This window comes from Castanea sativa, chromosome 5, assembly GCF_040712315.1.
Source record: "Castanea sativa cultivar Marrone di Chiusa Pesio chromosome 5, ASM4071231v1".
Lineage (NCBI taxonomy): Eukaryota > Viridiplantae > Streptophyta > Magnoliopsida > Fagales > Fagaceae > Castanea > Castanea sativa.
In genome coordinates, this window is record NC_134017.1 from 6,547,038 (window position 1) to 6,619,126 (window position 72,089).

The window sequence follows — 72,089 nt, forward strand, 5'->3', positions numbered from 1 at the left end:
TTCAAGGGTCTTCAATACATCCTTCAGCCAAATTGAAGGATATTTGGTGTTCGAGTCAAAATCACATGACCACAATTCCAATAAGCAACCATCTCAAGAAGATCGAATCAAATGATCATTCTTTTGTAATTTTAGAAAATTGTACCACATAATCATCAATACAAATTCATAGTTGTGAAACTATTTTACTTGTTTGATTTATTTCAAACTAGAAATTTAGTCGTTAACAAATTCTTGCATGCCCTATGGGACCTCTCTGTCTTTTATCTCCTTCTCCTTCAAAGAAATAAATCTTCATCATCTTTCTACCAACTTCAATGGCCTCTAGCAAGAACATTCAAGCTTCAACAATAGCTAGTTTAGTTAAACTTGGTATGGCTACCACCAACAGCTGCATTGATGCAATCAATTGTAGCCAACCTAAAGCTCACAATCAACCAAGGAAGCCAAGGTCCAGACAATCATTTCCTCTGACCTTCTTGCAAGAAATAAGGTCATCAACAAGGACATCTCCACCATAAAACACCTCAAGTATTAAAATCAATTATTCTCTTTTCATAATTGTTTTTCTAGATTGATATTTAATTTCTAATTCTTTCATGAGTCTATTCTTGAATCTTCTTATTGTTAGAATAGGGCTTTTTAATCTCTCTAGTAAAACGTGGTAATCTTGTTAGATATTACTTTTTCCATAGTTTTGCCTCTAGGGTATGCGATGTACTTGAGTTTTTCTAGCAAAATTATTATTTTCTAGACTAAATTGTTGGAACAATTGATGAATATAATCAATCAAAGAGAGTTTTATTAATAAAGCTTATTCTAAATCTTTCAATCAAATAGTTTATGTGTTTACTTACCCAACTGTGTACTAAATTGGACTGGTAATAAATGCTTAACAATATTGGTGGACAAACCCTAACGCCCTAGTTATTTTAATTATTGAATTTTACCAAACTTTATTTTTCCTAAGTTTCAATTATATTTTTCTATATGTTATTAGTGTTTTGGACATGTTCTTGTTTTCCTTTTCTTGGTGGAACGACAACCTTAGCAACACTATGATTTCCATTACAAAATTGGACGGCACCCGACAACAAGGCAGTGATTGTGGTTCTGTGGGAGCTGTGTGATGACGTGGGGTCCGGATCTGAAGCCAAGCATAGGAATTGTTGTGGATCTGTGCTATGTGTGTGGCAATCTTCTTTATTGGGTAGAAATATTTTGCTTAATGCCAAGAACGAAGTTTAGCTCTAATATCATGTTAAATATTAGCATTGATGTGCATACCATGTTGTATATGCCAAAGTAGATGCAGAAGAGAAAGCATAGAATAGGAACACAAGAACACAAGGATTACGTAATTCAACCTTGACAGCCTATGTATACAGAGGAAACTCTTAAAGGCTATATCTTTATTATATAAGAGTGTAGTACAAAGTTTGCATTACAATGAACCATAACATGAGTATTTATAGAAGACTAAACCCTAGACTATTAGTACAGGTAGGAGACTTCTCTTGCACACATACTAGGTGGGCTTGGACTTATTATATTGGGCTAATATGTCTAATATATCTCTAACAACTAGCATAAGGGAACTTCAAATCTTGAAGAGAAACATCCTTGTCGTTTTGTTGTAGCACCAACAAATATTTATCAAAATTCTAGGGTTCAACACTTGGGAGTTGCTTTTTTAAAATGCAATTTTTTGCAATTTCTTAAACACAATCTAGTTAAAAACACAATGCTAAATGATTTTAAAATTCCAAACTGAGATTTAATCATGGTTTTTGTCCAAGAAAACGCTAATTTAAACAGGAGAAAAAAATTATCCAAACGGGTTCTAAGTCATGTAGTTGACTCCATATATATATATATATATATATATATATATATATATATATATATATATATATATATATATATTCAAGCTGAGAGATTCAAAGTAGAATTCCAAATTTGCGGCGCCATATATCCTAAATTATTTATTTTTAAAGAGTTTTATTTCTTAATTTTAGAATGAAATGTGTGACCACATCATAAATATTCATCAAAGTGAGTTACTAAGTATAAAAACCAAAGAGTCTAGAATAAATAAATTATAAAAAAAAATGTTTTACAACAATAAAAAAAATGAACAATTTACATTTTATACCTAATAATATCCTTACAAAAATTTTTAAAGAGTTAACAAAATATAAAAATGACTATCAATATTATTTAAATTTTATATATATAAATATAAATTATATTATGCATCTCATTGTATATTTTTAAGTGTATCCATGCATATGCATGGGGTTATAAGTTAATATTATTAAACAATGGATGCCAAGTTGGCAACAATTACAAAATTAAAATGTGGAGGAACACCCTTCATTCACATCTTTAAATCACTAACATATTTAGCAAAATTGTGAGGAACAGAATTTCCATATCTTTTAACATGAGATATAGTAAAACCAATAAAGAATTCTTCTATAACCTTTGCATCCTCAATCAAATGACCAAAAGAAGCAAAAGAAGTTAAAACTCTGAGAGTGTAAAATAATAATTAGAATAAAATTATATCAAATTGAGTTTAAAAGTTAAAACTCTGAGTACTGTACTTTGGACTTTGAATTGGACCGAGCTGAGAAAGGTCCAAAACCATCTAGTATTATTCTTATCCGACCCTTTTTTTGGCCTTTTTCAAATCATCTTATCAGTTGACACTTTCGTAATTTAAAGTTTTTTTTTTTTAATTTTTAAAATCCAGAGTTCCCCAATTCAAAACAAAGTACGACACTTCCGTGGCCGTCGTCGACAACTTTCCCACTTAGCCCATCGTCGTTTCGCCAAATATACCATCTTTTTTAAAAAAAATTAATTATTTTTCAGGTCAGTGAATGTGAATTACTCTTTAATCATGTCGTTCTTCTTCTTCCGCTTCTTTCTCCTATATCATATGTCGTCAAGGTTTTATTTTTGTGTTTGCTTTTTTTCGTTACTGAATTTGAAAGCTTGAACCTTTAGCACTAATTGGCTTAGTATTTTTAAATTAAATATTATATTTGATCTGGGTTTTTAATCTTATCATCTGGGTTTTAATTAATTTGTGCGTTTGGGTGCTGCGATTGCTTGCTAAGGCTCTGTTTGCCTCTATGGGAAAATACCCAGAAAAGTTTTCGATGAAAAACATGGTTTAATCAAGCTGCTTAAGGAAGAATATAGTAATTGATGATGTAGAGAAGCATTTTTGTTTGTAAAGAAGTAAGAAATAAAGGAAAGGAAAGTGCTTTTAGGATTTGCACAATAAAAACCCAGTCTTGAATTCTTTACTATTTTCCTTGTTATCTGGGAAATTAATCTTTATATTTTTGGACACAGAAGACAGAATTCAAAAGGGAGAGCTGAAATTTAGAGAAATTGGGTGTTTGCTACAAATTAAAATGGAAGTTAGGCTTTTTGTTTAATTATTGATCTTTGCATATGGAACTGCGGCTTTATGTACAGTGAAGAAAGTTGTATTAAATTAAAATGACTTTACTCTTGTGGAATTCATTCATTTTTTTAGTTGTAAATGTTCTTACTTTTTGCTTTGGATAGGGAAAGTGAATAATTTCAGGTAAATTAAATGGAAGTTAGGCTTTTCTTTACTTGTTAATCCTTTTTGCTTTTGTATATATTGGAAGGAGCCTCAGCTTTACACTCCAATTCAAACTATATTTCTTTTGAAGTAAGTTTAGTGTACAATGAAGAAGGCATTGATTTTAATGGCTGTAATCTCTATCTGCAACTATGTATTAAGGGTCATGCAAATGTGAGTCTTGTCAATTCAAGGTCTAAACTGGTCAAAATATTTGTTGTGTCTGAAAATCAACTTGAAACTAGTTTAATGCTACTGCAAGTTATTTTTTTTAACTCGAATTACTGCTCTTGAGCTACTACTATATGGAGCTAACTTTAGCATTCCCTTTTTTGGCTTGTAGTTTGTTACAAAGCTCAAATGCAGACCACTGGAGATCCCGGTCCAATTGATAATGTTGTACTTTATGATCAAGATAGCCATGTCTCTTCAGCAGTTTGGGATGGGCAGGTTTGACAATATCTATCATATCTCTCCTTTTGTTTTAGTTTGTTTTTTCCCAATATTTTAAAGGACTGCAATTGCTTATAATTTCATTGCAACATTTAAAGGAGCGAGGAGTGCTTAGATGTCATGAACACACTTCACTGCTTGACCAATGGAAGCTCACAGCTGAACAAATCGAGTTGGTTGGGAAGGCTGGATTTCATTACTTACGAATGATTCCCGCAATTAATTTTGACAGTGCCCTCATAGCAGCACTAGTTGAGAGGTGGAGGAGAGAAACAAATACCTTTCACTTGCCTGTTGGAGAAATGACAATAACCCTTGAAGATGTAGCACTCTTGCTTGGACTAGCAATTGATGGAGAGCCTGTTATAGGTGTAACAAGCAGCACACCCAGCTTGTTGTGTGAAAAATTACTAGGAAGAGTACCAGAGGACCTAACTGGTGGAATGGTGAAGCTTACCTGGTTGAAAGAGTTCTTTTCTCAATGTCCCAAAGATGCACCAGTGGAAGAGATTGAGTGCCGAACACGTGCCTACCTACTATACCTGGTAGGCAGTACAATATTTTCCACAACAACTGGTAACAAAGTCCCTGTCATGTACCTTTCATTGTTCGAGGATTTTGACAAAGCGGGAAAGTTTGCATGGGGTGCAGCTGCATTGGCATTCTTATATAGAGCACTTGGCAATGCTTCACTAAAGTCTCAAAGCACCATTAGCGGCTCTTTGACTTTACTCCAGGTTTCAGATAAATAACTGTTTTCTTTGCTTCTCTTTTTGTTTCTGAAAATAACTGTTGGGGGGCAGGGTTGTGATGTAAATTATTGATTGGTGAAGCAATTGGAATTTGGCTATGTTGATGACTTTCAGTTATAATGCTGACTTCAATTCTTTGTTATATATCTGTAGTGTTGGAGTTATTATCGCCTGAATGTTGGCCGACCAAGGTTCAATCAGGAGCCAAACCAAGGTTGCTTCCCATTGGTGCTCTGGTGGAAAGGAAAACAAAGTGGTTCCAGAATGAAATGTAATATAGTCTCCTATCGGAAAGCCTTGGATTCTCTTAAACCTTCTGATGTGAGTTTATATGCATGTTAGTTTCAAACTTTCAATTCTTATGTGTATTATCTAGAAGATATGATCCAGTTGGTGTGCTTTTGACGTACAGGTAGAGTGGCTTCCTTACAAAGATATCGACCATACAGTAATACCAGAAGATATTAAAAATACTTTGACCTTGCGGGCATCAAGGACTATGCTCATTTGCTTTGAAAAGGCAGAAAGACACCTCCCAGATCGTTGCCTTAGGCAATTTGGCATGCTTCAAGGAATTCCAAATGATGTTCATCGATGGGAGAGAAAGAGCCGTGCATATGATCATGGGGTTGACATCTTGGGTAAAATGCAATATGAGCTTGATGAGTGGGCAATGCGTAGATTTTATGTCGTGGAAGGTGATGATGATGTGGACGAAGAGGAGTACATGCAGTGGTACGAGAAAATTACTCGTAAATTTGTAGGGAGGCTTACATCTGTTGAGTCTGAATTTAAGGGAAAAGTAAGGCTATGCATAACTGGCTATTTGATGTTTACTAATCTCAACAAATATATATTATTTAATTTGTTGTTCTTCTTTTCTTTTTTCTTGATATTTGGTTTTTATTAATTATACAGGTAGAAGCTTTGAATGAAATCGCAGACATGCTAGGTAAGTTTTCAGAAGATGGGATGGATTTCCAGGATAAGAAGTTACTTGATGAGGTCAAGGATATTGTGCACAAATATTTGATGGATGAAGTTGGAGATTCACCAAAAAAAATTGGAATGAAGAGTATTAAGAAACGTAAGCGGAAGGATGAATCGATTTGCGAGGATGGCCAATGTTAAGAGTTTTAGATGCATTAATCATGTGGACACAGCTCTGTTTATTGAGATAAAAATACCCTAAAAAAATCTATTTGGCAAAGTGGCTAAGATGTGCTTTTCTTTTCGTTGGTCATTAGTAAAGCACTTCTAGGAAGTAGGTTATTATTACTTAATTTTAGGGGGATTTGTAGTGCATAGCCTATAGTCGCCTTGTATGATTATGAAATGTGTAAAAAAATTCTTCATTTAAGATGTCAAGTAGTTCTTCACTGAATTTCAATTTTCAATGCTGGGATGGATTTGGTGTTGGCTAGACTCTCTCTCTCTTGAATTTATGAAGTTCTTGATCTATAACAAGCTGTGCTGGAACGGTTGTAGTATCAAATGAGCTGTGGGCTGGATAGTTATTTTAATTGCCATGGAAAATGAAGCTTTTAGATAGTCCATGACACTTATCTTTAATTTAAACTTTATTTTTCGGTTTTATTGAAGCAAAGCAAGCCAGTTGATCCAAGGGGTTGGGGATGAAAGATACTGCAGATTAATCATAATCCATTTAATCACTTTTCTCTTTCTTCTTATTTTTTCTTCCTTGTCTACTCGAGTATTTTGAAATGAGTGCAACTTCTAGCTTTAGTAAGACCTTTTAGCTTCCATCAATATCCTCAAAAGAATTTCCTAGATAACAAATGTTGTCATTATGACAAATTTTGTCATTATGACTATCATTTACTACTAATATAGTGTTGAGTAATTTTTGAGATAAATCTTCTATGTGATTAGTGAGTAAGCCCAAACTCAACTGGCTCCCTTACCACCGGTGAACCATGTAGCTCATTCAGTTATGGAATGACAATCTGCCATCTTTCCATTAAGTCTGACTTCTGACCATGGACTGAATAAATAAATAAATAAAAAAGGTGTTGCGGTGACCATATACACAAAGTAAAATGCACATACAAGCGTTACAGTTTTAAATGGAAAGTTTTTTTAGACTTAGTCCATAGAGCAGAGGCTTGCCGACTTTGTACTTTTTTTTATAAATTGTATTGTATGGCCACCTCTTTATTCATCTTGTTAATATAGTGAAATCATTGCAATTTCGTGAACATAGGCACATCACCAAATCACTTATCTCTTGTGTTTGATTGTTTTTCTTTGCTCATTTTTCTCTCTATTTTTCATCTCACAGATTTAGACAAAGGTTAGATTCCTAAGAAAGTGTACTGAATAAAGATCCCAAATGCTAAATCAACTCATTTGTAAATTTGACACAAAATGCTCGAGTGTTTATCTACATAAACATAGAATCGATGAATCACATTACTTGGTATTATATACATTTCCATTTGGATACATCTCCAGAAAATCTTTTTCTAGTGATGCTTGACATATCAAGCCATTGTGGCAGAGCTGCCTAGTGCCTTGGCTCCAAGCTGACCTAATCATCTTGCTTCCTCTTTTGGCCTTTACTCTCAATTTCCTACTCAAAGAATACCACGTTAATTTCTCACGTAAGAGGAATAGAGAAGATAAATGTGAACATGGCTCACCCTTGTTTGAAGCATATGCTTTAGGCCAGCAACAAGCTTGAACAAGTACTCATAAGCAGATTTGTGAGGCTCCTGCACACTTTAGGTTTAGACCTCTGACGAAGATGATAATAATGGGTAATCCAAAAAGATGTTATTACCTCTAAGTTGGGAGGTAGTGGTAGTCCTTCCACCTCAGGAGCCTGTGGAACTTGAGCAAGTTGGGTGCCACCCAAATCATTCGGCAAAAGAACACTCCAAGAAGGAGGATTAGAAATGCCCAGAGCCTCAAAGTCAACTCCAGAAGCCATCACAACTGGAGAAGATTTTTGCAACGAAGAGATGGCAGCAGTTGAGGACTGCGCATGCTAATTTACAAAGAAAGTCCATTTCTGAGAATAATATTTTGGAAAATGGAGAATAGCTGCTAGGAGCTAAAGTGTGAGGGCCATGGGAATTTAAAAAATATATATATATATATTGAATAAGTAACATAAACCCTTCATATAGCAACTGAAATCCCACTTGAGCACGTGAGCAGAGAAAATGTAACAAAACATAATACTGCATACTCTAATGATTAGACATTCCAGATTATACCAAAGAGTAATAAGTGCACACATATAATACTATAATGTAATGCTACAAGAATTGATCTGCCTTAAATTACATGCATTTCACAGCTTTCAAATTTTCTTTTGGAAGTTCTTAGACATATTAAACTTCCAACTTTCTAGAAAAGATGGTTAATCTTTTCCAACTTAAAGATAATGTCACATTGATTCCATCTTCCATATAAGCAAAATATAAAGCAAAACAAATCCTACTTTGAAACCATTTTTAAAGAAAAAGTTACCTAACCTGAGATTGATTTTTTTTACCCCCCCCCCCCCCCCAAAAAAAATATATATATATATCATTTCAAAATTGGACAGAGGAATCACCTGTTTGTAAGATTGATTGTTTTTCATTTCTTTTCTTTTCTTTTGATAAGTAAGAAATGTATTACAAAAAGGCTACTCCATTAAAGAGATGAAGTAGCCAGAAAAAAGAAAGTACCTATTTGTAAGATTGATTAAAAAAAGAAATCCAACTTCATGCCTTGTTGACAAACCTACTTAAGAATTTTTTCCCAAAAGTAAAAATAAAGTGGAGTTGGGTCTTCAGGAATCAGACCCTAATTGCACCATAAAGAACAACATTATACCTTATTTGTTCAAGCTGCATTTCTCTTTACTAAACAAGGGCAGCAGGGAAAGGTTAATTTAAAAAAACCATTGTGAACAACACAAAGAATATAAGACCCAATACATTAGTCAGAGCATCATATATTTCACTTGAAACCAGAATTTAAAAAAAAAATTAAGGGCTACTTTTCCTCCAGAAAATGTTAACAACTTACTGTTGATGTGAGGTCTCGTTCACCTATATCTATCTCATCTTCTTCATCTGATGTTGCTATCTGATCTTCACGTTTAGATGATGCTATCTTATCATAGTCATCAACATCAACAAAAGGATCTGCCTGTGAAGCAAGTTGCATCAAGTTAATTGGATGCATTCATGCAGGCATGAGTTACATGAAACTGAAACCCTTCAAAAAGCTTTATGGTCCATTTGGATTGAGGAGGAGTAGAGTAGAGTAGAGTAGATTTAGCACAAAATTAGCTTATTTTTAGCCAACTCTACTCTACTCCCCTCCACTCCCCCTCCTTCCCCCCTCCATCCAAACAGGCTATTGAAGTCATTTCCCCAACCTGCAGCTAGATGCAGGTGTTCTAAGCATACAAGTGCAAACTTATCCATTGGCAAGGGGCCAAAATCAATGGTTGGAATCCATACCTTTGGTTTTTCTACAGCTTTGAATGAGTGGAAGGAAGGACTTTCAAAATTAGGAGACTGAAGTACAGCATATGCTCCTTCATTGGTAAATATCTTTCTACCGAACTGCATAATTCGAAAACTGTTATCTGAGATAGAATACAACTTTTGTACCAAAAAAGAATACTTCCGTAGCAGTTGACATTAACTTCCTTTCTTTGAACATCAAGAGCTACCATGTTTTTCTAATAATGCATACTGTAGAAAGTCCAATAGATTTAATTTTCTTTTCAAATGTAAGATCCAAATAAAATACTCACAAATTTCTGCTCATACAATGAAGAGAAGTAGAAAAACTACTATCCAGAAAATACACCAACTAGCACGCTAGCAACAAATTGCACATTCCATTATATAGAGGTCATTTATAGAAACCCTCATTTGGGATACACGGACACCTAAAGAGCAGACCACAAGTGTATTGGATTCCTCATTTTCTATCAATCTTAGTCATGGCCTCTCAATCTTGATGCACGCAACCATACTAATTGGTGGCACATTACTAATGGCCTGTTTGGATGGAGGGGGGAAAGAGTAGTATTGGCTAAAAATAAGCAAATTTTGTGCTAAATCTACTCTACTCTACTCTACTCCCCCTTCCTCCCCCTCAATCCAAACGAACCATAAGTTTTGCAAAACAATCTCTAGTGTAAGTCAAATCTTAGTACAGTAAGGGATACAAAGGCCTGCTTGTTGACAATATTTGTCATGTTGCAACATGTCTACACATTCATAATGTATAGAATAAACATCTATAATCCACCCTCCAGGTGTTGGATGCATACCAACTTAATAAAGAAATGAAGATACTTCATGTTAAAGCAACTAAAAGACAGAATTAGGACATAGAATAAATCTGAACCCTGCAACCTGTTAGCCAAAGCACACAAATTTCAATTTTATAATTAAAAGACATGTTTTATTTAAGAAGAAAAATTATTATTTTATAACACATAATGCAATCAAAGTCAGAAATTCTAGTCGTGGTTATATGTTGCTATTTGTACAGAAGAATTATGCTTACTTTCCCATATTAGAAATAAGGTGAAATGCTCATATTGGTCCATTCCAAAATCATGTCCCATCAACGATATTCACATATAAAGTTTATAGTTGTCATTATTATTTTTTCCAAGTATAAAGTTGATAGTTGTCATATAAACAGAATAGAAGCATTAAACTATTTAAATGCATGTCCACACACACAGAGACTGCCCTTCAGATGTAGAAAAACAAAACACAAAGCTGTAGCTAGTTGCAAAGATTATCACATAGGACTAAGAAATGTCACTTAAAATTAAACATACCAAAAAAATTAAAGGTCAAGTCTTAGAGATAAATCTTCAACCTGAGGGTAATCCGGAGCACTAAACAGCGTATACAGCTTCCCTAATTCTCCTTCATGATCCAAGCTGTACCCACATAGCATATCACCAAAAAGATGCTGACCAGTCCTCACATCAGGACCTTCATGTGATCTTATGATCAACTACAGTAGAAACGAAGAGGCAGCATTCGCAAGCATTAAAAAAAATTTAAAAAGGGGATCTGGAAAGTGAGTCTTTATGCACAAATAATTCACAAAATGGAGCTAACAAAAAATAATTGAGCCAAGAGCTAAAAGCATTGCCTTAGTTAATTTTTTCTCAATATTTGCTTAGAAACTAATTGGTGTACATGATTGTATGTATGTTAATAATCTTGAAAGTTTGAGCGAATACGAAGTAATAAGCTTTTACTAGCCTCTCTCTTCAAAATACAAGTGGGAACAAGGCATTGGATCCAGATGGCATGACCAAGGCTTTTTCATGGAAAAAGCTGGGTGGTGGGACAAGATGTGATGAGGTTCATCAAGTACCTGGTGTCAGAATGGACCATTATGGTTCCACTTATAGTATAAGTTTCATATAGACACTTTTATTGCCTGTAAAGAAGTGCTGAATCATCAGAATGTTACCAATTTATATATCTATAAGTAATTTGAGAAATGGTCAGGTTGCACAAGGGGCTGAAATATTTGAAGAGAATCTTCTTGGATCCAGTAGGAGCAGTAATGGTATGCTCTGCAAGAAATCTTTATGTGGGTCAGTTGGTGGAGGTGGAACGCTTCTTCTCTGCTAAAGGAGATTTTAGGTAGAAGCAGCACATCAAAGATGACATCCTTTGATTTCAACCTCCATCATATCATAGTCAACTTTAGTATATTTTAGGGTTCTTGTAGAGTCAATTGCATATCTTGTGAAGGATTGAAGCAAGGAGCTCAAATCCTTCCTAATTTAAGAAATGGGTCCTCTTTGCATCAGTGCAACATAATTTTAGAAACTTTTAAGGCTATTAACCTATAAACAGAAATTAAATATTTAATTCTAAAGCTATAATTATCAATATATATATATATATATATATATATATATATTAAAGCTTCCTATGGACTAATTGCTATGGTAGAGGTCAGAAAAGGCTGCTTATTTAACCTTTTAGGCTCTAGTGTATTAGGGATTAATCCTTTTTTTCTTATACAATTCACAAAACCATTTAATTATCCAATGAGTCACATCAAATGTTCACAAAACCAAACAAAAGAACATTTGAAACATTTCATTCCATAATGACTTTATTTTTTATTCCAGCATAGCGTTGAAAACGCAGTCCAAAAAAAGGGGGAAAAAATTAGCTCCAGCCTTAGCCAAAGTTAACAAAAAAGAACTTTTAAAATGAGACCATCTAAGAGACCATATGTGATATTAATTCCATAAATGACTGACATCTAATATGATTTCTATTGTGACAATAAGTTAGTGGTAGCTTCAATTGTGACAAGAAAACTTCAACATAATTTTTCAACAGTTATATAGAAAATTATTACCTTTAACTTGGACATTTTCAAGAAAGCTTCAGTGCAATCAGGACCCCACCATAAACCCCGTCCTCGAGCTCGATTTTTACATATACCCTGCCTCTGTGATGGATCTGACCATAGCACATCAGTTAATATCATATTTGGGCCTTCATATGGAGCATCTATTAGAGATCTTTTAACTGCAGATAACTCTTCTAAAGAACCAAGCTCTAGCCTCTGTGTCCTTTTTCTTCTAGATCTTCGTGAATATGCAATGCGTGTACTACGGAAAAGCCCTCCATGAGTGGTATAAACAGATCCAGCAATAACTGAGGCCAAAGGAAGCTCTTTAAAGCAATCCAGGAATTTATTATAGACATATTCACCTTGATCTCCAAATTTGGTCTTCACCTCCTTCTCGAAACCATATGCTAGTGTGCATTCTTTTGACTCATGATTCCCACGGAGTAGATATACTCTGTGAGGCATCAATACCTAAACATCACAGAGTTAAAAATGAAAAAAACAAACCAACAAAAACAAAAACAAACATAAAGGCAGTATAATCATCACAAGTTATATAATGAAAAAAATACACATAAAAATCAACAACAAACAAGTGGACTATATATTACTTATGCAAGGGGGGGGGGGGGGACCATTCAATGAAGAAAACACTAAATCATTTATGATAATTACTAAGATGAGAAAATAAGCATAATCAAAATAATGAATACAAAGTAATCATACAACTCGTACAACAGACAATAGAAAAATATAATAGATTAAGAAATATAATTGTTTACATATGCCTTTTTTCCCTCCATTCTTTTGCTTTTTCTAAAAAACAAAAATGAGCATTAAGCAAATGGACAATTACTATAAATATCATTCATATCACATACCTTCCAAGCCAATAGGAGCAAAAATACCTCCAAACCCCATGCTCCTCTATCTACATAGTTACCATTGAAAACATAGAACTGATTCTCAGAGGGAAAACCAGCATTTTCAAGGAGATGGAGCAAATCATGGAACTGGCCATGAATGTCACCCACTACAACAACTCTTGAGTCCACTCCATGGCAATCAATTTTCACACAGTTTGGTTCATTGGAAAGGATACTTGAAGCTTTATCAACTAGTTTATCCACCACAGAAATTGGCATTACCAATTGGAACTCGGAGGGGGGATGATTCTGTGAAAACTGCTTAATTGTGGATATCAATGACCAGATCCAATCTAAGGTAATGCAGTCATCTGGAGGCCATATAAGAGATTGCAGAAGTGGTGCTTGTGACAATATCTCCTGCAACTGATTTTTACCATTTTCGTTTATTAACTGAGCTTCCACCTCTGGTGGCTCATCTTCAGGCATCTTCCTTTGTACCTCTTCAATCTGCATATCCTTTTTGCCAGTGAGTTTTGCCCTAGTCACCGGCCTTTTCTGCACCACATTATGACCGTCTTCGTTTCTTAGCTCAGTTTCCACCACCAGCGATTCTTCAACCACCATAATTTCTGCACCTCCAACCAGGACATCCACGCTGCTTGGCTGCATTTCCTCACCTGCCAAGCTTTCTTTAATCCACGTATCACTCTCAACACTTGCAACTTTAGCATGTTTAGCCGCAATCTCTTTCACCCTTAATAATGATTGAATCCGTTGGTCATCTAAGCCTTTATATGACATCTTACTTAATTTATACACAATATCCCTGCATGTGCTGGCCTGCATTACCATCAATCATCACATAATGATAACATAATGTAAAACAACTTATCATGATATAAGTAGTTCTTACCATCTTCTCAATACTAGAGTGCAAAGCCCTGGTCACGTCACTCTTAGTTACCTATAAAGTAACAATGCAACAAATGAGAGTGATCAACATGATAATCAAAAGAATTTGCACATACTTCCCTCTCTCTCTTACCTTTCTATCCTTATTTTCAACAACCCCACGTGCTATTTCTCGCATCATCACTAGTGAATGCACCCGTTGGTCATCCAAGTTTACAAAAGACATGGCGTTTATGCACTCCACAATCTTCATGCATGCATTCTTAATTCTCTCTTCTCGGTCCATGACTACAGCCAACAATGCAGCACATATTAGGACAAATCTATCCCAAGCTACAACCAAACATTCACATTCAATTGCAAGTACTCACATAGCTTGGTGATTTCAAACTTCAAAGCATTGTGCATTGCAAGTTTAATGGCCCATATAAATAGAAAAATACCTTCTAGAAAGGAAATAAAACACTCAATAGTTACACTGAATCATTTAAACTGGCCTTTGAGACATTCATGACTAAGCAATGATCTTGTTAGCTATTTCTATAATTAGCAAACTCTTTACTCAGGGCACAAATCCCCTGTCAACTAAACCTTCATTTATCCCAAAAATCATGACTATAAATTACTTCTGTTCAACAAAAACACCAAAAGTTCTCGTGCAAGTCTCGTACTGCAACACTTCTTAAGACCCCTCCATCAACAAATCTGCCATTAGATATACACAAATTGCATTCGAGTCACTAAAGTTTTACATGTATAAGCAGGTATTAAACTGATAGAAAAATGAACAAATCACTAAATGAACATTTTCCTAGCAACTTAAAGCTTTTAGGATAAGTGATGATTTATCACAGTGATATTATCATTAGTCTTGAGTTTAACCCTTTAAAAATTTCACATGTTGGGTCCCACTTATTAAGAGTGTATGAACCCACACATGAGGGATAGTGTTCGAAAAAATGGTTCAATACTTCAATAAACCATTTCCTTTCAAGTTAAGCTTTTGGGATTAACGATAATTTATCGTAAACATTAGTATTTATTAAATAAATAGCACACATTAGCTAATTGTCAAATAAAACACATTACAATTTTTGTTCTTTAATTTCTTTTGAAAAATCAAAAGCATTACACAGAAGCTAATCAAAGTAAATTGTAACTGTGTCATGCTTTTTAGCTCAATCCAATTTTAAGCAATGCAGTTTCATAAACCCACAATAATTTTCTTTTTATTTTTGAAGAGCAACAAATTTTATTTAAAATGCACAAAAATTCACAACAATAAGGAACATTTATAAACTATTCAAAGATTCAATTTTTATGAAACTTTCCCAACATTTTCTTTGCAGCCAAACACAGCTTGCAACAAATTCTCGCGTGCTTTGTTTTCAAGCCCAGATCTTTACTCTTTTCCCTTTAATAATAATAGGCAAAAATTTGAAAAAAAAAATTGGGAAAAATCCTGGATCGTCTAATCACAATCTTGCACAATCGTAGCCGTCCAATTAGTTAGGAATTTTTCAATGAATAAATATGAAGAAGAAAGTTCTAGTGTACCTGGGCTTTTTTGGTTCTTCAATTGGCTCCAGAAATTGAAATTTGAAACCCTAGGGTTTCAAAAATTGGGAGGCCCTCAACGCGATAGAAACAGTAATACGACAGAGTGCTTTGGAGGGTAGTGTTTAGGGATCGATAACTACTAAAGATGCAGCGACTTGTAGCTTTGGAAACGGCGCCACTTTGAGTTTGTGAAGGTTTTTTTTTTTTTTTTTTTTTTCAATAGCCAGTCTATATGTGTACTCACTTTTCATATATTTTTTGATAATTATAGATAGTAGGTTGTTTTTATTGACAACTTATTGAGATAATAATAAGTTATGATTTTGATGGGTGAAAAAAAAAAGTGTGATAATTGTGGATTAATCACAATTTAATATCTCAACAAGTATTAAAATTGCCTATGAAATTATTGTGTGTTATTTTTTTCTTCAAGGATTTCTTACCTATAATTTTTTTTTAATTATAATCTCATGTTTATGTGTAACCTTGCTTATGGTTATGGATTGAATATCTTTCTTTCATTCTTTCTTTTTTCTTTTTCTTTTTTAAGGAGAAAAATATTATTATACCAGGAGATCACTTGTCAATGAACCATTGGTTTTCACCTAACAACTTTTGGCAGCTCCAAAGTTCAAGTTCAATCCCCCCACTTTCTACTAATATATAAGAGGAAAAAAAAAAAAAGTCAATTGATCATTTTGTGAACTAGTGAAAAGCTTACAAAGATAATGACACTCTAATGACAGAATCTTGCATGCAACAAAATTGTGATGTCTTGGATTCAATCCTTACCTCTAACTTATTATCGTAGGAAAAAAAAATAAAAATCAAAAACTCATTTTATGAACTAGTGAAAAAATTAGAAAGATAATGAGTGATGACATGCATTATAAAACAAGGCTAAGGAGAGACCATGCATGCAATGAAAATGTTTATAAATTTTCTGGTAATGTGGGTGAGTGAAAGTCCATGCAGGTGATGTCCCAATTATTGAGAAATTGTCGGCTTATGAAGTTGCTTTTGATAGGATAATTGTTAGAAATATTTTTTTTAGGTGTTGCCGTGTTGGCAAACCAGTTTCTAAACGTGTGAGTCTTAACTTGTTGAATATCTATGTTGAAGACACAAAAAAACCGCACATGGATTGTTGAATTTGTTGCCTCAATGCTAGGTTCGACTGCAAATCAACTGATCAAGCTTAATTAAATCTGGACACCAGCCAATCGATCAAGATTTGTAGATTCTAAGGAGGTGTTTGGTAGGGTAATTTGAGATGAGATTTTTATAGTTTTTGTAGTTTTTTGAAATACATGTGGGTGAAAAAGTATGTGGAAATGTGTGTAATATTGTTTAAAATGAAATAATGTGAGTTTGAGATGAGAAAACAAATGGGTCCTAAATTAGCTTGAAACATTTTTAGTTTAAAGGTCTGTTTGGGTAGTTTGCGTTTGTGTTTAGAAGTTGCGTTTGTTTTTTTTTTTTTTTTTTTTAAGTCCAACACCTGTTGCACTGTTCATGGGACATGAATAGTGCAATCAGGCCAATGAACAGTAAATTCATTAATGAATAGTAATCAAAATATATTTTTTTATTGTTTTCAATTTTCAGCAAAATAAACGGTATCCAAACGCACACTAAGTGGTTGTAATTATGAGTTCTTGTAAACTAGCTGAGAGTCTATTTAAAGGCTCATTAAACCCCACTATAAATAATGTTGTTGAGATAGAACCCTGGTTTTCAGAGGAAAATCCTAACCTCTATATAATGAACTTGTGAATTCAAAAAAGAAAAAAAAAAAAAAAAGGGATCTTGCTGTTTGTGCACCAATGGTTTTGTACCAAACAAAGTCTTCAACACCAACCATTGAAGATACTATTGGTGTTTTATGTGAACTATTGCAAAATTACACTATTGTAACCTTAATTTTTTATTAATGGATTTTTAGGGATTGAAGTTTTTGCTGCGAAAGTTTTCAATTTATTTTCCTCTGCACTATACTTTAGATTGGTTATATGATCGTGCCTATAATTCGAATTTGCATGTAATCGAATCAATTAATCTACTTAAGTTATTGGTAATTGAATTGGGGTCAATTTATAACCCAAAAATAATCTTTAAGATGCCCATCCCGACACCTTCATATCTTGTTTATTTTATTAGCTACAATAAAAATCATTCACTTAGCTAAAAGTGCGAAAGAAATTGTCCTCTTTGTTATAAATATGAGATAGATTTATGTCAACATGGATTTACGATTTGCACACTATCATCTCTCCTTGTTGCAGGTTCGATCGCACCTCTGTTTAAAATTAGCAAAAGATGTGGCTTTTGTTTAATCCTCTGTGAACTTCTGATTATATTTCTTTTCCATTTTACCCTAACTCTTTTTGTTTTTAATTTTTCTCTCTTTTCTTTCACCTTTCCTACTTTCCCCCACTCTTCACCACCATTGTCCTTGCTTCAAATTTTAAAAAGACTACGGCCTATCAACCACCCCAAATGCCATAATAACCAAATTGATTAGGCTTAATTTAGGCCAAAACCCTTCTACTTTATAGTCCCCACTAGCTAAATCACCAAACCTCCACGACAAAGTGTAATCACAGCAACCAATCCTCAAACCCATTTTCATGAGCTAACATCTTTCTGCCAATTGAAACTCACAAACACATCAAAAATTCCTCAAAACCTTGCATCCTAAAACAACCACTTCAATACCCAGCCAAAACTCAATTCAACCCAGCAAAGCTTTCCGAAAACTCACTAAACTAATGCATGTATCATCTAATTTTAGTCATCGTTAGATTGTTTTTCATTTTATACTTCAAGATCTAAATGTCTCTTTTAAGACTAGTTTTGGAAGAAACATTTCATTGTCACATGTTTTGGGTATGTAAAATTTCCAAGTAAACTATAGTTTGGGAGATTCTGTGATATGACAATTATTTTAAAAAATTTGTGAAGTTGTTCTTTTTGTGGGAGAGAGTGGGAGTGGAATGATGGACAAAACGTGGATCAAACCCATCAAAGTATTACAAAGCTACAAGTAGGGCACCCTGAAATTTAATTTACACAAGAAAAAGGAACAACTTTTGTTGCATACTTGAAATTTGTGGTTGTCCAAATGACCTATGAGGTGTATATACGTTGGATTGGATTGGGTTTGAGATGTATTTTGTTTTTAACTCAATGCAACATCCTTAGGTTGTGAAATCTCCAATCTAACCTAAATCAAAATTGTAGGTATTGGATTGGGTTAGATTTAGTCTTCAGGTTGAAGAGGCCATATTGATGGCCTAACTAAAAAATTTATATCTCTAATAACTATTTAAGAAATTCAATCATTCATTAAAAAGAATAAACTGAATACGTCTAAGAGTAATTGATTTTATTTAACTATTTAAGCTTATTATTCAATAAATCATTATAATTTACACAATTAATCTTAATATCTCAATGTCATAAAAAATAAGTCCTAGAATACCTTCCCTCAAAAGTCCTAGAATACCAAAATAAATCAAAAAAACAAATTTAAACAAAATCTCAATATCAAAAGTAAAGCAAAGTAACACATTAATATACATATATATATTTTTAATTAATAGTACAGATTGGGTCTTTTTACATGGGCTGACAATTTTGCTAGCTCAGACTCGACCCAGCATAGTTGAGCTTGGGGGGCGGAGGGTGTTAGGTAGAATACACACCCCTAATTATAGCACAATAGCTAAGTAGCTGTTTAAGGCACCATAAATCACTCTTTTAAAAGACAGTATTAAACTCCATGAGTCCATATATTTGTTTTGGTAACACCATTCCTAAGTCATTCGGAAAAACACTGTTAAGACATATTTCTTGATCTTTAGCATTGCTATTACAGTAACTCATTACAGCTCACTCCAATATCTCAAATTTTCGATTTTACAACTATAATTTAATAAATTCTTAAGTTAATGGACCATATCGAGCCAGAGTCTTTAGTCTGCTTGATTAAAACTCCCCTTCATCACAATGGAACAGACAAAATCTATTCTGTAAGGATCTATTTGGCTGGTTTTTCAAAAAATTGCTCTAAAATTTAATTAAAAGTTATTTTTGAGAATGAAAAAAAAAATTACATTCCTACCTTCTAAATAAATAACCCCATTAATACCAAAAATATATAAAGTTACTCAATCATATTCCACATAACCACATTTTCTTCAGACTTCCTTATTATCATGAACTTTGCATCAGTTATCAAAAGCAATGTGTCACCTAAGTACCCCTTTTTATCTTTTTCTTTTTGAGCTTAGTATCCCTTTTCAATATGTTAATATTTCCACAGTAAATTTGCTAGGAGACCCCTTTTTACGGGGTTTATATCCTCTTTAGACTTTGAAAAGATAGAGGATCTTAAAGGAAAACTTTAGTCTACATTCTGCTAGAATGTCAAAGACTCAAGCTTTAATTATGCCTCCATTTTCTCTCTTGTCCGAACTAGTTTCTTATTTTACTTGCGACCTCATTAATAAGACAGTTTACTATGAGATTACATACAAGAAATTACAAATGGCATGAATAGCCCAAGAGAATTGCGGGATTTGAGGACAATGTCATAATGAAACCAATTATTATTCAAGGATTAAGGATTCAAAATTTTTAATGTTAATCTTTGAATCCTTACAGTTTTCTTGAGAAATTATTGTGTATTCCCGAAGTACCATAAATGCGTACTTCTGAAGTACCGTGAATTTAATTAGTAGAACCTACCATTTATGTGAGAAGAGGAAATGCGCATTTATGATATTCCAAGAGTACCTAATAATTTTCCTAGTTTTCTTATATTTAAGTTACAACCAATAATTAGTATGTATTTCTTTGCCGTAAATCTATCTGCACAGGCACCAACACAGGTCACAATAAGTATTGAAGACCAAATGGAATCCGATAAACATTTGGGACATGAAAATTAAATGTTATGAAATTTGACTTTAAAACAATGATATAGTACTGTACCAAACAATGAAATTTGAGCTACCACGTTGCCGCCACTCCCAAAATCTGCATGACCATTTACCAATCCCACCAACATTGCTGCAATGGAAAATTGTTTTATATATGTGTGTGTAAAAATTAATAAAACTTACTTATATTTTCAATGTAGTCAACTCCGTCCATATTAAACCCCATAAAGTAGTGAATCTTAGCTAGCTCAACTGATAAATTTTTTGATGATTGAATAAAAGATTTGGGGTTCAATTTTTGCTTACACAAAAAACTAATTAATATTTTAGTTTGATAATAAAGAGTTATCATAAGTGGCAGATGCCACAAGTTGAAACTCTCTTTATAAATAATTAAAAAAAAAAACCCATAAAGTGACGTAGTTTTTTTTTAGCCACGTAGTTATCCTATTAGAAACTTATGGAAATTAATGACATAATTATAGAGATAATGATAACATTGATAACAAATATAAGTTAAAAGACTAAAATGAAAAAAAAAATGAAATTACAAAAACAAAAATAAAAACAATTCAAAGTTAGAGCACAAATCATATGTATACATTTATTTATTTTACATTTTAATTCTGTCAATCATTTAGGGGGAAAATAAATAATAGAGGAGTGCGTCCCAACTCCTTGTTGGTAGTTAATAGAAATTAATATTCTATGATAATATAATTTTTTTTTTAAAAATGTAAGATGTGCATAGGGAATCCTTGAATCAATAAACTCACTTGAACAAATCCTCAACGTCTTTAAAAGATTATTGTTGTGATGATATAAACCATATGGTAGTCCCACTTGCTTCTAGTTTTATTTCCCCTTTTTTTTTTGGCAAGTTCTTGAAGAAAATTGCACTGAAAAGTGAATTGACTCGATTTCCTATGGCTAAGTTTATGTTTCAAAATTAAGGTGAAGATTAATGAGACTGATTCAAAAGAATTTTGTTAAGCACAAAGGAAACTATGATTAATATATATTCAAATCTAGAGACAGAGATATGATTTTGAAACTAACTTCTACATTATTGCATCATTTGGTCTGAGATTTCCATTCAAATTTAAGAGACCCCACATTAAGGTCAAGTGGTACTTTGCCACGTTCAAAGGATATTGTCGAAATATTAAAAGACACAAACTGTAGAATGATTCTCTAAGTTACGCAACTTACGCTAATCACGTTCTTAATTATCGTAGATTTTGTCTGGATATAGTATCTCACAAGCACTATACGACATGCATTTCCTTTTCTTTACTCTGTTTTATTTATTCTTCCCCAAAGTCCTCTTAGTTTCTGTCTAGAATTTTATTTTTATTTTTATATATAAGTTTCCCCAAAATAAAATAAATCAATAATTTGTTATATATAATATGATAATTGGGGGATGAGGTTTTAAATTTTAAACATCTTCTTTAAAAACGCTAAGAAGTGCTAGTTTTTATCTAGATTTATGGATTACATATTAGTCACAAAAGATTTTACTAGTTGAGCTAATTAGAACTCACATATCCTCTTTTTTTTTTTTGTCACATACAAGTATGCAGCAAAACCTTTCCCTTTTATAAATAGATAGGGGTTTTCACTATATTTGTTTTTTAGAAATGGTTTTCAACTAATTTTTCATAAATGGGGACATCTTGAATTCTTAATTATATGCTCTCATTTAAGAGATAAAGAGTCTAAAGATATAGAAGGATATCTACAAAATACATATACTCCTTAAATGTGGCTTGTTTCAATGTTAGCTAACAAATGCCTTTCTTTTCCTAACATAATAAATGTAAGTTTTATTTGCAAAAACGATATATATGTGAACATAAATTTGGTGTTCAGATTTAATACATCTTTTTGATCATCCAGATTTAATACATCAACCGCATGGAAATGACTTGAATTTATAAGCTAACTTTCAATTTATAATTATTTAAACGTAAGACGTAGTCTTTAATCCTTGTATGTTCATTGCATACTTTAATTAATTATCAAACACTAACCCATTTTTTACCAAACGAAATTAATGTTACAATGTTACAGTAAAAATTGACTCAGATTTATAAGTTGTCAATATCCAAAAACATACATCATTACAACTAATCAAATTGATGTGTTATATTAACAGTCCTCATCCAAAATTCTACTTATGAATCAATGATTCAAGCTTGTCCTGTTGTGAATTGTTTGATTGTAGCTTTCGACATATGTCACCGTCCTTTGAAGAATACAAATTAGCTCTTCTTTTAAAATTTGACTTATGTTAATCTCACAAACTAATCTTACTTGCCCTCATTTTTTTATAGTTGATCATATCAACTCTAATAATCTAGCTTACAAGTTACAACAAAAGAATACGTGTTATTTGTCTTTTAAGAATAAGCACCAGTGAATTAAAAGCAAATTAATGTTGCCCACTCACTAAGATCTTGGTTACAAGCTTTCATGTGCTGATATGAATTACTTCACAATAAAAATTGTATTCCTGTAACTATTCACTATTAATAAACCATACAGATTCATCCTCTCAACCCTGAAAGAAACCCCCATTCTCATCGAATAAGCACCCAGATCTGATTGAACTATCCATAAGTTATAGCCAAAGAAGAAAAAACTACTCTGCTACTCATAGAGATACCCATTTACTATTAAGAAAACCACAAAACAGGGTTAAATTAATTCTCTCTAACACAAAACATAAATCTCTTTCCCTTCTTTGCCACTAACACCGCCACCTTTTGTTTTTGTTGTCACCATCACCTAAGAATTATCTTATGCAATTGACGGTGTGTACTGTGTAGCATGCCTCAACACAATATCTGAATTCCATAGATACATAGGTCTCACAGGTTATGAGAGATTCAATGCGTGATTAATATAGAAAATTTTTAGTGTGCGTTCGGGATGAGCTTAATTTTTCAGCTTATTTTCACTTTCAGCTTATTTTTTTTACTATTTATAAGTTCTATTACATTTTTTGAAACTATTCATAGATTCTATTATACTATTCAACTTATTTTTCAACATTTTTTTTACATTTTCAACAAAAAATTTTCAGTTTCAACTAAAAAAGCAATTCCAAACGGACACTAACGTGAGTTATATATATTTTCCACTTTTAGCTTAGTTTTATTACTATTTATGGGTTCCATTACACTTTTTGAAACTATTCTTAGATCCCACTGTACTATTCAACTTATTTTTTAACATTTTTTTCTACACTTTCAACAAAAAGTTTTCAGTTTCAACTAAAAAAACTATTCCAAATGGACACTAATGTGAGTTATATATATATATATATATTCGGAATTATTTTCATCATCACAATCAAACATCACCAGATATGAAAATTTTTTTTATTTGTTTTCTTCACCAATAAATATCCCAAAACAAACAAAGTGTAAATTGATAGATCTTAAGTAGCTTTTAAATTTCACTAGTGTGCTTGGCAAGCATAAAAAAAAAATTAAAAAAAAAAACTCTTTTTAGCTTTATTTTGATGGCTTAAAAAAAAAAAAAAAGGCTTTTTCCATAATTTTTTAATACTATTTTATGTAAATAAATAAATAAGCTCATCCAAACACACATTTTTAAAATTCACTTTTTGCTTATTCAATGAAAGAAACTGTTAAAAAATCTATAAATTTTACTACATAAAACTAACAAATTAATGTGTCAATAAATGTATTTGGTTGACTTTAACCACACCATCTAATCAATAGAGAAAAATGTTACGTCCACAATATTTTCACAACACTTTTCTAACAAATTATAGACAGTAAGTTATTATTGGTTTTAATTTAAACCTACTTCTAAAATTATTTTATTCTCACCAATAACAACCTGTAATAACTTACCACTTATGATTTGTGGTGAAAATATTATGAATACAAAATTTCTCATCAATAAATTCTTTAAATTGTTTTTTTAATTAGTAACACATTTATAAAGGATTTTTTAGAAGATATTTATAATGTTCTATAACATCACTTATTCAATAAAAATTTTGTAATATTCTATTGAGGATAAAAAAGAAAAAAAAGAAAAAGAAGTGACCATAGCAAAAAGCTAAGCTAAAAAAAAAAAAAAAAACAGTAGGAAATCCCCATTTTCAATTAGATCACTGTCTTCCTCACGTGCTTAATTATTTAAACGTAAGATGTAGTCTTTAATCCTTGTATGTTCATTGAATACCTTAATTAATTATCAAACACTAACCCATATTTACCAAACGAAATTAATGTTACACAATTACAGTAAAAATTGACTCAGATATATAATTTGTCAATATCCAAAAACATACATCATTACAACTAATCAAATTGATGTGTTATATTAACAGTCCTCATCTAAAATTCTACTTATGAATCAATGATTCAAACATGTCCTATTGTGAATTCTTTGACTGTAGCTTTCAACATATGTCACCGCCCTTTGAAGAATACAAATTAACTCCTTTTAAAATTGGACTTATATTAATCTCACAAACTAATCTTACTTGCCCTCATTTTTTTAAAGTTGATCATATCAACTCTATTAATCTAACTTACAAGTTACAACAAAAGAATACGTGTTATTTGTCTTTAAGAATAAGCACCAGTGAATTAAAAGCAAATTAATGTTGCCCACTAAGATCTTGGTTACAAGTTTTCATGTGCTGATATGATTTGCTTCTCAATAAAAATTGTATTCTTGTAATTGTTCACTGTCAATAAACCAAACAGGTTCATCCTCTCAACCCTGGAAAGAAACCCCCATTCGCATAAAATAAGCACCTAGATCTGATTGAACAAAGACCGTAAGTTATAACTTATAACCAAGAAGAAAAAACTAATCTACTACTCATAGAGATACCCGTTTACAATTAAGAAAACCACAAAATAGGGTTAAATTAATTCTCTCTAACACAAAACATAAATCTCTTTTCCTTCTTTGCCATTAACACCGCCACCTATTGTTGTTGTTGTCACCATGACTTAGAGTACTAGTATTTGGGGGATGTAAAATTGTAAACACCCCCAATTGCTATTTTACAACTCAAGACAACAAAAACTCACTCCATCCGGTTTGCATATATACAACCTTACTATTCATAGGTTTTAAAATTTTTTTCTAATATTGTGGTTATGTGTGAAGAGAAAAAGACAGTGAGAGAAAAAAGAAACGAGAATACTTTTATTATTTTATTAGGTAGTTTATATTATTTTATTGAGTTAATTGTATATAAAAATAAAAACTGGAATGTAGAGTGAGTTATAAAATGAGTTGGTAAAGTAGATAAAGTAGTATTTGAGGATGCAAAACAACTTTTTTTTAGCATTCCCGAATGCTAGTGCTCTAAGAATTATCATATGTAATTGATGGTGTGTATTGTGTTGCATGCCTTTCACAATATGTAAACTCCATAAATGTATAAATTTTAAATGTTATGAGAGATTCAATGCACGTTATTAATGCAAAAAATTTGTGCATATATGAAGTGTAAAAGATTTTTAGTGTGAGTTATATATATAATGGGAATTATTTTCATCATCACGATCAAACATCATCATATAAGAAAATTTTTATGATTTGTTTTCTTCACCAATAAATATCCCAAAACAAACAATGTGTAAATTAATAGATCTTAAGTAACTTTTTAAATTTTACTAGTGTGCTTCGCAAGCATAAAAAACCTCTTTTGAGCTTTATTTCGATGGCATAAAGAAAAAAAAAAGGCGGCTTTTTCCATAATTTTTTAATACTATTTTATGTAAATAAATTAGTGCAATTGTTAACAATTTATTTTAAGAAAATTTTGACACAATTTTTATAGGAAATAAAAAAAGTTGTCAAAATATTAATTTTTTTTCAATAAAAACTTTATTTAAATGAATTATTAATCATTATGGGTATCCATTAGCATTTCCCAATAAATAAATAAGCTCATCCAAACACACGTTTTTAAAATTCACTTTTTGTTTATTTAATGAAAGAAACGGTTAAAAAATCTATAAATTTTACTACATAAAACTAACAAATTGATGTGTCAATAAAAGTATTTGGTTGACTTTAACCACACCATTTAATCAATATTTTTTTTGTGAGAATACTAATATTTTAATACACACACAATGGGAGAGAGGAGAAAGTTTTAAAAAAATTAACAGTGGTATATATTCAAAATGGCCTTTATGTAATCAATATAAAGAAATGTTACGTCCCTAACATTTTCATAAAACTTTCCTAACAAATTATAGGCGGCAAGCTGTTATTGATTCTATTTTGAACCTACTTCTAAAATTATTTTATTCTCACCAATAACAACCCGTAACAATTTACCATTTATAATTTGTGGTGAAAATATTATAAACATAAAATTTATCGTCAATAAACCCTTTAAATTGTTTTTTTAATTGGTAACACATTTTATAAAGAATTTTATTTAGAAGATGTTTATAATATTCTCTAACACCACTTATTCAATAAAAAGTTTGTAAAGTGACCATAGCAAAAAGCTAAGCTAAAAAAAAAAAAAAAAAAAAACTGTAGGAAATCCCCATTTTCAATTAAATCACTGTTCCTTTCTTCCTCATGTGTTTAATGATGCAGCCACCAATAGTTACTCTTTCTTTTACCCCAAAACTTACTTTTCTCTCTCAAAAATCAAAATAACGCCGTTTGAACCGGTCCATCTAACTCAACTCTTCTTCTTCTCTCTCTCTCTCTCTCTCTCTCTCTCTCTATATCTATAATCTATCAATCCATCCTTTTCATTCTTTCCATCCTTTATTTCCATCCTTTTCTTCTTTCTCTCTCTCTAGGGTTCTGCTTTGATTCTTCAACACCCAAATCTCTCTCCCTCGCTCTGAGTTTATGCTATGACTTCCACTTCTGTGAAGAACAACAACTTGTTGCCACCGGGGTTGGTCTCCAATCTCCAACAAGTTCTAAGCAAAAAAAACGGCAACAACAACAACAACAACAACAACAAAATCAATGATGATGACAACGTTAATAACAGTGAAGTTGAACCAAAAGAAAGCGACAATGTTGAGCCCGCCGAGCCCTCTTCTTCCACTTCGGTTTCCGATGCTTCTGAGGCCGTAGACACTTCCAAGCCCATTGTTTTGGTCACCAATGGAGATGGGATTGACTCCCCTGGCCTTGTGTTCCTCGTTGAAGCGCTTGTTCGTGAAGGCTTGTACAATGTCCATGTCTGCGCTCCGCAATCGTGGGTTCAATCTCTATCCACTTTGCTCAGCTATTTTGTTGTGTTTTGTGTTTGATTGTTTGTTTCCAGTGGTTTTCTCATCTGGGTATGTGGGGTTTTTCATTGGTTTTTGATTAATTTTGATATTTGGCTATCTGGGCTTCTTTCATTTCCTGAATTCTATAGGGTGTATTTTGTGGTTTATTGCTTGTTCCCCCTTGATTTTCTCATCTGGGTGTGGGTTTTTTGATTGCTTAGGGGGTAGATTTTGTGTTTTTTCCTTGATTGATTTTGATATTTGGCTATGTGGGCTTCTTTCATTTCCTGTATTGTATAGGTTGTATTTTGTGGTTTATTGCTTGTTTCCTTTGATTTTCTCATCTGGGTTATGCGGGTTCTATTGTTTTTGATTGCTTAGCTGTAAAGTTTTGTGTTTTTTGATTGATTTTTGATATTTGGCTATGTGGGCTTCTTTCATATCTTGTATTGGTATGTGAGTTTCATTCCTTGCTTGTTGGTTTTCCAGGTTGTCTTTGATTATAGGTCGTAGTTTGCGTTTTATATCTTATCCCCTTGATTTTCTCATCTAGGTATGTGGGATTTCATTGTTTTTGATTGTTTAGGCGTGTATATTTGTGTTCCTGTTTTGGTATGTGAAATTCTTTCATTTCTTAATTCTTTTAATATGTTTTGTTGTTTTTTCTGTTAATTTCATCATGCTACTATTTGGGTTCTTTGTGATTATTGATATAACTTACCTTTTGTGCATGTTTCTCTTAATTGCTTATTATGGGTGTGGGATTTTGAAGTTTTTTATTTATTTGCCTATTACTATTTGTATATAGATATGTGGTTTTGTTTCATTTCAAGTATTGGTATTGAAGCTGGGAATATATTCTGATTTGTTAGCTTGTGATTTGGTGCTTTTAGGGACAAATCAGTGTCAGGTCATTCTGTGACTCTCCAAGAAACGGTTGCTGTGAGTTCCACTGAGATTAATGGTTCTACAGCTTTTGAAGTTTCAGGTATGGCCGATATCCATGTATAGGGATCTGTAATTATAAATATTATCTTGTATTTAATGAATTCATCATTCCTTGCATGTTGGCTTTTGTTTATTTTTATGAAATTTGGTAGATATGATGTGGATTTTATGATATTCAATTTTAACTACTAGCCAGATTCATTCATTCTATATATGGAAAACTTCAGTGATTTTTAGTTATTGATATATTTTCTTTGAAATTGGCATCAATGCATGCCTGAAAGATTTATGTAAAGTTGATCTGGATTTTGCGGTTTCATCATGGTTACTGATAGTAACAGGCTTGGATGTGATTCTTTTTACTCAGGGACTCCTGTGGATTGTGTCTCATTGGCATTATCTGGGGCATTGTTTTCTTGGTCAAAGCCTCTTCTGGTTAGCATTTATATGATGTCATCAGTATGATTAAGCATATACATTTTTGGGGTCCAGAAAAATCATAGATGGTCTCATTTTCAGGTGATTAGTGGAATTAATCGGGGATCAAGCTGTGGCCATCACACGTAAGTTGTTAGTTATTGCTTTTTATTATTCCTATATTATCCTGTTTAAGTTGATCAGGGTAAACTTTGGAATCATCCAATATTTGAAATTAGTATTTGATATGTTTACTCTAGTAATATCAGTTAAAGCCGTATGTTTCTATTTTTTTCTGGTGACTTCTAGTCCTTATTTGAATAGACAAGTTTTTTTAATGACTGAAATGTTGATCAGGTTTTACTCGGGTGTTGTTGCCGGAGCTAGAGAGGCCCTAATTTGTGGTGTTCCATCATTGTCAATATCATTGAACTGGTGACTTGAAGATTTTTTCTTATAAAAATTTGATATTATATATATATATATATATATATATATATATATATATGTTTTTTTTTCCTTAATGCTGAGAAGTAATTCTTTGGTGATATATTCTATTGCAGGAAGAAGGATGAAAGTCAGGAAAATGATTTTAAGGATGCAGTTTCTGTCTGTATACCTTTAATAAATGCAGCTATCAGAGATATTGAAAAAGGAGTTTTCCCCAAAAGCTGCTCCCTGAATATAGAGATACCCACTTCTCCTTTGACAAACAAGGTTTGCATCTCTAAAGTGTTAAGGAAATAGGTTGTTAACTTGTTTCTAATTGAAGGTTTGTTTTGAAAACTATGGTAATACACACTGAACTTTGACCAGGTGTTTTACAAAATATAATACTGGCCATAATAAAAGCACTAGAGCTGCTTTCTTAATGAATGACTAATTTTTTCATTGACCATTGTGGTTATTGTTGTTTTCATTCAATGGATATATGTGGGGTATAGATGCAGCCTTTATTATTCTCCCTGTCTGAATGACAAACTATTGGGAAGATCTAAAAATTTAGGGTGCATTTGGTTCTAGATTCTCAAATTTATTGATAACTGAATACCCCTACTTATCAGGAAAAGAAAGAGAATTGAAAACCCACCAGATTAAAAACTTTTCAGAATGATTCTGGTATGTTAGTGTATCACTGAAGTGTTTTTTGGTCATTTCAGATGACTTGGCGACTTAAGATGACATGGGCAGTATCATGTTGAGAGCCTTATATGTTAAGATGGCCAATATTGGTTCTTGGGAAAAATGAGGTTATGCTAGGTAATCAGGTAGTGAAAAATCTTAGTGCTATCAACACGTACTCTGGAAATTGGCATCCTCTGTCAAGCATTTAGAAGTAGCATGGATAGTTATCAATAGCAATGTCATCAGGGTAAGGCTTAGTTTTATTTATAGAATCATCACTACTTTTGGTGCATGTGAGGTATACGGATCTAAGATTGTATTCTATTGCTATTCTTGGGGCTTAGTTGCTAACAGTAAAATATTAGTTGGTGTCTCTGCTCGTCAGAATGTATGCTGACTTTATAGGATAGATCTACAAACTTAAGTGTGATAACTGTAATCACATTCTTGTCACCGTTGGACTGGAGTTTTACAGTTATTGCTCTTTAGTGTAGGGGCCTGTGTCCCATGGGTCAAAATTTTGAGGGAAAATTTTAACTCATTGGAGCCAAAGTATCTTATGCTTAATATATGGAAAATGTGCTACAATTAGGTCAGTGATAACCTAGGAAGTACGGACACTTCATTTAGCGTACCGTACCTATGTCATACTGGCCATTTTGGCTACGTTTGGTTGGACAGTAAATGAGTTCTAGAAAATATTTTACGCATTTGTGGGTATTTGGCAACAACTGAAAATTTGGTCAAACTGAAAATCACTTCCCATTGACCGTAAAATACCCCTTCCCAGACTAAAAATCACTTCTGTTTCTATTTTACCTTTAAATAGAATTTTTCGTTGGAAAACAGAGAAGGAGAGGGAGAGAGCAACGACCCACACCAGAAAAGAAAAAGAGAGAGCTAGAGGGAGATCGTCGAATCGGTCAGATCACGCCGGTGAAGCCAAGATCGTCGTCCTCAACCCAAAGCCCCGCCATCGAGCTGGCGCAGGGCGAGATCGAGGCGTGATCTCGCGCCGTCAAGATCGACGCGCGTGATCCCGCCGGCGAGATCGGTGACCCACCGATCTCTCTCTTCCTCCTCCCTGTCTCACCTCCCTCTCTCAGTTTGACCGAATGATTTGGCCATAGTGTTGTTTTGATTTTTGTTTGTTTAGAAGTTGATGGATTGTAATTTTCTATTATAAAATTTGTTTGGAATGTGAGAAAATGGCTGAGAAAATGTGAGAAATCAGTAAAAAATTTGCATTATCAGAATGTTACCAAACACCTGAAAATATTTTCCAAAGTATTTTTTAAAATGCCCCAAACACCTAAAAATATTTTCCTTTTCCGAAAATATTTTCACCTGAAATTATTTTACATTCGGAAAATATTTCATTAATTGCTCGTGTCAGTGTTGTATCCGTGTCCGCGCTTCCTAAGTGGTAATACATTTTTCTTTCTCCCAGTTCAAGCAAGTGCTTAATTGTTGGATGCTGTGTTAGATGATTAACTGTATCAGCTGAGATATATAGTGGGTATATTGGAAAATTCTACTTGATTTAGATCCTCTTCTGGGAAGCTGGTCTCACTTTGTTGGTCATGTACTGATCTACTGATTTTACTCATTCATGTGCTTTTGTTTGGAAAAAAAAAAAAACTGTTGAGATAAATCCTTGCCTTCACAATATTTAAATTCTCCTAGACATTCTTTTCCGTCTTACACATGCGTGAAAATGTTTTGCTTGACAGGGTTTTAAATTGACCAAGCAAAGTATGTGGAGATCAACTCCTAACTGGCTAGCTGTTTCAGCCAACCGGTATCCTGCTGGACATTTCATGTCCAATCAACAAAGCCTTGGCCTTCAGCTCGCACAGCTTGGCCGAGATGCCTCTGCTGCGGTCAGTCATTCTTGCTGTGAATTACTCTTAAAAAAAAAAGGCTCATGGAAGGATTATACTGCCCTTTTCCTGTTTTCATTATTTTGGTGGGTGTTTTCAGGGTGCGGCTCGACGTTTGAACACACAAAAGAAGCATGTGGAAATTGAATCAGTTGGCGTTGCTGGAAAATCTGATTCCCACCGAGTGAAGAAGTACTTCCGGCTAGAGGTATGAAAAAAAAAAAAAATCTAGCAATTAAGGTTGCTTTTAGAAGCAGCTTTTACTTGCCGTGAGAGTGCTTTCTGATTGATTAAAATGGTTAGAAAATGGCATAGGTGTTTAAACTTCTTCAAGAAAGCAGTTATACTTTCTCCTTTTAGGATAATCAATGAAATTGCTTGAAGATCTATGAAATTTTGTAGTTTTATAAGAAGGGTTGATATCAAATTATGAATCTTAAGTTGCTTGTAACAAATCTATGTAAGTTTTACCTATAGAAAAGTCTGAATTTTGTAGTACAAATTGCAAGTCTTCATTGGCTTGATTAACCAAAAAAATTGAAGATATTTGTAGTTGTTTCATGAAGTGATGAACTAAGGCTCAGGCATACATACATTTGCAGTTTCTGGATAAGGAGCAAGAAGAGACGGACAAGGATCTGGATTTCAGAGCACTTGAAAATGGATATGTAAGTTATTATAATTTGTATTTTTTTTCCTCATCATCGAAATTATTTTTTTTTTTTCTCGTCATTGTGTGTCATTCAATCGTATAGAAATGGAATGAATGAATCTAAATCTTCAGTAGTATCATTTTTGTGGGGTCAGCGCTTTCCCCCAGTAGGTTTTTCTTCCATGACTGTCAGTTCAAACAACTGTAATAATTGCAAATGGGGTCCTGTTTTAAAGAGTGGATTCCACTTGCCTGTTATTGGTGACTGTACTACAAAAGAACCGAAGAAAAAGTAACAGAAGAGGCCATATCATAAAAAGAATTTGGTATGTTTTACGTAGCATGTAAAGGTAAAAGTAATAAAGTGTGGTCATTGCAGGACTGCATGCTACATCCTTTGACTTAAATGTTACTGTGAGTGTTTTCATATATCATTATGGCTCATACCTAATGTTTTGGGTCCCAATGTCAGTGTTTAAATCTCTTTAAGACTTGCAATAAACACCAAGGATCAATATGATTTTTATTGGATATTAGGCTTGCCTGTAGCATCTGCATGTTAATTGAAATAATATCCTAACTGTTACGTATTTCTTGGGTGGTAGGGTTTGGTATCTCTTTTAAAATATTTGAAATAGGGTGTTTTATTATGGTTGGAGATGGTTACTTTTCTTGCATTGAAGTATTAGATACTTTGCGTCATGTCTTTTTCAATATTATTATTAGCTTCCTTGGTTTCTGATGTGTCTCATTTGGAGCAACAGGTTGCAATAACTCCTCTTTCTCTTTTACCACATATTGAGACGGACATTCAAACGGCTACCTCAGATTGGATCTCTGCTGCACTCCCTGCAGAGCAATAAAGCTCCCTCAGTCCAGCATTGTTTAGTGTACATTTGGAGTTCTGATATATATAATTTTCATGCGTCTGCAGTTATATGATAGTCTAGTCATTAAGTGAAACGATTAATTCTGATTCGTGCCGTTCTTTTCTATCAATATTTTTTCCCCACCTAATCCTTTTCTCCATTGTTTCAGTTCTTCATTTTCATATTTCTGTTCTGGAGCAAATGCTTCTTGTAATCTTTTTGGCATGTTTTAAAAATGCCAGTTTGTTGTCTTGCGTTGCCTCTTTTTTTTCTACTTGGTTGGATTTTTTCTTTTGGGGAACACAGTTGTTTTTTAACTACCAAAATTGTGGAGTTGCTTCTAGTTGTAATGGACGGGTTCTTTGGTCTAATTTCTAATTAATCACATATTCGTTGACTTGGGATTTTGTCACTGATTTATTAATAGAAAGTAGTTTTAGTGTGTTTGTGTTTTCCTATTCACCATCCTCTCTACTTTGTAGGCAAGGTTGTTAAAATCAAGGTTGTTAAAATTGGGATCTTACGTAGGGTCGTTGGAGGTAGGTGGGATCGTAGATCGTAGGATTGGATTGTAAGATCGGATCGTGAATCGTAAAATCTTACATTATTTGAGAAAAAAAAAAATAAAAAATACACATTGTTATGTTAAGTAATTATATAAATTATATATTTATTGATATAATTAACATACATTACTACATTCATTTGTAAGTATCATTTAAATAGGCCAAAAACTTTAAAATGTGACACTTTATTGAGATATTTTTTATTTAAGTCCAACTGACAATTTCTTTACGTTAAAGTGGAAAATTTTGGTTTATTAGGATTTTATATTTTTATTTAGGTACAACTGAGTCTTTTGTTAAATTAAAGAAGATTACAAGAAATCAAGGTCATTAGGGATCGTTAGAATCGTACTTGAATAATTGCAAAGATCCTTAAAAGATTTGGATCGTTTTGGGCATGTGAGATCGTAAAATCGTAGGATCGTAGGATCCAGATTGGGATTTTGACAACTATGTTAGTAGGTTTATTAAGACAAGCAATGACATTAAATGAAGGGAAGGATTTGGTGTTCTAATAGAATAAAAATCATATATCTAACTCTGAATGTGACACTTTATGCTTCATTAATGGTAATAAATTGTTACATATTTTTTTTTTCTTTAATTAAGTCTAATAAAAATGAACAAAAAAAAGTGTTACATTTAAGGGCTGTGTGATTTTTATTCGAATTTAGAGTTGAAGTGACCATGTGACTGGTGTTAAGTCTTGAGTTTGGACTGAAGAATAGAACTTGAACAAATGGGTGTAGAAGGTGATTGAATATGAACTTTGCTGAAACATGTAACAATTATGGTAATTTGCTGTTGTTGGCGGTGCAGCAGGACAATAATTCAAGCTTTACATGCATGGTAGACCCAATCAGCCAAGAGTATAGTACTTGGTTGGTGACATTTCATTTGTATTTGTGGTCACATTAGCCCAATGAAAATAAGGGGCCCAAAAGATGAAGTCTCTTAACTCGGCCTCCTAAGCCCTTGAAACCTATTTGCAAAATGTGGAGGAAGACATGCCATTTGAATCAAGAGCCCGTTATCACTTGCAACACAACACATGTAAAGGGCCTAATTGGCACTTCTTCACGATTTATAATTTTGTACATGAAACTGAAAGTGGATATCACAAGTGTGTAATCCACCCCATATATGCAGATATTATATACAACTGTTACACAAAATACCACCGCGTCTTTCAAATGGTACCATTCCTCAATTCTCCAACAAGTTTTTGTCTTTTGTTGAAGACGTGGAAGCATTGGCCTGTCGCAGGGCTATTAACTTTGCTGCAGAAATTGGAATACATGAAGTGATTATTGAGGGTGATGCTCAGATTGTCATTGATTAGTTACAGTGTGAAGCTGCTAGTTCTGCTCAGATTGGTGAGGTGATTAACGACTGCTAGTTCATATTGTCAAATTTCTGATTACCTCTAAAACACGTGTGTAATCTTTGAACTTTTAAACTATGCCTTTATTTATGAAATTGGTTAAGAGTGTGTATAAATGTACTTCGACTGGTTGCTTGGAAAATGAAGTGGGGGGGGGGGGGGGGGGATAAGAAATTAGAAATCTTTGGACTTCTAAATAATGGATTTTCTATGTATATATGTATGTATGTTTGCTTGCTTTGTTTGATGCATGAGAAAATGGATGGACGGACGGGCTAGATTTTTGTTACGGTCGGTTTGGTTTATGGGAAAATTGGCAAGAGATACTAAAAAATGATGAATTTTGGGCTTAACAATTATGCACTTTCTAATCTACAGTCACACTCTGTTTGGTTTCTGATCAGAAACCAAATAGAGTGTAGATTAGAAAGTGCATAATTGTTTTGTTAATGGTTTGTCTCTTTGCTGATAAAATGTAGAGAGAGAGAAAGAGAGAGGATATGAATTAAAGTTTCTTATTTTTAAATTATGCGTTTTTAGGTTGTGGTGAACATCAAAACTGTTTCTTGTTAACTTTGATAAACGAGATATTTGGTTCCTTATTGACAACTTGGATGTGATCTTAATATCTCATGCTTTTTAAAGTACTTTTGAAAGGTATTCTTTTATGCCTTTTCTTACTGATAACTAGTCATGATAGATACTTCAATTATAGTTTTTGACAACTACTTGCTATAAAAGCTAAGGTGTATATCCGTTGTGGATGAGCTCTAGCTTAACAACACCTCCTCTCCTTGTAAGAGTACACAGTAAGGTAGTAGGTTCAGACCCATCTGTTGTATGCGTAACATAGTAAGGTAATGTTTGGATAAAAATCATTGCGTCCACGTTTTGGTCAAGACGCGTTTCAGTCTTTTTTTTTTTCTCCTTCCTACGCACGCGTTTTAGCTTTAGGGGACAACGTTACTGTTCACCCACTGTTCACATTGTGCACTTACTGTTCATGCACTTTTCATTAAAAATGGATTTCAAGGTACTATTCACACATTTAAAAATTATTTTGCTATAACATTTTCAGTTTTTAGTTTTCAGTTGTATCCAAATGGACCCTAATAATAATAATAATAATAATAATAATAATAATAATAAAAACCGTTGTTTGACCATGAGAAAATTGGTAACTAATTAACTAATAACCAATTAACAAATTAACCTAATGTCTCCATACCCCTGGTGACCTTAAGGTTGTGAATATATAATAATAATAAATAAACAGAGGGATTTAATTAAGAAAATATGTTATTTCATATTCAAGATGGTGAACACAGAGCAACCTAAAAAATTATAAAGAATTAGACCAAAAAATCTAAGTGAATCATGGAGCTCAAAAATGGAATTGCTGTGTATAAAACCCCAGTTCGAATCAACAAAGATTCCAATTAATCAGTTGGTCTCTATCATTTCCCTTGTGAGTATATATGAATTTATGGATGGACAAAATTTAGTTACAAAATTGGTTATAGCCTAAGGTTACAACTTCCTTTAAAAAAAATAAACATTACTATAAATTTTGAAAATCTAATTGTTGAATTGCATATTCTTTATGCTCTTAATACACATGTCAAATTTTGTGTCAATTGGATATTATTTACTATATGATCTATAAGCTTCTATTTTATGCATAATTTTAAATTACAAAAACTTGCAATTTAAACAATTTATTGATGAAATAAGTATTGATTTTTAATTTTTTAAAAATTTTGCAAGCATGTATGGAGGATATAAGAAGAAAATATAATCCAATAAAAAGATAATGAGTAAGGTTGTAATCTCAAGCTACAATCAATTTTGTAGCTAAATTTTGTTGTTTATGGACATATGACTATGTTACACAAAATTAAATTTCTACAAAGCATTCCTTACTTTGGTGCCTCAAAGAAAAAGCAAGTCTTTTTCTAAACCTTCATTTTTTTCTTCTTCTTTAAGAACATTGAAACTATAGAAGCTTCAGCTTGCTCGATCATATGTCTAGTAACTAGATACATAGTCCAGTTAAGGCCTCATAACTGTAGTATCTATTACGGATTGCATCCTGGAAACTGTGCCCAACTTCTGCCAAATGTTCCATCAGGAACTTAACTAGCAAGTACAGAATTGTGGTTTGGAGTAAAAAATTGGTTGAGTGGGGGATGGATATATGCGCAGAATCTCTATAGGCAAGATAAATTATAAATGATGATAAGTGTTAGGTATGGTCTTAATTTACTGCTACTAGACATGAGTAAATTATAACCTGATAAATTAATTGAAATTTTGTGAACCACAATACTCATGTAGGGTATACCAAAAGGGGGGGAAAAAAAAACCCTATGGAGGGGCTCTCTTGCTTCAAACTTTAAAGGTTATGATATAGAAGTACTTACTATTAGTTATTACCTAGATTTAGGTGGCTAAGACATTGCTTCTGGTATTTCTACTCATGAATTTATCTGATTAACATGATAAACCCCATAAGATTTGCTTTGCGGTGAATGATATGTCGATGCTGATGTGGTTATCCTGATTGCCAATATGTTTACTTTTTGATGAGAGATGACTTAAGTAGCAGGCTTCAGACTTTAGGTGGTAGTGTCATCCAAGTTATGCTCTTGTTTCTCTGATGCTCATAGTGACCTATGTACTGTGCTGGAAATAATATCATCTAGAATGATATCCGTACTGCACTTGCTGGTGGAGGTTGTTTTTTTGTTTTGTTTTTGTTTTTTTCACTCCTATATATGGCTGTAAGATGTTAGTCCACATTAATTTTGCCATAACCAATTGTTTTCATTACTAGCCAATACAGATGCAGTTTTATTCTTTTCATAAGCCCTCAAATGGGTTGCTGCATTACTTGAACATTGTGGTAATTGTTGCAATATAAAAGCTGTTATTTAGAGGCATATTCGAGGACACTAAAGGCTAGAGTTTTCAGGGGTTGGGTCAACAAATAAGTCATCAGTATCATTTTGTTCGGTCTTTTTGGTTTCTGTATAGCTGTTAACTGTTCTGTTCTGCAGGAGATGTTTCTTCTTCAAACGAGCCAATGATTTTATTTCCTAAACGGACTTTCCAACCTAGCATTATCCGGCATAAGAGGAACCATGGATTCTTTGTTTGGTACATCTCTCTATCTCTCTCTCTCTCTCTCAAAATTAAAGTAAGGATTGAAATTCAAATCTTCTCTTTAAAGTTCAAATAATTTCATCCAAATGAAATCAATCAATCAATCAATATATATATAAAAGCAGAGACCTCATGCGAGAGAGCATGAGGTCCTGCCACGTGGCGTACTCTATGAAGAGAATTGAGATACCCTTAAGCCATATTAGAGATAAGAATAAATTTAAAAGTAGAGACTCTTTATTTCTTTTGGTTCAATGTTTCAAGACTAATATTTTTTTTTACATTTTTTATTCAATGTTTTAAAACTACTATTTATTTCATTTGGTTCAATGTTTCAAGACCTTCCATCTCTTACCTACACAAAAAACCCTTTACATTTCCATTCATCATTTTCACTTTTACTCCTTTATATACACATGTCCATAGTCTTTCATATCATCCTATCTCAAATATACTTAGACAAAAAATGATGTCATTTAGCTTTAACATTTCAATGGCACCTACATAACTCCAACGTTGCAGCATCATTTGATCGTAACCCGTATGAGTAGGCTATGACCAAGGAAGAGGGCTTGCATTTTTTATTCGGTGACGGTAGCTTACAATTTTGATGTTCCAGTCAGACATAGTAGATTTTGTGAAGGTGATGAGTCGCTTGGAGTCTTTGGGTGTTTGAGATTTTGGTTTGGGAAAGTTATAAATATATTTTATATTAGAACTAAAGAAAAAGAAAAGGGAACATTCTAATTAATTATTTATAAAGTTAGCTTCTTCTTTTTTTAATTTTTTTTTTAATTTTGTATTAGAATTCATAATTTGTAGGTTTCTTTGTATATAGCCATAGTGGTAAAAACAAAAATCAATGGTGACTTAAAAGTATTTTTCTCCTTTTTTTAAAGGATATAGAAGCCTAATTAAAGCCAATTAAATTTTGATAAATGAATGTGTTTTTAGCAAATTTCTCTTAGTTTAATCACGTTCTCTGTATGTTGATACTTACAAATGATTTCCTTAATTCCATTGAAATAATTAATTGGGTGTTTATGATCTAGGTCTTCATATTTGGTTGTGAGAATAGAGTGATTGAGAAAGCGTTTCGGTGGTTTCTTAAATTTTTGTAATTATAGGATATAAAAATATTTTACATTTTAAATTCTTATTTGTAGATTTCAAAATCATTTAATCAGTTTGAAAAATAAAATCTACTATTAACGGTAAATATTATAATATATTATAATCTTACAATGTTATACAATTTTTAAAATAACTTATGAATTAAAAAAAATCAAGTTTCAAAGTATTTAACAATATTATGGGAAAACATAAATATTATACAATAAAATAAGTATTAAGTATTATATGTAGATTTTAATATATATAAAAATAATTTCAAATGACATAGTAAAGTAGTCCGCACATCGTGCGGGATATCATCTAGTTACTAATAAATATAGGGAAAAGATATGGAATAAATTTTGTTCTTATAGCAACTCAATAACTACTTCTTTTTGTTTTGTTTTGTTTTGTTTTTTTGAGAAGAAACTTCTTTTTGTTTATTCTTATAGGGACAATAATTATTTCATGCATTAAATATATGCATATTCCTTTTCACAATGTGTAGATCCCACAATTAAATGAGCACCACACATTGTGAAAAAGAAGATGCAATATTCATTTATAAGATACATTGTCCACAGAGGGAGGGGGGCTGATAAAGATTGAGATTCATGCTTTATGCTTTATAACGAACATGGTTATAAGGATGAAATCAACAGTTGATGGCCCATCGAAGCCACAGCCAAATATGGCATGGTACTTTAATCATTGTGGCGACAGGGAGACTGTTGTGTACCTGTTTTTATTTTCCAACACATTACCCTCATGAAAAGTGGAAGCTTTATTTTGTATTCTTTTATAATAAAGAAGAAGAACAAGAATTATTAAAAAATAATGATTCATTTTTATCTTCTGTTTTTCTATTAGACTGATTAGTGCTCGTTTGGAAGAGCTTATGTTCATTGGTTTATTGAACTTAAAAATTAGTTGGCTAAAGTAAGTATAATTATACCTAAGAAAAATAGAAAAGTTATACATAAGCTAGATAGGAAGAATAATTAACCACTCGTCCAAAGGAACACTAAGGAGATTAGAAATTTTAAACAACTTTCTTACCGATTGGATGCATGAATTAAAGTGTGTAATTTAAATAAAGATTTAGTAGATTGGCAAAGAAATAAAGAGTACTCCACGAACTTGAGACCTACTATAATTTGTGAGAATTTGTTGACTTGAATCAATATGAGTGGTAGTTTTTACCTCTTCAGTTCTTGAAATTCTTTCCTGTTCATAATCCTTGCTATTCAAAATTCTCAACATTATAGTAAAAGATTGAAGAAGTTTTATTCATTTCATTAATTAAACATTTCTTAGTCAAGTTATTTTATTTTCTTATTTATTGATTTTCTCATCCACCAATTTCTCCTAATAGTTGCAATTAAAAAAGTTATATGATGAACCAAAAAATGTATCGTCCAAACAACAATAAATGAGCAGAACCTTCAACAGGTTCTGTAATCGCTGATTATTAAAGATGATAAGTCTAATAATTTGATATGTTACAAAAGCAATAAAGCCTAGTTAATGACGACCATTACTCATTGACCTTAAATTCCCATTAAGACAGGGATCGTTACACACAGGGAAATAATTACCTGCAATTATGTACATGAAGACATTTATGTGCGCAACAGCTATCTAAATCACCTATAAAAGAAACAATTCGTCTTACTTGCTAAGGTACGTCAAAAATTACTACAAAAACACTTTATATACAAAATATAGGAGCTAATTCTGATTTTATCATCGGAAGGTTTTATGAAAACACCCCATTGGTGTTTTCTCCACTAAATTCTCTCTTTTATTTTGCAGGCATCCAAAGAAGACGTTGGCTCCATTGGACGAGTAACATACTAATGATTTTAGGCATCATTAGTTTGACGCTGTCTGTGGGAAGGACATATCTGAAACCAGTGCTCTAATCTGTTGTAAAAGTTTTTTGTCCTTTCAATGGATCCTAATTCTTCAAACCAAATGAAGGAGTAAATCCGAACCCTTGTTGTGAGTGTAGAAGAGTTGACCAAGCAAAATGAGGAGTTGAGGCAGAGAAGCGACAATGCCCCACCTAGGATACAGAACAGGGAACAACAAAGCAATAACGAAGAGAACAACCGAAGGAAAGATCATTTTGATGGAATTGAGCGTCCAAGTAGGATGCAAGAGGAATTCCAAAACATGAAGAAACGGATGGACGAGTTGAATAACTTGGATGGGATGATCAAACAAACTGCGTCACCTTATATTGCTGCTGTGCTAGACTTGCCACTGCCGCAGGAGTTTAGGCTCCCATAAGTTGACTCATTTGACGGTTTAAAGGATCTGCTTGACCATATTGAATCCTTCAAAAGTCTAATGAACTTGCAGAAAACCTCGGATGAAATTATGTGTAGAGGTTTTCCAATTAATTTGAAGGGAGTAGCCAAGGTATGGTTCAACAAGATTCCCCCTTTGACAATTGGATGTTTCAACGAACTAGGTGAGGCTTTCGTCTATCACTTCATTGGCGGCCAAAGGTATAGACAACCCACTTTGCATTTGTTAAGTGTGAGATAGGAAGTTGGAGAATCCTTAAGAATGTATGTGACAAGATCTAACAAAGAAGTCCTGCAAGTGGACGAAGCAAAGGATTAGGTGTTGGTCACGGCCTTCTAGGTAGGACTAAGATCAGAGGATTTCTTGTTTTCAATAACAAGGAACCCGCTAGCAACCATTGCTGACCTATTGTTCAAAATACAAAAGTACATGAATGCAGAGGATGTCTTAGCCTCTAAAGGAATCATGAAAAGCTACACACGAGAAAGAAGTTATCACCTAACAAACATGGATGAGATAGATCTACCTCGTCCATGAAATGCTGAGAACGTAAGAAAATATGACTAGTAAGTGTTTTCCTGTTTTTCTTACTTTTTTTTTTATCATCCTTTTTTGTATTTCATTACTAAATAAAGGTCTCCCTCGGGTAATGACCTTGAATACAAGATCCAGAGACTTCTCTTTCAAAAAATGAAGTGATCCTAGGATTCCTCTCTCAAAAGATGTATTGATCATCCAGTGACACGCAATGGTCATGCCATCTAAAGACGATTGCCCAACGACACGCAGCAATTGTAAAACAGATGTATTGATCATCCAGCAACACGCAACGATCATGCCATCAAAAAATGATTTCCCTACGAAATGCAGCAATCATAAACAAAAAAGATGCATTGATTTTCCTGCGACATGCAACGATCATACCATCAAAAGATTAATTGCCCTGCGAAATGTAGCAATCGCAAATCAAAAGATGAATTGCCCAGCGAAACGCAGTAATCTCAAAATAGATGCATTGATCATCCAATAACATGCAATGATCATGCCATCAAAAGATGATTGCCCTACAAAACATAGCAATCGCAAAAAAGAAAAAAAAGAAAAAAAAAAGATGCATTGATTGTCCTGCAACATGCAACGATCATACCAATAAAAGATTAATTGCCCTGCGAAATGTAGCAATCACAAATCAAAAGATGAATTGCCTAGCGAAACGCATTAATCTCAAAATAGATGCATTGATTGTCCAATGACATGCAATGATCATGCCATCAAAAGATGATTGCCCTGCAAAACATAGCAATCGCAAAAAAAGAAGAAGAAGATGCATTGATTGTCTTGCAACACGCAACGATCATACCATCAAAAGACGAATTGCCCTAAAAAATGTAGCAATCGCAAATCAAAAGATGAATTGCCTTGCAAAACAGATGCATTTATCATCTAGCGATACACAATGATCATGCCATCAAAAGACAATTTCCCTGCAAAACGCAGCAATTGCAAAAAAAAAAAAGATTCATTGATTGTCCTGCGACACGCAATTATAATACCATCAAAAGACCAATTGCCCTGCGCAAATTGCCCTACGAAATGCAGCAATCGCAAATCAAAAGACGAATTGCCCTGCAAAATGTAGCAATCGCAAATCAAAAGACGAATTGCCCTACAAAATGTAGCAATTGCAAATCAAAAGATGAATTGTCCTGCGACATGCAGTAATTGTTAAAAAAAAAAATGCATTGATCGTCTAGCGACACGCAATGATCATGTCATCAAAAGACAATTAGCCAGAGACATGCAACAATTGCAAAAAAAAAAAAGAAAAAAAATGCATTGATCATCTAGTGACACGGCAACGATCATGCCATCTAAAGACAATTGCCCAACGACGCGCTGCAATCATAAAACAGATGCATTGATCGTCTAGTGACACATAATGATCATGCCATTAGAAGATGATTGCCCAGCGACATGCAGCAATTGCCAAACAATACATATGCATTGATCGTCCAGTGACACATGCAATGATCATGCCATCTAAAGACAATTGCCCAGTGACGATTGTAAACAAAATTGCCGAGAAAAGAATGGAATTCGAAGCGACATGGATGAATCTAGTTTATTCCTAGAAAATTGTCCTCCTCTAGATAAACAATTTCGAAATAAGAGGGCAATTGATGAACCAAAAAATGTATCGTCCAAACAACAATAAATGAGTACCACCTTCAATAGGTTCTGTAACTGCTGATCATTAAAGATGATGAGCTCAATCATTTAATATGTTACAAAAGCAATAAAGCCTATTTAATGATGACTATTATTCATCGACCTTAAACTCTCATTAAGACAGAGGCCGTTACACATAGGGAAATAATTACCTGAAGTTATGTACATGAAGACATTTATGTGCACAACAACTATCTAAATCACCTATAAAAGGGATGATCCATATCACTTGCTAAGGTATGTCAAAAATTATTACAAAAAACTATCAATATACAAAATATAGGAGTTGATTCTGACTTTATTATCGGAGGGTTTTAAGAAAACACCCCACTGGTGTTTTCTCAACCAAATTCTCTCTTTTATTTTGCAGGCATCCAAAAAAGATATTGGCTCCATTGGACGAATAACATACTGACGATTTTAGCCATCATTATCACTGATTATTAAGATTAATCTGTCGATTTAAGGAAAAATCAAAATGTTTAACCTAACAAGGCTTGGAATAGTCTCATATATAATTCATATAGAATGATTCCTAAAAAAAGTAAGGATGTGAATTTAACCCACCAATTTGACTGAATTCAATCCAACCCGATGGCCAAATTGGTTATTTAATGGTTGATGGGTTGGGTGGGTTTTATTTTTTATTTTTTGTGGATATTGAGTTTGGTTGAGTTCATGTTGGAAAGATTTTAAATTTAAATAACCTGACTAAACCCATGCTATTAATAATTTACAAATATATGTAATTTAAATATTTTTGTTGATTCATTTTTGTATCTTGAGACTATCATGTCCCTGTCAGCTTTAAAAAAAAAAAAAAATGTTAAGGTCAGATTTTAAGCCCCTCCCACATGGCCCCCACCTAACCCCATTACCCATCATTCTCCACCACTCATTTTTCTCTTATTTCTTCTCTCTTTTGGCCGGCTCTCGCCTTTCTTTCTCTCTTTCATTTTTTCTTTCTTTTCTCTTCACTTAAACACACTCACTTCTCAACTCACCCGCCGGCCTCCTCTCCAAAACACACCATCTCACCATCATTTTTCCGGCAAGATCACCGGAAAAATTCTTAGGAACCCATAAGCATCTTCATCATTTTATTTGAGGTAAAAATTTCTAATCTTTTGGTAGGTTTTACACTTTTGCTTGAGGATAATTTTTATCTAAGCTTTGATAATGATACTCATGTGATTTATGAGCATTGGAAGTGATATTTATGTGTTTTTATGTATGGGTTTTGTATTGGTGGAATTTTTGATGAGTGGGTATATATATTTTGTGCTAAAATGGCTATTCAAGGTTTATGTATGGTGGAAAAATTTAGGGGTTTTAAGATATAATGTATGATGGTTGGTAAATTTAATTTTGCCATTGTCATTGGGTTTATTTGGAGTTAGTGAAATTCTAAATTTCTTGTCTTGGAGGATATGTTGATTTTTGCTTTCATGGGTCTCTTAATGATGTAGTGTAAATCTTATGAAAACTAGTAATAATGTTGGAGATATTATAAAATGGCTTTACTTTATAAATTGGAGTTGATACCTTGTGAATAAATTTGTTGAGAAACCTTGGGAATGGTATATATTATCTTTGATGAGGTTAAATAGTAGGCTTGCCTAATTAAGTGTTTATTTGGCAAATCCTAAATTTTGGTTAGATACAATTTCAAGTTTTAGACTTATTGTGATAGGTTTACTTGATATTGTTTAGGTTCTAGCTAATCTCCTTGGAACTTGGAGAGTTAAGCTTTTGTGGTTGCGAGGTAAGTAGCTTCTTAATGGGATATTTTTGGAAAATTACCATATTTCACAAACGATGTTTTTGGGTCAAACACATTTTGAAAAATTATATATGGATATATGTTTTCTTAAAATTGTCGTGTTGTGACCCTATTACATATTATTATATATAAAAATGCATCATATTTGGTATTACATTTGGGGAAATGCATGAATTGTTGATATGGAAAAATGAACATCTTTTATTTAATCTTTGATAAGGAAATTATGGATTCTATGGTATAATAGAAAATTTAAAGATGCTTATCTTGTCTTAGTACTTGAGAAATTGATAGAAAATCTTCTTGGGAAGAATGAAGTTGAAAAACCTTACAAACTTTGTGGAAATAGATTTTTAAGGTTTTTTTTTTTTTTTTTTCCTGAAACTACTTGGATATAAACTATGTGTTTCAAAGTAATGTAACTTGTGAGCATCATGTAGTTTTAACACCATGCCATGTGTGATTTTCCGGTGATCACCCGATTTGATTTTCGTAGTCTTTGTGACAACGGAATCAAATCTAGGTCAGTGCCCTTTCATTTTGGATGACACGTTCTTCCCTGCTGTCCATTGGGGGAAGAGGTTCCTTGATTGTGTGTGGGTGAGGCTGCTGTCCATGGGGCCAAAAGACCACATGTAAAAGAGGTCCTATTTGACGCGCTCTCTCTGCTGCCCATGGGGGGAGAGAAAAACCTTGAGGGTATATGTGAGGCTGCTGTCCATGGGGCCAAGAGTCTGCATACCAGAGAGGACAATATCATGCCAATTGTGAATGAGTGGATCCCCTGACCGGTCTATGTGGTAGTGTGGTTTATTATTGTGATAATTTATCTTATGTTAGATATTATGGCTTTGGAATTTATATTGTTAGTGCTCACAGATTATAGTCTATTGCTTCAAGGTAGTTACTTAGAGAAATTTGGTATTTCATTATTTAACCATTCTTGTCATATTATTATTCTTGATGATGAAACTTGCATTTCCCCCACCCCCATTAATTGTGCTACTTACTGGGCCCTGTCTCATCCCATTATTTTTATAAACTTTTCAGAGTAGACAACAATATTTTGAGACAGCTTTTGGTGGCTAATAGTAGTTAGACTAACTACTGATGGAGGCTGAACTTTTGTAATGGAGTTATTTGATGATGTACATTTTAGAATAGGCTTGACTCATTCTTTTGTATATTATAGTGGTTGTGACTATATTCCCTCTGATGGGACAAGCTGTTGATATGTAATTATTATTCAGACCTCTATTCTTTTGTGGCCAATAGTTTTTGTAATTAATGCTTAGAGCTCTGACTTACTTTGAGAGTATATTCAATGGAATTATTAAGATAATTCTTGATGTTGATACTTGATAGGATTTATGTGGATTGAATTTTCAAAAAGTAAAAAATTTACAGGTAATTGAGATGTCTTTCTCACGCTTTGAACCCGTTGGGGTTTGGGGCGTGACAGTTATGGTATTAAAGCATAGGTTATGATTCTATAGACTTTTGAAAATAGGAATTGATTTTGATCTAAGTCAGAGCATTAGGGGTTGATGAATTCTTTATTTTATACCTTTGTTTCAGCTTCCACCTGCTATTCCTTTTCTTCTCTATCTTTTCTGTGTTAACCTTCTATGTTGCCTTATGATTTACTTGCTTGTTTCTTGGGTATAGGTATAAGTACTTTGGTACACTATGCCTCCTAAAAAGTAAGGCATGTGGATGAGGTTACAGCTCTTGAGCATGGTCATAGGCAACGCCAAGAGCGTGAGAGACCTGTCACTCCTGATGGTGGTGAGATTAATGAGGAGGCAGTGGCAAACAGGATTTATGCTAGGATTGCTAGAGCAATCTAGGGTGGTGAACGGAGGAGGGACGGTTGCCTTTTTCCGGAGTTCAATAAGCAAAATCCTCCAACTTTTGATGGGGGACCTGATCCTATAGCAGTAGAGAACTGGCTGCTAAAGATGGAAAAATTACTGAGAGCTCTTAGATGCACTGATGCTGAAAAGGTGGAGTATGCCACTTATACTCTTCAGGGTCCTGCTGAGAGATGGTGGAGAGGCGCTGAGTGTTTGTTGAGCACTCCCATTACTTGGGAGAAGTTTAAGGAAGTTTTTAATGGGACATACTTCCCAGATGTAGTGAGGGATCGTAAGGCAAGAGAATTTTCTGATTTGGTTCAGGGGGCTATGACAGTGGAGGAGTATGCTGCTAAGTTTGTTGAGCTCTCTCGCTTTGCTCCTTACTTAATTCCAGATGAGTCTAAGAAAGTGAAAAAGTTTTGGGAAGGCCTTGATGGTAGGATTCGCCCTCTCATTATAGCCTCCAGAGTGGATACTTATACTGAGGCTGTGAAGCGGGCAATGAGTCTTGAAGAAGATTATAAGCACAACCCTAATGCCAAGGAGAGTGAAAAGAAGCAAGGGCCCTTTCCTTCTCAACATGGTAAGGGTCAAGGGCATAAGAAAGGATTCTTTAAAAACTCGGGTAATAGAGGACAATCTTCTAGGCATAGCAAGAGTGCCTATCCTCAATCTGGTGATAAGAAGTCTTGCTCTCGTTGTGGTAAACTTCATGATGGAAAAAATTGTGATGGGGTCAAGATTTGTTTTGTTTGTAAGCAACCTGGACACTTTGCTAGAGATTGCCCAAGTTCTAAGGGCTCGGGTTCCTCTTCCTCATCTCAAGTTACAAAGGGTAATGACAATGGGAAGAAGGTGCAAGGTAGAGTGTATGCCTTAACTACTTAGGATGCTCAGGCCACGGATACGGTGGTGGTAGATATACTTCCTTTGTTCTCTGCACATGCTAAAGTTCTTTTTGATCCTGGTTCTACGCATTCTTTTGTTTCTTGTGCATTTGCTAAGAATCATGATAAGAGCCCCGAACTACTTGACTTTGAGTTATCGGTTTCTACCCCTGTTGGTGATACTTTATTAACTAATCTTGTGCTTAAGTCTTGTATTATTTGTATTGAGGGTAGAGAGCTTTTGGCTGATTTGGTGTTGTTGGATATGCATGATTTTGATGTTATTTTGGGCATGGATTGGTTGGCTTCTTACTATGCTAGTGTGCATTGTTTTGAGAAAGAAGTGGTGTTTAGGCTTCCAGGCGAATCAGAGTTTTTATTTAAGGCTTCGTGTTTGCCTTTTATGCCTCGTGTGATATCATGCATACAAGCAAACCGCTTGCTTAGAAAGGGATGCCAAGGATTCCTTGCTAGTGTAGTGGATTCACAAAGTAGAGAATTGGAGATAGGAGACATTCCCATTGTGAGGGAATTTTCAGATGTTTTTCCTGATGATTTGCCTGGGTTGCCCCCGGATCGTGAGATTGAGTTCTCTATTGATCTCCTTCCAAGTACTGCACCTATTTCTAAGGCACCTTATAGAATGGCACCTACAGAGTTGAAAGAGCTTAAGGAGCAATTGGTAGAATTGTTGGACAAGGGGTTTATTCGCCCTAATGCCTCGCCTTGGGGAGCTCCAGTTTTATTTGTCAAGAAAAAGGATGGGTCTATAAGGTTATGTATTGATTATCGTGAGCTTAATAGAGTCACCATTAAGAATAAATATCCTTTGCCTCGTATTGATGACCTATTTGATCAGTTGCAAGGAGCACAAGTCTTTTCTAAGATTGATCTTCGTTCTGGTTACCACCAGTTGAAGATTAAGGGTGAGGATATACCAAAGACGGCCTTTCAGACTAGATATGGTCATTATGAGTTTTTGGTGATGCCGTTTGGATTAACTAATGCCCTTGTTGCTTTTATGGATTTGATGAATAGGGTATTTCATGAGTACTTGGATCGATTTGTCATTGTGTTCATTGATGATATTTTGATTTATTAATTCTAAGAGTCAAGAAGAGCATGAAGAACACTTGAGGATTATTTTATAGATTTTAAGAGAAAGGAAGTTGTATGCTAAGCTGAAGAAGTGTGAATTTTGGTTGAATTAAGTGGTGTTCTTGGGTCATGTGATATCTAAGGATGGAATTACAGTGGATCCTAATAAGATAGAAGCTGTGGTTAATTGGGATAGGCCTACAAATGTGAGTGAGGTTAGAAGTTTCTTGGGCCTTGCTGGTTACTATAGAAGATTTGTAGAGGGGTTTTCCCGCATTGCAGCTCCTTTGACACAACTAACTCGGAAGAATGTTAAATTCGAGTGGAAGGGAGATTGTGAGAAAAGCTTCCAAGAGCTAAAGCGGAGGTTGGTCACAGCTCCAATGTTAACTATCCCTTCAGGTACAGGGGGTTTTGTTATTTATAGTGATGCTTCTCATAAGGGACTTGGTTGTGTGTTGATGCAAAATGGGAAGGTTGTGGCTTATGCCTCCCGTCAGTTGAAAAATTATGAGAAAAATTACCCCACTCATGACTTGGAGTTGGCTGCAGTTGTTTTTGCTTTGAAAATTTGGAGATATCATTTATATGGGGAAAGATGCGAGATTTTCACTGATCATAAAAGTTTGAAGTATTTCTTTACCCAAAAGGAGTTAAATATGAGGCAACGAAGATGGTTGGAGCTGGTTAAGGATTATGATTGTTCTATTAACTATCATCCTGGTAAGGCTAATGTTGTAGCTGATGCTCTTAGTAGAAAGCCTTCGAGTTTTTCAGCTGCTTTGCTAACCTCTCAAAAGGAAATTATTCAGGATCTTGAAAGGATGAAGATTGAGGTTGTTATGGGCTATTTTGAGGCCTACCTGGCTAGTTTGAGTGTTCAACCAACTTTGGTGGAAAGAATTAAATTGTCACAGGCCGATGACCCACATCTAAAGAAAATTTTGGATGAGGTGCGTAGTGGAAGGAAATCTGAATTTTCTATCTCTGAGGATGGTGCATTGAGATTTGGGAGTAGACTTTGTGTGCCAAATGATTCATTGATTAAAAAGGAGATTCTAGAGGAGGCTCACTATTCCCCATATACAATACATCCGGGTAGTACAAAGATGTACCATGATCTTCGTGAAAACTTTTGGTGGAATAATATGAAAAGGGAGATTGCTCACTTCGTAGAGCAATGTTTGACTTGTCAGTAGGTTAAGGTGTTGCACCAACGACCCTCGAGTTTGTTGCAACCACTTCCTATTCCCCAATGGAAGTGGGAGAAAATTTCTATGGATTTTGTTTTTGGATTGCCAAGATCTCCTAAGGGGCATGATGCTATTTGGGTGATTGTTGATAGAATGACAAAATCAGCTCATTTTCTCCCTATTTGGATGAACTACTCCCTTGATCAGTTAGCTAAGCTCTATGTTGATGAGATTGTGAGACTTCACGGAGTACCTACTTCTATTGTTTCAGATAGAGACCCAAGGTTTACTTCTCGTTTTTGGGGTGGTGTGCAAAAGGCCTTGGGTACTAGATTGGATTTTAGCACGGCTTTCCACCCTCAGACAGATGGACAATCTGAACAGACTATTCAAACTCTAGAAGATATGTTGAGAGCATGCGTTTTGGATTTTAAGGGGAATTGGGCTAGTCACTTACCTTTGGTGGAGTTTGCTTACAATAATAGTTATCATTCAAGTATTAAAGCAGCACCTTATGAAGCTTTGTATGGGAGAAAGTGTAGATTCCCGATTTGTTGGGATGAGGTGGGAGAATGAAAAATATTAGGGCCAAAGATTATTCAGAGGACTTGTGAAAAGGTAAATATGATTCGTGATCGACTACGAGCAGCCCAAAGTAGACAAAAGATCTATTATGACATTAAAAGGAAGGCTTTGGAACTTAAAATTGGAGATAAATTTTTCCTACGGGTTGCACCTATGAAAGGAGTAATGAGATTTGGTAAAAAGGGTAAGTTAAGCCCTAGGTATGTAGGGCCTTTTGAGGTCTTGGAGAGAGTGGGCGAAGTTGCATATAGAATTGCTCTACCACTGGCCTTGTCAGGAATTCATAATGTTTTCCATGAGTCTATGTTGAGGAAATACATTCCTGACTCTTCACATATTTTGAGCTATGAGCCCCTTTAGATTAGAGATGATTTATCATATGAAGAAGTTCCGATAGAGATTTTGGACCGTAAAGAGCAAGTGCTACGCAAAAGGACAATAACTTGGGTAAAGGTGCTTTGGAAGAATTACTCAGAGAAAGAGGCATCTTGGGAGCGTGAAGATGATATGTTGTCAAGATACCCAAACCTTTTTCAAAATCAAGGTACGTAGAATTTCGAGGACGAAATTTTTATAAAAGGAGAAGAATGTCACGTCCCTGTCAGCTTTTTAAAAAAAAAAAAAAATGTTAAGGTAAGTTTTTAAGCCCCTCCCACATGCCCCCCCACCTAACCCCACTACCCATCATTCTCCACCACTCATTTTTCTCTTATTTCTTCTCTCTTTTGGCTGGCTCTCACCTTTCTTTCTCTCTTTCATTTTTTCTTTCTTTTCTCTTCACTTAAACACACTCACTTCTCAACTCACTTGCCGGCCTCCTCTCCAAAATACACCATCTCACCATCATTTTTCCGGCAAGATCACCGGAAAAATTCTTAGGAACCCATAAGCATCTTCATCATTTTATTTGAGGTAAAAATTTATAATCTTTTGGTGGGTTTTACACTTTTGCTTGAGGATAATTTTTATATAAGTTTTGATAATGATACCCATGTGATTTATGAGCATTGGAAGTGATATTTATGTGTTTTTATGTATGGGTTTTGTATTGGTGGAATTTTTGATGAGTGGGTATATATATTTTGTGTTAAAATGGCTATTCAAGGTTTATGTATGGTGGAAAAATTTAGGGGTTTTAAGATATAATGTATGATGGTTGGTAAATTTAATTTTGCCATTGTCATTGGGTTTATTTGGAGTTAGTGAAATTCTAAATTTCTTGTCTTGGAAGATATGTTGATTTTTGCTTTCATGGGTCTCTTAATGATGTAGTGTAAATCTTATGAAAACTAGTCATAATGTTGGAGATATTATGAAACGGGTTAACTTTATAAATTGGAGTTGATACCTTGTGAATAAATTTGTTGAGAAACCTTGGGAATGATATATATTATCTTTGATGAGGTTAAATAGTAGGCTTGCCTAATTAAGTGTTTATTTGGCAAATCCTAAATTTTGGTTAGATACAATTTCAAGTTTTAGACTTATTGTGATAGGTTTACTTGATATTGTTTAGGTTCTAGCTAATCTCCTTGGAACTTGGAGAGTTAGGCTTTTGTGGTTGCGAGGTAAGTAGCTTCTTAATGAGATATTTTTGGAAAATTACCATATTTCACAAACGATATTTTTGGGTCAAACACATTTTGAAAAATTATATATGAATATATGTTTTCTTAAAATTGTCGTGTTGTGACCCTATTACATATTATTATATATAAAAATGCATCATATTTGGTATTACATTTGGGGAAATGCATGAATTGTTGATATGGAAAAATGAACATCTTTTATTTAATATTTGATAAGGAAATTATGGATTCTATGGTATAATAGAAAATTTAAAGATGCTTATCTTGTCTTAGTACTTGAGAAATTGATAGAAAATCTTCTTGGGAAGGTGGAAGTAGTTTTTTTTTTTTCCTGAAACTACTTGGATATAAACTATGTGTTTCAAAGTAATGTAACTTGTGAGTATCATGTAGTTTTAACACCATGCCATGTGTGATTTCCCGGTGATCATTCGATTTGGTTTTCGTAGTCTTTGTGACAACGGAATTAAATCTAGGTCAGTGCCCTTTCATTTTGGATGACGCGTTCTTCCCTGCTGTCCATGGGGGGAAGAGATTTCTTGATTGTGTGTGGGTGAGGCTGCTGTCCATAAGGCTAAAAGACCACATGCAAAAGAGGTTATATTTGACGCACTCTCTCTGCTGCCCATGGGTGGAGAGAAAAACCTTGAAGGTATGTGTGAGGTTGCTGTCCATAGGGCTAAGAGTCTGCATACCAGAGAGGACAATATCATGCCAATTGTGAATGAGTGGATCCTCTGACCGGTCTATGTGGTAGTGTGGTTTATTATTGTGATAATTTATCTTATGTTAGATATTATGACTTTGGAATTTAAATTGTTAGTGCTCACAGATTATAGTCTATTGCTTCAAGGTAGTTACTTAGAGAAATTTGGTATTTCATTATTTAACTATTCTTGTCATATTATTATTATTGATGATGAAACTTGCATTTCTCCCACCTCCATTAATTGTGCTACTTACTGGGCCCTGTCTCATCCCATTATTTTTATAAACTTTTCAGAGTAGGCAACAATATTTTGAGACAGCTTTTGGTGGCTAATAGTAGTTAGACTAACTACTGATGTATATTTTAGAATAGGCTTAACTCATTCTTTTGTATATTATAGTGGTTGTGACTATATTCCCTCTGATGGGACAAACTGTTGATATATAATTATTATTCAGACCTCTATTCTTTTGTGGCCAATGATCTTTGTAATTAATGCTTAGAGCTCTGACTAACTTTGAGAGTATATTCAATGAAATTATTAAGATAATTCTTGATGTTGATACTTGATAGGATTTATGTGGATTGAATTGTCAAAAAGTACAAAATTTACAGGTACTTGAGATGTCTTTCTCACGCTTTGAACCCGTTGGGGTTTGGGGTGTGACAGAGACTTCTTATGAAGTTGGAGTATCAGACTCCATTGTGTAAATTGTAATTTCTTTTGCTAGATAAATAGGGAAAGGAGGTTTCAAACTTCATACATAGGGCATCATAGGGTATTGATATCATTAAGTTACTAAGTCAAACCCCTTTCGTGTAAATTAAAATATTTTATTAAATAAGGAGACTGAATAATTGAATGCACACCAATCTTTATGAGTTAGGTTGGGTCTTTAATTTCTCAACTCAAGGAGCTTAGCTTGGGTAGATTGAGTTTAAGAAATACCTCAAATTAACCCAATCCATATACACCCCTTGCTAAACTAACCAATAACAATTTTCCACTTCCTCTTCCTCTTATTATTATCATTATTATTATTATTGTTATTGTTATTGTTATTGTTATTGTTATTGTTATTGTTATTGTTGTTGTTGTTGTTGTTACCATTTTATTATTTTAATTTTTCCTCTTGTATTACTTCTTCTCATGTTTACAATTTTATTATTATGTTCCTCATGAATACAAATGTATTAACGCGCGTTGATACATGTTGATCCGTCAAAATTAACAACAGTACTATATATAGGAAACCGTATGATTGACAAATCTCTGAGAATTGACGATTAAAGAATTAATTACTGTCTCTAACTTTCCTCCATAATCAGATGATTTATTTGTCTATATGCTTTCAATAATGATGACAAAGAGAGAAAGGGAGTGAGCCCTCTCACTTGGTATTGGAAAATAACGACGAAACCAGGTACTAAGGTACATCAAGTAGTATGTGTCCACAGAAAAACTGGTACAAATATAGAGCAGATACTTTCAACTTTGCTAAGCACCAGGAAGTAGGAATTCATAAAATTTATTAATTAAGCTGACAAACTTGAATAATCTACACATATTTTTTGAACTTCAGCCAGCGTTACTCACTTTAACGGGAAACATTTAGGTTTCCCAAAGAGGGTTCTCTTATGTCTTGTGCACATAACAAGCAATAAATGCATTGTATCAATTAGCTAGGTCCATCAATTAATAGACAGAACCTAACTCCAACAGAGTACCATGTCTAAGTCTCCCAAATTGAAGGAAGATTAGGGTTTGTGACAAATTGTATCAAGTACGATGATGACATGATGGCACATCCATGTACTCCATATGATTGTTGGGCACGTGTGGATCATGTGGATAATTAAAACTAGCTGGAAAATATGGGAGACTAGCAAGTGGGCCAAGGTCTTGTGAAGCACATAAGTAAGGCATGCCACAACAATTACCACTAATATTCTCACAAGGTTTTGGAATCATGGATGTTAATGGATCCTCATCATATTGCGCTGCTGTGATACTTGGACCAATAAGTTTATCGCCAATATAATGCTGTGTTGCTCCACTAGTGCTGAAATTCTGAAGTTCTTGATTAGGATCAAATTGTTCATGAGGTTGATAGCCTAATGACCATAGTGGATCATAAAAAGAAGAATTTGATGGTGGTGCCATTGGGGGTGGGGGTGGAAATTGAACCAAACTGGCACCATAATTGGTTTGCTCTAATTTGAGATCACCATGATCAAAGCCATGCAACGTTGGGGTTGGAGTGGGAAGGTATAGCTGGTTTTGTTGAGAGCTTAGGATCCAATTAGGGTTTGCATTTAGAGAGAAAAAGCGTTCCTCAGAGTTACCATTATAGTGCATATCAGGAGAGTTGGTTATGGCATGAACATCATGAGAAATCAATTTCTTCTTAATGCTTGAATTCCAAAAGTTCTTAACCTCATTATCTGTTCTTCCTGGTAGTTGTTTGGCTATCTGAGCCCACCTGTCCAAAAAAGAAAAAGTTCCCTTTTGCATGAAAAAAAAATGATATACATAATAAGGATAATATCAATAATAAGAAGACTAAAAAGAGTAATGATAGAGATATTATAAATTTTACTTGATAAGATTTACTGAGTATCAAGTGTTAAATAAAAAAATAAAAAAGTAAATAAAAAAAATTCATTTATTATGTTATTAATATGTGACTTATGATATTTAATTTTTACTGTTTTTATTATTATCTATAATTAGTAATAATATAAGCACTTTTGGAAAAGAAGAAGGTACTTGTTTCCTAGAATGCTCTGGAGTTCAATGATGAGGGCAGCTTCTTGGGGAGAGAAGCTCCCGCGTTTTAAGTCAGGTTTGAGATAATTTACCCATCTAAGTCTACAGCTCTTTCCACATCTCTGCAGACCTGCTTCATAGAACCGTACAAGAAAAGGGACAAAAAGAAGAACAAAGCAAATTTGAGAAACGATAGTAGGAATGTATGAAAGCTAAAGCAAATTTGAGAAACGATAGTAGGAATATATGAAAGCTAGTGCAATTGAGAGAGAGAGAGAGAGAGAGAGAGAGATAACGTTACCAGCAAGTTTTGGGAGAGAGCTCCAGCAACCATGGCCATAGGTTGTAACGTAGTTGATGAGTTTCTCATCTTCCTCTGGTGACCACAGTCCTCTCTTAACCTTTTGCTTGTTGCAGCATGAGTGATTTCTCATCTTTCTCTCTTAAAGCAGTACAATTGGGGAATAGGTTTAAAAAGAGGAAAAAGATCAGAGAGAGAGAGAGAGAGAGAGAGAAAAGAAGAAGAAGAAAAAAAAAAAAAAAAAAAAGAATAAAGAAGGGGCATCCCTAGGTCTATATCGCTAGCTAGAAAAAGTCACATTACACCTAAAAAAACAAAAGTGAAAGAGCAACTATCAGAAGAATAGAACAGAGAAATGGGTGATTTGGAAGTATGAGTACTGACTACACTGAGGTTATGAATTTGATGTAAGAGCTGTACCATGGTGGCCCAGTTAGGGTTTGTAGCAAAGAGCTGTATTGCTTATTTGCTTCTTTCGTTATTTCAGAGTTGGACTTGCTTTACTTGTCACACGTGCAATGTATGATTCTTGATCAAGTAAACATTTTTTTTTGGGATGAAAATATGTGATTGTAGACCATTTACCCTCTAGCTTAGAATTATTGAGAATGAGCATTGGGAAATAATGAGATTTTGAGCTGAAAGCTAATCGGTTCTGATTGAATGGGAATGATGGTATAGTCTAAATCATAAATTTATGAATCATGCACTGCCGGCTGAACAGTAGAAGCGATAGATGCGGTCGCTTAAGGCTCTAAGTAAAAAAAATGCCTCACAAATTTTAACCAATAGGGTTATTTAAAATCAATAAATAAAATAATATTTTTTTACTAGATGAAAAACAAACAAAAAAGAAAGAAAAATGCTATGTTTACAATATTTTTCATAACACTTTTACAAATAATGCTAAGTAGCAAGTTCTTATAGACTGTTATTGATGACAAAAAAATAATTATAATAGTGTTTTCAAATAGAAAACAAGAAACAACTTAAAACCTAGGATTTGTTGTGAAAAATATTGTGAATGTTACATTTCTAAAAAAAATAAGAATAATAATAAGAGTTCAGTTAGGAAACTTTTACTAGTTCTCATCTAGGTCTACCACTAATACCACTTTTTTACTTACCACTATCAATCTGCCAAATCAACAAGTGCGAAAAATTTTGTCAAATTTTTTTGTATTTATAAAATTTCAAAAAAAAAAAAAAAACTACGTAGTTCATGTTAATTAGTAATAATTTTGTATTTAAAATAAGATAATTAATTTTTACCTTAGGCCCCAAACGCATCAAGCTGCCCCTGGAGTCATGATTGCATATTGAACCGAAAAATTCTCGATACTTTGTCTTTAGTGAATAAGGGTTCTCAAGCGCAGTCCTTAATTTGGCTCAATGCTAACCAGGTACTAGGGAATGAAGTAGATTTCACTGCATAGAGAAGAACAATAATTTTATGTCACATCATGTTATATATTATTCTATATATATAATCATTTTTTTGCCTTATCTTACGCGTTTATAGAAGAATATGTTTTTCTAATTTCACATTTCTATATAATTATTATAAGGTAATTACATTTTTAAACCTTCAGATTGTCAGGTATCGCATTTTTAGAAATTTAGATGCCCATCTTAATGTGGACTCCTAAACAAAATGCAACCTAAGTGAATTCTGTGGGGAGTAAAATGACCCAAGTAGGCATATGGGCCTTTGGACTGTAGCATGGAGGACCGACCTGCTCCAGAATTAAACTCTACGAATTGGCCCATACGCCAAGGATCCGAGGATACAGCCGAGGACGAGCTTCTCCTCGGACAGGTCCAAGAGAACTCAAAGCTTCATCATGAAGGTCAATGCACAACTCTGGAAAGACTAATGGTTAAAGGGGGAAACCCTGAATCTTCAAGGTACACCGGTGTTAGAAAAATACCAAAAGAAAAGGCTGCCACTACCACATTAAAGACTCTGCACCTACCTCCCTGGCCGCATTAATGGGGAAGTGACTCCTGAACAGTAGAACTGAAACTTCTGGTCACTATTCAAAGGTACTAAGAAAAAGAAATATATAGGGGGAAGGGGGTTAGAGCAACACGTGGAAAAAGCATCAGAAAAAGAAGTATTTAAAGGGGATGAACGCTAGAGAAAAGGGGGGATCGGGAACTAAGAAAGAAATTAAGAATTGTAATCTTTAAGGAAGAAAGAGAAATAGTAAAGAAATAGTCCTCGGCTCAAGTCCGAGGAGACCCATTTGCAATTATCATTCATTATTTACAAGTGTTTGCTTATAAAAACCCGTTATCAAGTTCTCAGTACCTTTAATCTAGGTTTCGAACCCACACTCTACAGATTTCATTGTTTAAGGTTCATTGGGCCTGAGCCCATAACCTTCTTTGGGTCCAGGTGCAATTGTGCACTTACAAATTCTTTAAATAAAAAAAATTATATAAGAATCAACATACTTCAATCAAATTTTTTTTATTAAAAATTTTAAGAATTAATTTTTTTTCATTATTTAATTTAAATTATTTTTTGCAGTACTATATTTTCTATTAAATATTTTCAAAATGTTTGAAATACTCTTTCCTCGTAAATTTAAAATACTTCAACTGAAATTCAATTATTAAAATTTTTAAATATATTTAAATGAAATATAATTATTTATTTTAACTTAATTAATCATTTACTATAATTTTTATTGTAATAGTTTCAAAAAGTTTAAAACTACTTTAATTAAAAGTTATTATCAAAATGTTTAAAATTTTTAAAAGCTTTTATTATTAATTTAAGATTATTCTAATAATTTACTATCATATTTTGTTTTAATAAACTCGGTCTTAATGAATGCTTTGGTCAACAAAGGTATAAACTCTAAAAAATTGATAAGGCATATATATGTGGATAATTCCAAATGTTCCCAAAATTCTTTTTAATTGGGCAAAAAAAAAAGCATTCAAACCATATAGACTTTTAGAAAAAAAAAATTTATTGTCTTACATCACTAGTATTAAGATCATCATAATTTGAATTAATGTTACATATTAAAATTTACAAGTTTAAAGGTGTACCGCTATCACGTTCTTTAATTTATTATTGCTACCTCCATAGTTAGAGTATTGCTTTTGATGATTGATTCCTTATAATTACATTAAAGAATTCTATTTGTAGGTTTCAGTTACCTCAGCTGGTAAAGTCTCTGATAATTAAACACTATAGATTGAAGCTCTCTAAAAAGAAAAAAGAAAAAAAACTAATTCTACTCTCTCTAATAATGAAGGCAATGACATTATTATAGATATAATCTTGTAATTCGACTCAATAGCGAGGTCCAGAATACGTTGGCTTAATATTCTATTGATTTGACAATTCTACTACTACTCGTCTATTCCTACACATTATTTTAGTTTGTCTTTTTGAAAATATCAGAATATTCTCAATACAATAATTTCTGAGAGAAACGCTATCAAATGCAGTCAAAAGAAGATATATTAACCATTTAATGTATCTTTGGCACGTTTATTTCAAGGTTTAGTGCAAATGGGTTTTCAACTTTCAACGATGCTGGCAAGGAATTCGAATCTAGTACATGTATTGTAGGGCCATGCTAAAAAGATGTGAAGTCTCAGTCAAAAATAGTTCTGTTGGAGGAGGTTATTCTCTTTCCATTAAGTACTTTCTTTTTAACTTTAAGTAATTAATACGTTGGTAATTCTCATCCACTGCTGCTTGATTTTGTGCTTCGATTGATGGATGGGATTGGAAAAACTTAGCAGCAGTGGGTGAGAATGTTGATAGATGGGATCAGGTGGATTGATATTCTTTAAAGTTTTTAGGGTAATTTCATACTGTAGAGTTTTTTTAGAATCTTATGAATTCATTGTGGAATAAATGGATTATTTTATCATGTGGTTAATAATTTAAATAGGTATACATATAGTAATAGTTAATGTTTATTTAAATGTTAATGATGTGACAAAATCCAATCTATCTATTTTATAATAGATGATTATGGTTTTAAGAACTATAAAATAGAAATATTACTCTTAAAAATTTAAAGGATCATTATCTTGGATTAGATGATGATCAATGATGATTTTCATAACTAAGATTTAAAAAGATAATGTACCAAAGAAGGAAATTTAAGATCGGTGTTCTTGCTAAATTCATAGGCAGACTTAGATTTACATGCATGGATGAAGAACAACAAAGGTGAAATTAATGAAGAACTCTCTTCTTAGTCATGTTAACTTATGCTTGATGTTAAGGATAATAAATGCATGTATGCTTTCTAAGTTTCCCCAGTACCAAGAATCGGCGATAATGATGATTATAATGAAAGATTTTATATATAGATATCTCTTAGGTTTTTTAACTTTAGGTTGGTAAGCAAAAAGTGTATTGTTTTAGTAATTTTAAAGTCTTTTAAGTGTTGTCAAGATTGCTGCCCAAGTGCTGGAGTTTACCGTGCAAAAGTGTTCTGTTTGACACCAACTCGACCAATCAAGAAGCTTAGATCTCACCAAATTGAGCTGTATTTTCACAGATCAAAACTCACGATTTTAGAAACGTTCATTTGGTTGATTCAGCCCATTCAGTGATTAGGGTCTCATGTAAACAAGAAAAATGTATTTAAGCAAGTCCTGGTACACATCCGAAAGAATCTTGGAGTTGCGATCTTACAAATCTAAGGTTTTGTGCTTTTCGCTCTCAAAAGCTTCTACGGAGATCATTCAAAGCACAATCTAAAATTGGTGGTGTAGTCCAATTATCATAAAAAATAGATCTAAATCTTCAAGTGAATTATTCAAGTTGTGGACTAGAGATTCACATTGCAATATCTCCATACCTAAGTAAGTCTATGGACTCGGAATTGCATTTGGTAAGGTGGTTAAATTTAATTTTACTAACAATAGGGTTATTTGGTTATTTTAAAAATTATAATTAATTGGTGGATTTTTTTTTTCACCTTAGGACTGTACAGGTTAAACCCCTCCAGAATTTTTACTGTGGAATTTTTATTTCATTGGTTTTTTATGGGTTGCCATATTGTTGGGTACTGCTTTATTTCTGCTTTATATGCTTGACTTTATTAATATTGGTGATTATTTCATTAACAAAAAATAATATATAATTAATCTAACTATAAACTTGACCTCAAAATTGGTTAATAATAGTTTTAACAGGGTCTAAATCCCAACAATATATATATATATATATATATATATATATATCTATATATGTATATATATATATCAATAATCACATAAATGCATGATAGAATAAATGGAATAACGTAGCACATCTACCAAACATTTTAAGGTCTATTATTTTGCTACTCTAGAACTGGTTGACTTGGAAGTATTACAAGTGCAATAGGTGTAATCTTGATATGAAGAATGGTAATTAATTGAAGATGAAAATGATATTGATGATGATGGCAATATATATATGGTTAATGAACTTATTCTAATTAAGAACGGTCATGGAAATGGTTCCTATAAAAGTTAAATTAAGAACGTCCCAATTTTTTCTCAAAAGAAAAAGAAAGTCCCAATTTTATTCTTTTTGGGAGTAAAAGATAACCAAACTATTTATTAATTATTCGAGCTTGACTCAGAAAAAAAACATTTTATGTTCCTTCATTTAGAAAAAAAAAAACCAAATTCAAGCCTTAAGTTTAGGCTTGATTATTAAACAAGTCAAGCTCAAATATAATAATGGATTCAGGAACATACTCGTGAACATGAGAGTTTGAATTAGGTCTCTCTCTCTCTCTCTCTCTCTCTCTCTCTCTATATATATATATATATATGTATGTATGTATGTATGCATATATATATATATATATATGTATATGTGTGTGTGTATATATATATAATATTTTTATATGTATATTTGTCAAATTGGATTATATAAATTTATCAATAGGGTCATATGATGTTAATTTATCATTTGTATCTTATTGATGATATAAAAAGTATATTCATAGTAAAAGTTCATAAAATTGTGAAGAGGTAAGACATTTTAGTCATGGTTTCACAATATATATATATATATATATATATAAAATAATAAGTTAATCAAGTAGTTAGTTAATAAGTTCAAGCTTACTTGATAAGAAAATGAGTTAAACTTGAATATAAAATATTGTTTGGTGATAAGTTCAAGCTTGACTCGTTTAAAAAAAAAAAGGGTAAATGAACAAACTTGAAAATTTAATATTTAGCTCATTTATAGGGTATAGCACTAAAAAAAGGCCCTAATCAATTGATATCACTTACAATTACAAATAGATTTATTCAAATCTGGCAATTTCTGTGTGCATTTGTTTATGTGATTATGTCTAATTTTGTTAAGAAGTCATATATACAATCCAAGTGAGGAAAAAAAAATCATATACAATATCCAGTGATATGAATCTAGATTATTTCCTAGAGTGTCGCTTAAGTTACATAATTCAACTGAAGTATTATTTTGCATTGCAATTGACATATGACTATACAAGGACTAATGATAGACTGAGACGTTGGTATTAGAAGTGTTGCACTAATTTTCTCGGTTCCCTTTTTAGTTTTTTGGTTCTTTGGATCTGAAAAATGACTTTTTATAACAGGCTTTGGTGTCAAAGAATAATTATGCCTAAGGACTTAATTGAATAATGACAATTCCAACGTGGCAAACAGCCAAACTTTAGAGCATTCACATTTGTAAAATAGTATAATGATCAAATTTTGTCTAATCAACTCTGAAAAATATAGTGGGTTCCAGTTAGCTTAACTGGTAAAGTCTCTGATGGTTGTATAAGAGACCTGTGGTTCAATCCCCGTCTATACGAAAAATTGATTAGTGTCTTGGTCTGATGATAAAGAGCTATTATCAGGAGCGGACGCTATAAGTTGAAAACTCTAAAAAAAAAAACCTCTGAAAAACACATACATCAACTTATGTATTCATTGTACAAAAAGATTTTTCTTATAATACATTAATACTTGTGCAAAACTATAGAGTTTTGCAAGCATTGTGTCTGTGTATTTCAGTTTTTTCTTTTTTCTTTGTGTTCTTGAGGATGAAAAGAAAATAGTGGATGTTAATTATGGTGTGTGAAGAGAGAAACAAATTAATTAATTTTTTTATATTTTAATTAATTTGATTTTAAAATAGATATTAGATATCTGATATTGGTGTTTTTAAAAATAATTAGGTAAAATAGAAAAAATAGATTTTTATATTAAAATAGAAAAAATAGATTTTGCATAAGTTGACATAAATGGTCAAAGTTTATTGAAAATGTGTTTCACAAAGTGTTCCGGGCAAAGCACTTCACTAAAGGTACTAATGGGGGACAATGTTACAGGGTAGAGAATCTTATGAAGTGCAAATTATAAATTTCTGTGAATAGGGGGGTGGCTGCATATAATTTAAAAAGCAATATCCTTAGAAAGTGCCTTAAACATTTTCTTGAACTTTCAGCTATCATATAGTACTGAAATAAAATAACTGTTTTTGGACTCATCTTGCTTGGCTGGTATTGAAGTGAATATATACTCCTAATTAAAATCTTGACTTATTTTCAAGGATGTAAGGTGCTAAAGTGGAAATCTATTTTTTTGCATTGTCTAACGTTAGAAAAAATGTGGCTATAGACCCGCGTGTTTTGTAGTTAACTATAGTTGACGCTGATTTAAATTTACATTAGCCACATCACTTTATAAGCAATTATTATATGGATTTGTGCTAGGGTTTTGTGAAAGTTCCAAGGAAATATGAAACAAAGTGTTTGCCATTTGCCAACATGATCAAGGTGGTTTCTGATTTAAAATATGACCATATCGAACATAGCCTACTTGGAAACAGTTAAGGGATGCTGCAAAACTCCAGCAAAGTACTACAAATTACAAAATACATTCATATGCCTCGAAACTTTTGTTGGGATGGCCTCAAAAGCCCTCTTAGGTACTATAAAGTTAATCAGGTTTTTTAATTTTATTTATTTTTTAATGACTGAGATTTTGATCAGGTTTTACTTGGGTGTTGTTGCTGGAGCTAGTGAAGCACTAATATGTGGTGTTCCATCATTGTCAATATCACTGAAATTGTGACTTGATAAGTAATTCTTTGGTGATATAATCTATTGCAGGAAGAAGGATAAAAGTCACGAAAATGATTTTAAGGATGCAGTTTCTGTCTGTATAGAGATTCCATCTTCCCTATGACAAACAAGCTTCGCATCTAAAAAGAACAAAGTGTTAAGAAAGTAGGTTGTTAACTTGTATCTAATTGAAAGTTTGTTTTGAAAAACGATAGTAATGCTCACTGAACTTTGACCAGGCGTTTTTTAAAATATAATACTGGCCATAGTAAAGCACTATAATTTCTCTCTTCAATGAATGACTAGTCTTTTATTTACCATCGTGGTTATTGTTGTTTTCACTCAATAGATATATGTGGGGTATATTTTCATTGGGCAAATCCAGTTGTAGTTAAGGTGAAGTTGAAGCTATCTAGCATATCTTTTGGGATTGCTGTCGAAGGTTATGAGGAGGGAGAACCATGTAGGGTATAAGGATTGAGGAAGCTCCAAAGTTATTAATAATAGATGCAGCCTTTATTATTCTCCCTGTCTGAACAACAAACAATTATTAGGAAGAGTAAAAAATAAGGGTGCATTTGGTTCTAGATTCTCACATTTATTGATAATTGAAAAAACACCCTACTAATCCAAAAAAAGAAAAAGAAAAGAAAAGAAAAAGAATTGAAAACCCACCAAATTAAAATCTCTTCAAAATGCTTCTGGTATGTTATGTGTTTCAAGGAAGTGTTTTTTGGTCATATACGTATCAGACGACTTGGTGACTTAAGATGACATGAACAGTATCATGTTGAAAGCCTTATATGTTAAGATGGCCACTATTGGTTCTTGGAGAAAAAAGAGGTTGTACTGCGTAAGCAGCCAATGGGAAATCTTGAGCAATGTCTATTTCACACATTTACACACATACAGTACACACACTCACCACTTCTGCACAAAATCATGACTTGAAGTCGCGAACTCTAAGTAAAAAGTCGTGACTCACAATTGAACAATGCTAGGATTACAAAAAATAATACAATTTTTGCCACAACTTGTCACATGATGAGTTGTGAGTGGTGGGGGTGTGAACATACATGGATTTACAACTTTTTCTCCACCACTCGCAACTCGCCTCGTGACGAGTTATGTAAAAAATTGTCTTATTTTTGTGATCTTAGCATTTTTCCTCACAATTTCAGTTCAAATAAATGAGTGTGTGCCATAGAAATTTCCCAAAAATCTCTCTGGATATTGGCATCATCTGTCAAGCATTTAGAAGTAGCCTACATAGTTTGTAGTAGCAATGTCATCAGGGTAAGGCCTAGTTTTATTTATGAAATTTTCACTACCCTTGGTGCATGTGAGGTATATATGCGAACCTAAAATTATATTCTATCGCTATTCTTTGCACTTAAAGAGTATTCACAATGATGGTGGTATAATAGTTAAATTGCCATTACACCAACCAAAACACTAAAAAGAAGGCCACATTAATGTTGGTATAAAAATTTGCAAATGAGCTAAAAGATGGCAGCTCACTGTAGCTACCAAGTTATAATTTTTTTTTTCCATTTCTCTCTCTTCTTCTCTTAAAATATTTTTTTCTCTCTTTCTTCTCTCTCCCTGCCTCTCCTATTCCCTTTCTTCTTCTTTTTTTTTTTAAAAAAATTTCTTTTGCTATGGCTGAAAATCTCTCTTTCCTATTTTATGTTTGATTATTGGTTGATTTTGGTTTGGGTTTGAAAGGTGGGTGGGTTTCAGTTTGTGGCGGTGGTGGCTGATGGTGGGTTTCGATTTATGGTGGTGGATGGGGGTGGGTTTCAGTTTGTGGTGGTGGGTAATTTGTTTGATGGGTTTTTCTAGGTTGTGTAGTGCGTGGTGGCTGTATCTAGATTGAATAGGTGGTTGTGGCTTGTGGGTTTGTGATTTGGTTTTGATTGTGGGTGGCAGTGAGTTTTGGGTTTGCTAGTGTTGGTGGTGGCTGATGGTGACCATGAGTTTGGTGGGTTTGTTTATTGTTCTTGCTTGGGAGGAGAGAGAGACGGGGAGGAAGAGAGAGAGAGAGAGGAAGAGGCATGGGGAAGAATAAAAAAAATTTAAATGAAACGATAAAAAAAAAAAACTATTAATAGTTGGTGCATTGTAAAATGAGGTGTTAAAATAAATAAAATAATATTTTCAGTTGCTAAAAATTAAAATTTTTAAAACCATCACTGTGACAAATCTTAACTGCTTACCATAAAATATTTCTTGGTGTCCCTGCTTGTCAGAATGGTGCTTTGTTGGATAGATCAACAAAATAACTGTGATCACATTCTTGTCACTAGAATTCTACAGTTATTGTGCTATAGTGTAGGGGCCTGTGTTGGTGTTTGCTCCCATGAATGGGTCAAAATTTTGAGGGAAAATTTTGATTCATTGGAGTCCCAAGTATCACATTGTCCCCCCTGCCCCAAATGTCTCCCCCGGCCCCCAGCTCCCCAACGCCCGCGGGTAGCTTTATTTCCAACAAGCAAGCTTTTGTTTCATTAATTCCCGATTTTCACGCTTGGAGTGTAATGAAAAGTTAGTTTAGTTGTGATATAATGGCATTTGGAGGCATTCTTCTCCAAACAGTCCAATTTCTTTTTCTCTTACTTACTCCCAGCCAAGATCACCCTTCAAAGACATGGCTGTCACTCACTCCACCATCATTCTCGTACATATTCACTAACATGTAATACTCCCACATGTATTAATTTTTGTTCACTGGTACCATGAGTGCAAAATTTGAAGTTAGCATAATCTCTATTAAATAGTAAAAAAAAAAAAAAAAAATCTTTTATCATAAAACATTTTTAAAAAATTAGGGTAAAATACTATTTTGGTTCCTAAATTTTGCCAAAAGTTTGTTTTCCGTCCCTAAAATTTGAGAAGTTTATTTTTCGTACCTAAACTATATATTAAAAAGTTCATCTTTCGTCCTTAAATTATTGAAAATATTTTATTTATGTCCTTCAACTTTACCAAAAATTTGTTATTCATCCCTAAACTATTGGAAAAAGTTTTTTTTTTTCCATCCCAATTTTTGTCTCTAAAGTTTAAACTATTGTAAAAATTCTTTACAAAATTTAGGGATGAAAAAAGAACTTTTTAAAATTTAAGGACCAAAAACAAACCTTTAGCAAAGTTTAGAGACCAAAATAGTATTTTATCTCAAAAATCATTTCTTATGCTCTTCTTGTTTTATACAACTTTAGTAGAAAAAAAATTCTTAATGTAAAAACTTTAGGATAAACCAAGAAATAAGAGACCATGAATCTTCAAACAAGATTACTCTTTTATTTAGATGTTCTGTTAGAGTTGCCTATAAGTAACCCTAGCCCCTAGCACAAACTCCCTGATTTACTATATGAGCTGCGCCATATAGTTGTTATAAACCTTGCACAATTGATTCTATCTAGAACTGATTATCTAACTTTGTGGATTAGCATCTAAGGTTTCTATTATTTGAAATAAACCTTACACAATTAATTCTATCTTGAAGCGATTATCTGACTTTGTGGATTAGGGTGTAAGGTTTGGAAACACCTAACTTAACCACACTATTGAAATATGCACAATTAACAACTGAGAATGAAAAATTCTCAATAACTAAATTGGCCTTCTTCACTAAGCTGGAGTGCTTACTTGAGAATCACTAACTTGACATAAAGCATCTCGATGTAAACTATCGCAATATCAGCCATCTCGATATAAGGCACATTTGAACAATTTATCTCGATTAAAGCTAATTCACAGAAAATTAAAGTATCCAAGCCTATTGGAATGCATTAACACCAAATTACTTAGAATTAAACAGTAAATCAGATCAAACTACAATTAACAACAACAGATTACATCAAACTTATATACATGATTGAAATCACCAGTACATATACACAAGGAAATATAAACTTACAAGCATAAGACAATGAAGATCTTCATACAAGTCTAAAGAATTAATTGATTGCAGGTTACAAACTTAAAAATCTTACTAATGATCTCTAAAAGTGCTCTGTTTGTACTATGAATAAATTCTCAGGTGTGTTTGATTGATTGTTGTTGAAGGGGTTTTTTTTTTTTTTTTTTTCTGTAGCATCAGGTCATCTATTTATACTTGATGTGCCAACAGTTACAATGCCAAGTGTCTTTTTCTAATGAGTTTGCCAGGCTGTGTCCCACGTTTGCAAAAATTGAGGTTGCTTGCAAAGCTTGAATTATTGTTCATATTCTCAATCACATTTGTTAGGTTATAAATGTTTAGAAAAATTAGCAAACCGAGAACACAAATTTATTTAGGTATAGATCGTAGAGTTTATAAATTATATTAGATAATGCTCAATGTGCTACACATTAGAATACAAAAGCATAGAAATTGTAAGTTTAGTAATTGTGGATCTGCAGAATGTAAATTAAAGCCAATCAGTTATTAGAGTTTCAGATTTACTTCACTAAATATATAAAGAAAACCCTAAGGCATGTTTTGAAAAGACTTTTGAGTTGTTCTTTTGAGATCTAAAAGGTTATGTGCCTTCACATTTCAAAGTTGAAAGTTCACTTGGTGTATAAAACACTAGTGAATGTTTAAACCCCCAATTTCAAAATAAACAATATAAACTTATACTCAAACAATAGATGTGTGGAATAATAAGTACAAGCAATACCTAAATAAATAAACAACTCTAAACCATAATTAATCATAACACAATAGCAATTAAAAGGCAAGAGTAAGGGTTAGAGAGATGCAAACACAAAAATAACATCGGCACGTGTTATCGAAGAAGAAACCGAAGAACTCGGTAAAAAACCTTTCCGTCGCCCTCCAAACGGTAAAATGATCTACTAAAGAATTAAGTTGAAATACACGAATAGCAATAAACCCTCCAAGCCTAATCTATCCAATGCATCTAAGCCTTCCAAGTTTCTTGCTCCAACAAGGTTAAGCCTAACTATATCTTCTTTAGCTTCTGGGATCTTGCAATAAGCTCATTGCATCAACCAAATGAATTAATCATCTCTGAACCAGTGTGGCCGATACCGTACCGGTACCGGCCGTACCGGCCGGTACATACCGTACCGGCCAGTGCACCGGTACCGGTACACTTCTATATTGTACCGGAAAAAATACCGGCCGTACCGGCCGCGTACCGGTCATACCGGCCAATTTCGGGCAATACCGACCGGTACCGGGCGTACCGGCCGGTACAAAAAAAAGCTTTTTTTTTTTTTTTTTTTTTTTAGTTTTGTAATTTTTGAATTTTTGTAAAGGCATAATGGTAACTTATTTACATTAACTTCTTAGTATTATTTGTTTTCTTAGTATGCAATGAACAACTAAGCTTTCTATTTTTTATATTGTGTTTTTTTTTCTTTTATTTGATACTAAAGTCTAAAATTATGAATAATTTGTTCTGAATTGAGGTAATATTTTATAATAAACTTTTATATTTACTATAATATAAGTGAAATATTATATGTTTATAAACATGGTTCTAAAGATTTTGGTGTGTGTGTGTGTGTGTATATATATATATATATATATATAAAATAGCGGTAAACCCGAAACGGTACACCGGTATTGACCGGTATCCGAAATATATCGTACCGGTGGCTAAACCGGTACAGCCTCCGGTACGGTATTGACTTCCTTGCTCTGAACTGCTTTTCAAGTATCAAATAACCTTTTCATAGATGTGGGTATGGTGAGATAAGGATTTGGCTAAAACTCCTCTCAAGGGTATGTCAATGGAGAGGGTGAGAGTAGAAAAATTTGAGAATCAAAGGTATAAGATTGTGGATGAGTCAATCTTGTTTTTCTCTTAAAATTCTCTTTAGCATCTCTCTACATTTCGTGGGTATAAGGGTATTTATAGTAGGGTATGAGAAAAAATGTAAAAAGTCATTTTTCAGCAAAACAGGGTATTCTAGCGACTGACTCGCGACTGGGACTAGTCGTGAGTTTCAGTCACGAAATAACTGACTGGCTAGACTGTACTTTTTGTCTTGTAGTGCTCTAACTGTCATGACCCTTCAATTTTCTGCATGCTTCACACATGTAGCCTTTTGGCGAGTCACCACTCGCGAGTCATTCGCGAGATCTAGTCACGAGAATCCTCTTGATTGCACACACACTTGAATTCTTCACTTTCTCACACACAACCCTTACATGATTCCCACCTATATACAGGGCATCTAATTGCTCAAATACAAGCAAATTTGGTACGAAGTAAAGCCAAAAAATGATTGAATAAATTCAACCTTGCAAAAGTTACTATCGAAAATCAATCTACATATAATCTGAATCAGTAAATTTGAAGTTACCGCTAACTAGTCATCAAAGGTGCTGAATCTAAACCTTCAAGATTAGTCTTGTAATTGTAGAATAAAGGTCTACATTGGAGATCTAATATATGAATTGAAGGTTCATGTTGGAGAAAATCCATATAAAAGAAGTTTTGAGGGTTTCAGAGCTAAGTTTGATAATTATAGTTAAGTTTACTATGATCTAAATATTCTTGACTCAATACTTCTATTTGATACTGTATACTTCTATTTGATAGTGAATTGTTCTTCTTGTGATTGGTTCTCCCAAGTTTTTTACTGTTTCATTGATTTTCTTGTATCATTGTATCTTGTGTTATTTAGTTTTCCATTACATGATATGTTTGATCTAGCTATGTTAAGGCATACTTAATTGACCTAATTAACAACTTGACCTTAAAACTTGTTAAACATTGTTCATTCAAGGGTCTAAAAATTAACAACATTCTACTCCCATCTGTTCAAGTTC

General features: G+C 33.3%; 4 protein-coding genes and 2 long non-coding RNA genes across 12 annotated transcripts; 4 read left to right on the top strand and 2 right to left on the bottom strand.

Annotated features, from left to right (window-relative positions):
* Positions 1 to 7,170: 7,170 nt before the first annotated feature.
* LOC142637404 (serine/threonine-protein phosphatase 7-like) lies at positions 7,171 to 15,716 on the bottom strand. Of its 7 annotated transcripts, XM_075811679.1 has the most exons (12): positions 15,558 to 15,716; positions 14,627 to 14,705; positions 14,134 to 14,288; positions 14,002 to 14,052; positions 13,101 to 13,928; positions 12,223 to 12,690; positions 10,705 to 10,845; positions 9,318 to 9,422; positions 8,878 to 9,000; positions 7,637 to 7,843; positions 7,497 to 7,568; positions 7,171 to 7,426 (listed from the first exon to the last, which is right to left on the bottom strand). In XM_075811679.1, the coding sequence occupies exons 3-12, from the start codon at positions 14,284 to 14,286 to the stop codon at positions 7,385 to 7,387; spliced, it is 2,190 nt and encodes a 729-aa protein (XP_075667794.1). In that variant the 5' UTR covers positions 14,287 to 14,288; positions 14,627 to 14,705; positions 15,558 to 15,716; the 3' UTR covers positions 7,171 to 7,384. The 7 variants fall into 7 exon arrangements, 5 of the variants coding, with proteins under 5 accessions (XP_075667794.1, XP_075667795.1, XP_075667793.1 ...); XM_075811680.1 differs by lacking the exon at positions 14,627 to 14,705; XM_075811678.1 differs by lacking the exons at positions 14,627 to 14,705; positions 15,558 to 15,716 and adding an exon at positions 14,372 to 14,552 and having other exon boundaries at positions 7,637 to 7,834.
* Positions 15,717 to 27,211: 11,495 nt separating this feature from the next.
* On the top strand, positions 27,212 to 34,069 carry LOC142636451 (uncharacterized). Its single transcript, XM_075810689.1, has 10 exons — positions 27,212 to 27,752; positions 28,662 to 28,756; positions 29,084 to 29,151; positions 29,236 to 29,279; positions 29,491 to 29,568; positions 29,697 to 29,850; positions 31,992 to 32,141; positions 32,242 to 32,349; positions 32,744 to 32,809; positions 33,558 to 34,069. Exons 1-10 carry the CDS (start codon positions 27,400 to 27,402, stop codon positions 33,654 to 33,656), a joined length of 1,215 nt encoding a protein of 404 aa, XP_075666804.1. The 5' UTR covers positions 27,212 to 27,399; the 3' UTR covers positions 33,657 to 34,069.
* Positions 34,070 to 45,373: 11,304 nt separating this feature from the next.
* LOC142636948 (uncharacterized) lies at positions 45,374 to 47,475 on the top strand. The gene is made up of 3 exons (XR_012844437.1): positions 45,374 to 45,544; positions 46,149 to 46,200; positions 47,269 to 47,475. It is a non-coding gene; the product is annotated as an uncharacterized LOC142636948 (long non-coding RNA).
* A 704-nt stretch (positions 47,476 to 48,179) lies between these two features.
* LOC142634637 (uncharacterized) lies at positions 48,180 to 48,965 on the top strand. Its single transcript, XM_075808928.1, has one exon. The coding sequence runs from the start codon at positions 48,180 to 48,182 to the stop codon at positions 48,963 to 48,965; it is 786 nt and encodes a 261-aa protein (XP_075665043.1).
* Positions 48,966 to 52,577: 3,612 nt separating this feature from the next.
* Positions 52,578 to 54,491, top strand: LOC142636949 (uncharacterized). The gene is made up of 3 exons (XR_012844438.1): positions 52,578 to 52,752; positions 53,357 to 53,408; positions 54,433 to 54,491. It is a non-coding gene; the product is annotated as an uncharacterized LOC142636949 (long non-coding RNA).
* A 1,250-nt stretch (positions 54,492 to 55,741) lies between these two features.
* LOC142633914 (transcription factor MYB26-like) lies at positions 55,742 to 57,342 on the bottom strand. The gene is made up of 3 exons (XM_075808177.1): positions 57,210 to 57,342; positions 56,909 to 57,038; positions 55,742 to 56,621 (listed from the first exon to the last, which is right to left on the bottom strand). Exons 1-3 carry the CDS (start codon positions 57,340 to 57,342, stop codon positions 55,919 to 55,921), a joined length of 966 nt encoding a protein of 321 aa, XP_075664292.1. The 3' UTR covers positions 55,742 to 55,918.
* Between the last annotated feature and the right edge of the window lie 14,747 nt (positions 57,343 to 72,089).

What these genes read in the sequence shown, in the direction of transcription:
- LOC142637404 (XM_075811677.1), bottom strand. Translation starts at nt 14,408, where the DNA reads ATGCACAATGCTTTGAAGTTTGAAATCACCAAGCTAT. An exon ending in GTTTGAAATCACCAAGCTAT is followed by an intron (nt 14,289 to 14,371) that starts GTGAGTACTTGC and finishes TGTTGGCTGTAG; the next exon opens with TCATGGACCGAGAAGAGAGA. An exon ending in AGCATATGCTTCAAACAAGG is followed by an intron (nt 7,427 to 7,496) that starts GTGAGCCATGTT and finishes TTCTTTGAGTAG; the next exon opens with GAAATTGAGAGTAAAGGCCA.
- LOC142636451 (XM_075810689.1), top strand. Translation starts at nt 27,400, where the DNA reads ATGACTTCCACTTCTGTGAAGAACAACAACTTGTTGCCACCGGGGTTG. An exon ending in TACAGCTTTTGAAGTTTCAG is followed by an intron (nt 28,757 to 29,083) that starts GTATGGCCGATA and finishes CTTTTTACTCAG; the next exon opens with GGACTCCTGTGGATTGTGTC. An exon ending in GCCGAGATGCCTCTGCTGCG is followed by an intron (nt 32,142 to 32,241) that starts GTCAGTCATTCT and finishes GGGTGTTTTCAG; the next exon opens with GGTGCGGCTCGACGTTTGAA.
- LOC142634637 (XM_075808928.1), top strand. Translation starts at nt 48,180, where the DNA reads ATGGAAAAATTACTGAGAGCTCTTAGATGCACTGATGCTGAAAAGGTG.
- LOC142633914 (XM_075808177.1), bottom strand. Translation starts at nt 57,342, where the DNA reads ATGAGAAATCACTCATGCTGCAACAAGCAAAAGGTTAAGAGAGGACTG. An exon ending in CTCTCTCCCAAAACTTGCTG is followed by an intron (nt 57,039 to 57,209) that starts GTAACGTTATCT and finishes TCTATGAAGCAG; the next exon opens with GTCTGCAGAGATGTGGAAAG. An exon ending in CAGAGCATTCTAGGAAACAA is followed by an intron (nt 56,622 to 56,908) that starts GTACCTTCTTCT and finishes TTTTTTGGACAG; the next exon opens with GTGGGCTCAGATAGCCAAAC.